General features: G+C 37.9%; 4 protein-coding genes across 7 annotated transcripts; 3 read left to right on the forward strand and 1 right to left on the reverse strand.

Annotated features, from left to right (window-relative positions):
• Positions 1-19,531: 19,531 nt before the first annotated feature.
• htr1fa (5-hydroxytryptamine (serotonin) receptor 1Fa) lies at positions 19,532-20,728 on the forward strand (the record flags this gene model as incomplete). Its single annotated transcript, XM_079253715.1, has 1 exon — positions 19,532-20,728. One exon carries the CDS (start codon positions 19,532-19,534, stop codon positions 20,726-20,728), a length of 1,197 nt encoding a protein of 398 aa, XP_079109841.1.
• Positions 20,729-27,807: 7,079 nt separating this feature from the next.
• On the forward strand, positions 27,808-37,660 carry LOC306766877 (zinc finger protein 654-like; the record flags this gene model as incomplete). Its single annotated transcript, XM_079254729.1, has 11 exons — positions 27,808-27,987; positions 28,864-29,009; positions 30,626-30,707; positions 30,969-31,104; positions 31,748-31,950; positions 32,164-32,300; positions 32,565-32,706; positions 33,129-33,413; positions 33,495-34,661; positions 35,668-36,458; positions 36,634-37,660. The coding sequence occupies 11 exons, from the start codon at positions 27,808-27,810 to the stop codon at positions 37,658-37,660; spliced, it is 4,296 nt and encodes a 1,431-aa protein (XP_079110855.1).
• A 3,698-nt stretch (positions 37,661-41,358) lies between these two features.
• Positions 41,359-51,443, reverse strand: LOC306766237 (uncharacterized protein). Of its 3 annotated transcripts, none has more exons than XM_079253881.1 (11): positions 51,266-51,443; positions 50,208-50,447; positions 49,787-49,904; positions 46,745-46,900; positions 46,430-46,624; positions 44,825-44,898; positions 44,368-44,565; positions 43,935-44,072; positions 43,759-43,848; positions 43,276-43,419; positions 41,359-43,202 (listed from the first exon to the last, which is right to left on the reverse strand). In XM_079253881.1, the coding sequence occupies exons 2-11, from the start codon at positions 50,445-50,447 to the stop codon at positions 43,074-43,076; spliced, it is 1,482 nt and encodes a 493-aa protein (XP_079110007.1). In that variant the 5' UTR covers positions 51,266-51,443; the 3' UTR covers positions 41,359-43,073. The 3 variants fall into 3 exon arrangements, with proteins under 3 accessions (XP_079110007.1, XP_079110008.1, XP_079110006.1); XM_079253882.1 differs by lacking the exon at positions 51,266-51,443 and adding an exon at positions 50,689-50,773 and having other exon boundaries at positions 46,745-46,897; XM_079253880.1 differs by lacking the exon at positions 51,266-51,443 and adding an exon at positions 50,689-50,773.
• Positions 51,444-52,608: 1,165 nt separating this feature from the next.
• Positions 52,609-54,669, forward strand: cUnh3orf38 (chromosome Un C3orf38 homolog). Of its 2 annotated transcripts, none has more exons than XM_079254846.1 (4): positions 52,609-52,749; positions 52,991-53,166; positions 53,538-53,740; positions 53,955-54,669. In XM_079254846.1, the coding sequence occupies exons 1-4, from the start codon at positions 52,623-52,625 to the stop codon at positions 54,319-54,321; spliced, it is 873 nt and encodes a 290-aa protein (XP_079110972.1). In that variant the 5' UTR covers positions 52,609-52,622; the 3' UTR covers positions 54,322-54,669. The 2 variants fall into 2 exon arrangements, with proteins under 2 accessions (XP_079110972.1, XP_079110973.1); XM_079254847.1 differs by having other exon boundaries at positions 52,681-52,724.
• Positions 54,670-72,089: the final 17,420 nt, after the last annotated feature.

Raw genomic sequence — 72,089 nt, forward strand, 5'->3', positions numbered from 1 at the left:
GCAGCAGAGTGTGAAGAGATGAGAATCAGCACCTCCAAGTCTGAGACCATGGTCCTCAGCCAGAATATAGTGGATTGCCCTCTCTAGGTTGGGAGTGAGGTTCTGCCTCAAGTGGTGCCTCAAGAGTTTGAATATCTCAGAGTCTTGTTCACGAGTGAGGGAAGGATGGAGCGTGAGATCGACAGATGGATCGGTGCGGTTTCCGCAATAATGCAGACTTTGCGCCAATCTGTTATGGTGAAGAAGGAGCTGAGCCAGAAGGCGAAGCTCTCGATTAACCAGTCGATCTATGTTCCTACCTTCACCTATGGTCATGAGCTGTGGGTCGTGACCGAAAGAACGAGATCTCGAATACAGGCGGCTGAAATGGGTTTCCTCCACAGGGTGGCTGGGCTCTCCCTTACAGATAGGGTGAGGAGCTCGGTCATCTGGGAGGGGCTCAGAGTAGAGCCACTGCTTCTCTACATCAAGAGGAGCCAGTTGAGGTGGCTCGGGCCTCTGGTCAGGATGCCTCCTGGACTCATCACAGTGGTCTTCCCCTGTGGGCAAAAAGCTCTTTCAAACACAACATAGAAAAATCTCTCTTCATCCTGCAGCAGCAACCACTTTATCCTCAGTTGTTCCATTAACGGGCAGTCAGATCAGGTCCTCTCCAAAGATGGTAACATTGGTGGATGTTTCTATTTTGGATCATTTATCATTGACCTCCACAGTGCAATCTGTGATCTCGGTCTGTTAGTGGACGTAGCAAGCATTTCTATGCATACATCTGAGACCTTTGTTAGCAATGTGAGTTAGCCTCATTACTGTCATATTGTTGTTTGTAGCCATACAAAATGGACCCCTAACCCTATCTTTGGATGGGTAAGGTATTCACTTACCCTTTGTTTTGTGTAGTTACCATGTTTTTAAAACACAAGAGTAAAGTGAAAGTTTTTCAAGGAGCTCCTCATGTTATTGTGGATTATAATGATGTCATTATCAGCCTGTAAAACAATGGTTAAAAGGATTAGAGATAATGTCACAGATGACAGCATACATACATTAGTGTGCAGCAGTTTTGGAATGCACAGACATGGATACAGCCACATGCTCTGTTAGACAACTGTAAAAGTCTTTCCATTCTTTCTGCAATATATGACGAACATTGTCTACTGATGGTCCCACAAATAAGATGTGTGCCTTCTTAAATAGTTTCAAATGACTGCATATGCTGGTTGTCATGAGTGAAATAATGTGTTGTGAATCCAGAGTAACAGCCTTGACTGGGATGTTATTTGTAAGACCACTTCTTAGATCGGAAGAACACTGCATACAGCTTGTAGAGTTATGTAAAACAGCCATTAAAAAGGTTTTGTAGATAAAGCCCTTTTAAAAACCTCTCAGTTAGTTACAAACTGGAAAACTATGAAAGCTAAGTGTTGAAATTCCTATTTTTTTCCTTTGATGAGTAAACACACAACGATCTGCACTTCTGCACTCATCGCCCCCACTCAAATATTGGCCTAGTGTTTTAAAGAGTGTTCCTTTGTGTGACTTTGATTGCATTTGTGTGGATCTTTGAGTAAGCTATTTTGTCCACAGATACAAAAGCATTAATGTTTACTTTCTGAATGTCAGAAGAAAATGTAAGAGCTCATAGTTAACATCATTATTGTTGTTTAAAATGTGGCTCCATATAGGAGGAGGGGATATACCGTGGACATAAATCGCATCTACTGTAAGCATAGCACTCTAAAATATTTTTCTGTGTTCATCAGTCAAGAAGAGAACAGGTTGAATACAAATATCCATTTGACTTTTCCCAGTGGATCTCTTCAGTTTGGGTCGAAACAAGCTCTGGTTAACACGTCTATTGATTCCCTCCACTAGCGGTTCGATTTTAGCTTTGTTGTAGCAGGAAACACAAGTACCTTGTCAGTTTGAGAGTTCTTCATACACCACTGAGGGCAAAACTGTTGAGTAAACAGTGAGTATTTAATAAATGATACTGCACACCTGATTCATCCAATTTATATGCCTCAGAAGATTAATATCAGCGAATATGAATTTGAAAAGAAAAAAAATCTTATTGTACAGCTCTTGTCTATCATTCAGCCCTTGAGAATTTGCCCTGACCTTAATGACCCATTTCCAGCTGCTTTCAAAGCCGTTATCTTTCTGTGTGTGGGAGGGCTGATCACACTGGCATGATAATGTTGCATCAGTATTTATATTTTGTGTGCATGTGAGTTATGCTGCTACTGTATCATTACAACTTGCAGCACACAAGAAATTGTTGTTTCTTTCCTGTTCTATTAATGTGGCTTGGAAGTGTAATACAAAAGAAAAATACGCTTGTATGCAATGTGTTTATAAGTCAAAACAGATACAGCTTGGGTGATGAGGATCTTTTTGAAGTTTTCTTTCTCTGTAGTGAAAGTCGGTCATGATGGCATTATCAGAGAGGACAAGAGAAGTTGCTGTGAAATCAGTATAGCAAATCTCCAGATTTTTCATGATTATTCATAGATCTTTTAGTCATTTTCACTCTTTACATATATACAATAAATTACATTTTGCTTTTTGATCAGTGACTCCAGTATAATAGAAAATCAAATATGGTAAACAAAATTATAAAGTAATATAATATCAATATTGTAATAAATTAATGAATGGAAATAAAAGCTGATACAAAAAAATAAATAAAGAAATAAACAGCCCTTCTCTCCAGTGCTTTGAGGCCATGTTATGTTTGGAAAGGCCACATTTCCACTAGGCAATGTATTTAAAGCTCTCTCCTACTTCAAAATGAACTGCTGAAATGTCAACAGAAAGGCCTTAAAATGACAAAGGATCTGGAAAAGTGATAAGACTCTAATCTGGGTAGAGTTCATTAGATAATAGTATGAGACGAAGGAAAAAATTGTAACCTCTTTTTTCAGCATTGTTCAGAGATGTTTTTATTAGATGCATGCAATTAAATTAAACCCTCTGAAACAGATTTACCACATTTTCACAACGGAGGAAGCTAGTCATTATTTTAGGGTTAAATAACTCATCCATGCAGGAATTAACCAATCTGAGACATATTTGCTTAGTTAAAAACTGTTGCTGACAGTTTTAAAGTTAATCACATCTTTAAATGTATTCTCACAAATCCGGTTGTTTCATGTTGTTGCTGTTACAACTACAGCAACTGTCAAAGCCTTGCATATCCTTTTATTTCTACAAAGACAGAAGAACCTGCTTCCCACTTTCGAAAATAGCCTATCCATTTGGAGATTACTGCAGCCTATAAAAAAGAGTGGAGTGGGGAGCATTTTCCCTTGCTTAGTTTAGACTCATTGCCTTAAAGTGATAATCCAATAAAGAAACTTTATCCCTATTTAAGCCTGAGCACAAAACAAACACATTTCCAAAGTTAACATTTTTGTTAAAGACATTACAGTCAAGAGGCCTTAAAGCCAGAACCATTAATAACATGCAAGAAAAAAGTAGACCTCCCCATTAAGATTCTATTGCATAGCTGCCTTAGAACCTTAATTTTATCTGATCTCAACACAAACAATTCAGTTTGGCAGAGGATTAATTGGTTGAAAACGGTGAACAATGGCAGCTATTAAAAGGTTAGAGTAGAAAATGAATGATATCCATCCATCCATTTCCTTAACCACTTAGTCCACTTAGTTGTAGGGAAGCTGGAGCCTATCCCAGCAACCATAGGTTGAGAGGCAGAGTACACCTGGGACAGGTTGTCAGTCCATCCCAGAGCCAACACAGAGAGAGAAACGACCATTCACATTCACACTCACTTCTAGGACAATTTACAGTAACAAATTAACCTAAAATGCATGTCTTTGGCTGGTGGGAGGAAGCCAGAGTAGCTGGAGGAAACCCATGCATGCACTTGGAGAACATGCAAACTCCACACCCTCCACACAAACAGAAAGGCCACTGTTCAAACCTCCCGCCAGCCGAGGCTCAAACCAGCTACCTTTTTTTGCTGTGAGGCTACAGTGCTAACCACAACACCACCGTGCAGCCTAGTGGGGAATATTTGTTCTTTAAAAGTGCCAGTGTGTGAGAATTAGACCCATCTAGTGATGCGCTAATTGAATGCAAACAACCAAGAACTGCTTTCTAAAATGTCAACATCTTGAACAAGTTTGAGTATCCTGTCAGGTAATAAAGTTAAAAAAGATTCATAATTCTGTTTCATTATTGATCCCGAAAAGTAACAAGCATGCCCTCCATGTATTTGATACCAAGCTACTGCTAATAGCTAATGTCATCATGTGAAATGGTGTGACTAGAGGAAGGACATCAACCCCCAACCCACCTTGACAAATCAGCTAAAATCTATGATTAAAACACGAGGGAAAACGATTGGGGGAAACTGTTGCAACAGAGCTTTTCCAGTGTAGGCTAACTAACCGGACTAACCGGGAGACAGATTTTCTCAGATCACCCCTACTTATATACTATAACCATGAATTCATGCACACACGCACATATGGATAGATAATCACCAAAAGCTTATTATTCTGTAGGAAATTTACATCAAACTTCTATTTAACCGCCATGACCATAAAACTATATTATAGTCCAGTCCTTTCCACCCCCCCCCCCCCCCCCCCCCCCACACACACACACACACACACACACACACTCATCAAAAGGTGCAATACAAAACAGCACAACAGGATTCCTGTAGTAATGAGTTGAACAACATAACGATTTTCAGAAAATCATTTCACTGCCAGATTACTAGAGTGAATTTAATAGTTGACTTTAAAATATAATACACTGTCTAACCTTGTGAAGGGTTCCCAAATGTTTTCAGGCAGCAGCCCACCTGTAGAGTTATGTTTGGTTCAGCAGAACCCACCAAATATTTGTGTTCTGTTCATGTTTAACTGTGTAGGTGTCATAGGCTGCTGTAAATCTCACAGCCATTATTATTTTTTTAAACAATTACTTGTCCTGCTGCCAGTTCCAACAACTGGATTGTCTTTCGTCTGAATCATCTGCGTTATATTCAGATTTTCACACACACACACACACACACACACACGCACACACATGCAAGAACAAATTTTGTGTGGATTTGTGTACATAACTTCTCAGACATCAAACACATTTAACCACTGAGGATAAAGAGTTGTAATTATATTATTTACAGCAGAACCAGATAAATCCACTGACAAACCAAATCACTTTTTCAGTATTTAAAGTGGACAAATAAAAAGTTCTTCAATGTCACAGTTTTGTCACACTTCTGTGTTGGACATGGTCAGATGTGGACAGATGTGGACAGACTGGTATAGCCAAGCAGCCAAAGTATTCAAGTATCAACTTGTCAGTTTAATACAACGCTAATTATTTAACTAATTATTTAACTAATTATTGAATTTTATCCAGGTTACACCATTAAACCCTAAATTTGACATTGTATATATTAATGGTTGGAATACCCATGTGTAGTTTTATGTTTGGGCTGATGTGTGGTGTAACGGGTGGTACCAGAGTCGTAGTTCAGTCTCGTGCAGAATCTCAACCGGTGGCCATCTTCAGATAAAAGTTTGCCTTTTTATCAACATGCTGTTTCCATGGATCTGTCATTTACTAAAGGGTTAACTCACATGATGATGCTCGTGACTGAACACCACTGCTGGTGCAGGTTTGAAAAATATTGGATATTTTTCAGTCTGTCCCTTCTGTCGTCCCCCCCCCCCCCCCCCCCCCCCCCCCTTCACCTTTTTTTTATCCTGAGTCTATAAGAACCTGCGCCACCTCATTCCTCTGGCTCTCTGTCATTCTACCTCCATACGCTCTCATGTTGATTGGTACAGCATGTCGTCAAGTTCTTTACAAGAATCCTAATGACTTTCTGAAAATAAAGCTGACATTTTGATCAATTGCCAGTTAGTGCCAACTGGTGAGTACAAATCATTTTATTTGTGGGCGGGTGCCTATTTCTGCAGGCCAATCAGCTGCACCAATGAACCAGTGTATTTCGTCATGATTCCTTTTCACTTTTTAACTCTTTTTTTTTTTTTAAATTTCAGTCAGACCATTTAAAAGCCCAGGCCACTGGGAACTGTCCTGTTGCTCCGAACGGCCAGTCCAGGCCTGTGCTATGCCAATGTAAACTCTCGTTTTCTTCTGGTTACTTTTTCTTTTTTTTTCTTTTCCTCCCTCTTATCAAAGAGTATGGATGGTCATCGTTTCAATGAAAAATGGTAAGTTGAATGATCCATGGTCATTTTTGTAATTTTTCCTCTGTGTAATAAACATAATGCGTAAGATAATAATGCGTTTGTCATAATAATAAAAATAATTATTATTTGTCATAATAATCAAACATAATGCATTTGTCCCCTTTAAACTGTATTATTCAAAGATTGTGATTCAAAACGCCATCTGTCGGGTGCGTTGTATTTATAACTCATTCTAAGTCACGAGAATGCCTTCATCTTCATCTGGATGCGATTGTGATTAGACTTTGGTAAAATATACATTTATGGAAGCAACACTAATGAAAAGCCAAATTAGTTACACTATGTACATTTAAAATAAAGAACAACGAAAGACTTTAAAGACATTTTTCATCTCGCCAGTGGTTTTGCCAGAGATTTCTTTGAGACACTGGCTGCTCTCAGCTCACTTGACTGGTTCAGTTTTTACAATTGTCATGATTTGTGTTTTGTGAAGGCTCTTTAGTTTTTGGCTTCCTGTTTTATTTTGGAGTGTGTTCCTGTTTTGCCTTGGTCTACGTTCCTTTGTTCACCTGGATTTATTTAGTTCATTTGTTCACCTGTGTCGTGTTATGTTCGGTGTATTTATACCCTCAGTTTTTGTCTTGACTTTGCTGATTCATTTAGTTAGTCTTGCTAGGTTCATGTGGTTTTGTCTTGTCACCTGTTTGTCCTGCCATTTTTCTGCCTTCACTTTTTGGTTTTCTTGGAATTAAACATCCTCACTCTTCATTCCTGGCTCCCGTCTCTGCCTTCGGGTCACCACCTCCACCACCAATCCTGACAACAATACAGATTTTCTAGATCGATTCAATATAACATCTACCTTCTGTAAATGTAAATTTACATTTAGTCTATTTTGGACCTAACCCACCTCTCACGAGAACTATGACAGTAATGCTTTGCCTGACAATTGATCATGAGATTCTAAACTTTTTACTCTTGTTTAGATGAATATATAGATTTTTGAATGATGGACCATAAAAAGTTATTTTCCTCCTATTATTTAGCATTGATTTTTTTTTTTTTTTTTTTTTTATATATATAAAGAAGTTAAAATTTTATACTCTATCACTGTACATTTGACAACAGATAAATTGATTCTCGGTAACCAATTAATTCTTTTTTTCATTACACATACTGGGAATTTTTTTCCTCTGGAAAGCTCATATCCACTTTGTTAAACATATTTTTTATCTTTAATCTGTACACAAGTGTTGTGCATAGTGGTAATGTGCTTTTTCCTTATGAAATCTCTCACCGTCCTCATTAAGTATTTATTCCGTACAAAACAATTGAATAACTAATGAATGAAATAAGTGACTTCTTCAAATGTTAAAAAAAAAGAGCAAGCCAAAAAGAATAAAAATCATTTATTTATCCAGAGGAAATTTGATATTCTACCCAAGCTGAGAAGTTCAGTATGTGCAAGCATGCAACCATTCACCCACATGACAGTAACCTAGAAATTCACCGCACCAAGGAGGGAAACTGTAGGAAAAATAGATGAATAAATAAACAATAGGTTTTGGACTCTTGAGCAGAATCCCAGCTAGTTCAAATGCAAAACTATGAAAAGGTAACTCACTCAACTATTTTTTTTTTTTTATCATTTTAATTTTACATCCCCCTGACATTAATTCTGTCATTTTTTCATGTGCAGCAGTGCTTGTTTTTTATTTTATTTTCACTTTTAAATCTGCATTTTGCTACACTTAAAGTATTTTTTCTCACCTCGGTGGCTTTAATCATTCATCAGAATGCACATGGAGATTCATGAGACTGTTGTTGTGCTAAATCTTCTTTGCATCAGTGCATAAAACTGCTTTCCAGGCACACCTGTTGCAGTTTACCACTTTGCAGAAAGTTAAAAAAAAAATGTCAAACACCCAGAAGTGTTGATTTCTCTTGTCTTGTTTTTTGCTGCTTTTGGTCCTGTGGTTGTCTTGTGCCCATTGATCATATCTGCAAAATGGAAAATGTTAGTTCTCAGAGATGAAGTGACTGTTTAGACACTTCAGAGTTTATCACCCTGATGGAATGAACCTAAGTTAATAACTTTTCCACAAGTCATTATGGTTTCATTGCTTAGAGTTGCAGTAACTTCCATCCAATTTGCTACTGGCCTTTTTAAAAACAATTTTGTAATTATTAAAACTGTAATTAGGTTGGCATATTAATCAGGTATTTCAGGTACCATTCCACAAATCCCTGCTTCTCCCCATACCTTGCAAATGAGTGTTTGCATAGCCTCCATCCCTCGCAAACTGACTTTAAACCCATGAATATTTAACTTGTATATTGCATCAGTTTAGCCTAGTGGTTTTCTGAAAAGCCTACTTTTTTTTTATTATGCTATTCTTCCTGTTAATACATTTTAAGGAGATTGTGGTTGTGTGAGATGGATGCTGATCAGCAGCTGCTTTTTAATTAATAAACATCAAAATCATGACATAAAACTGGCACATAGCAAAATGAATGATTTTCAAACACAGCTCCCATTAGATAAAACATTCGCCCCATTACCTCCGCCCAGTCCATTTAGACTAAGATGCCCTTCTTACAAGGTAACTCTTGCAGAAATAAGTGAATACTGGCAGGATATTGGCTCCTGCTGCTATGAGGAACTACGAATGAGGTGTACACTTGAAATGATTGGGGTGTGTATGCCGGTTTTTGGCTAATTATTCAAACCCTAAGGAGACATAGATTCATGATGTCATTACCCCACATCTTCAAGTCCTCTCTTGTTTTCTTGTTTACACTCAATTAATTGTTTAATCAAATTTGAACTTGTGATTATATTTAAAAGATTAGTCAGCTCAACTAAGTTCTGCTGCAATTTCTGATAGTATCTAATATCTGGCCATTGATTTTTATCAAACTGCAAATTGCAACAACTATTTTCTTAAATATGTGGTTCTTTAAGCCCATTTAGATACCAATTCCTGTTCTTTCCTGGCAGTTCCTATCGACAACAGTAAATGGCAGCTTGTGTTAAGCACAAAACTTACTGATACCCGATACAAAACTTAAAACTCTGAAAACTTACCCATTTATCTTAAAACTGTCCCAAAGGAGTAATAATCAAACTAATGCAGAACTCTATTACCAGAGAAATGTATTACGCTCACTGGCTCTTTAATTTATTACAAGGCCATACAGCAAGCTGGCGCATCTTACCTTGATTAACTGTGAGACACAAGCTGTCAATAGAAATTATCTTCACTTTTCCAAAGCTAAATGAAATATTCTATACTGATTACACCCATTAGTTAGAAGCTTAACTTCATCTGCTGCAGAAGATTGGCTGCTTTCTAAATATCATCACTTTGGAATTCAAATTTCTTTTTTTAATGAATTATTCATGAGAAAAAGTGGGGTTTTAATTTAATATTTTAAGATGTTACATAATTTCATTAGATTTTTAGAATTCAACTTTTAACCCCTGCAAGTATTTTAATAATAGTTAAGTACTTTTTCTGCAAATTCAGTTCGTATCAAAATAGAAACTTGGGACTGGAAAACTTTGGGATAAGTTTATGTTGCCAACTGCTTTACTTTTTCACAAAAGTTGCTTGCCATTTGATACTTTTTTGTTGTTTTCTGTATATTGCCTTTAAACTCTATATGAACTAAAACATAAATAAATAAAAATAGACACACAATCATTACTGCAGAGAAGTCAGTGACCCCGTTTGTCTTTTCCAAATACGGTAAATAATAAACTGAAATCGCCACAGAATGCTTTTTGCTTCATGTCCTGCGCCGTGCTCTCAACCAAGGAAGCATTTCTGTTTATTTTAATATGTAAGATTGAGCCGCACACAGAAAACTGTTTTCATTAGCACAAACATAAGAACCAGCACAACGTTATTGAGCGTGTGCATGAAGACGGTCAGTATATTATTTCCGGACAACTTTACATTTTATTTAATAAAGCTGACAGTGCCTCAGTGTGTTTTAAGTTCATGTAATTCTTTTAACCTTTTTATAAAAGGACAGTTTAGAGATGGATTTCCTGTTATTTGATTCAGACTCTCTTATTTCTAGGGTGAAGAAAATAATTTATTTTAAAAAAAAAAAAAAAAGTCCTCATAGGGTAGTACTTTTTCACAAAACCACACCGGTTTCCTGAATGACCTTAAATTTATATAAAATCCTCTGTAAGAGTTTGTAGCTCCAATGGAATATTATGACCTTCATAATAGCAGGATTTAATCCAAGACTGATGATCCAAAACTAATCCAAAATTATAGTAATTGACAACTTTTTTTTTTTTTTAAACCAATGTGCTGCTAATAAACTACAAATAAATCATATGCTGTAAACCAACACACAGCTGATGATCACAGTGATATGGTGATTTTGATGAGGTCACAAAAAAGGATTTATGACACTTAATACTTACCATTTCATGTTACTGTGTATGCAAGAGCCTCCTGACAATGACATGCTATCTCAGATCCACTGATGAATAAGATTTTTTTTTTTTTTTTTTTTTAAATCTCACATACAGAAGGATGCTGCCCTTTTAAGTCCAAAATGTTAAATAGTTTCGGAGCGTAAGTCAAGGTATACTGTAGATAAGAATATTCAAAGACAATGGTCCTATGCTGGACTGTCATACTTTCACAAAGGTGCAACCTGTCCTTTTCAGGTCAAGCAGATTCCCTGTTGACAGTTAGGGGTTAATTGCTGGACCAATATTAAACCTTTTATTTATGCATGAATTTAAAAAAAAAAAAAAAAAAACAGTATTACATACAGTAGTTTACTTCTACAGACTTGTCCAGTATTGTTTTTTTTTTTTTAATTATTTAATTGTGGTTTATTCTTTGATTAAATTTATTTTAACCATTCCCAAAAGAAAATGATAAAAAATTTATACTATGTGTTTCTATTATATCCTAGAATAATAACACTGTATCATTTTCTTTTTTGTTTATCACTGAACCAAATTTTGAGAATTACTAACATACTATCCTCAACATGAATCCACACAAACAAATCGTTTTTAAATATGGTGTCCTCTGTGGTGAACTATGGTATTAAAGTGCAACAATCTACATCATATGTCTGTGATATTAGGTATTTTCATATTTATTCTTGAGAAGATTGACTTCCTGGCTTTCTACAGAAAAGACTTGCCTTTACCCTGTAATTACAGAGACTTTCTAATAAATGTTTTAATAATTCTCATTGCACACTGCAGTCATTGTGTTTGTAAAATATGTGGATCACTAAATGCATTTTAAGACATTTTCAAATATTACTTTCACTTACTTCAATTTGTGCATACTTATTATGTATTAACTAATTAAAAAGTCAATAACTATTGTAATTATGCGTTCTTCAGAATAATCGTATGCAAATAATTCACCATCATAAATGCCTTTAGACGGAATTTTATTCTCTCCATGATTATCTATTATGTTAACACAATGAGAATGTTAATTAATTGATCTGGCAAAATGCAAATGTTAGTAAAAGCAAAAAGTCTATGGTAAGATGGTATTTACTTTCTTTTGAATACAATATCTGACCTTTAAAGGAAATTTCTATGTGTTGCATCCAGCAGTATATTGGCTAGTGAACCTCTTACAGTGTCCACCACAGTGGACACCAACTTAATGGCTATTTTCTGTATTTTTATCTATAAATATATCTGATTGTCTTCCTGTAATCTATTGGAAACACTTCTTTAACTTGTCTGAGTGCTCTTCAATCCTTACATCATCTTTTTGCTGTTGGTTAGCCATCTACACTTTATTAGTCCAGATCTGGAAGTCCCAGGATTGTGGATTCATTATTCTTCACCACCTTTGATGGTGATACTTTTCCAGCTATCTACTTATGGCGCTCCATGTGTGCCAGACCAGCCTGCATCTTACACCATGTCTTTTATGTGCTGGACTGAATCTAGGGCAGATTTTGTGCCTGTGGTCCTGTCTAGGTAAAGAAAGCACCGATCTGTGGTCGACCACAGTTTCTTTAGCTGTTGTGCTTAGTACCTATTCTAGTGTCTTTCATGTATTTTACACCAATTTTCTCCAGACACATTTAAGACTTCTAGATATCAGTCATTTCTGACAGTCTGTTAGTTGTGATTGGCCACATGGTATGTCTATCAAATGTTCCACCCCTATCTGAAGATTTGGCTCTACCTAACATCTGACAGCTCTTTTCATTCATTTCAAAGAATCGGCACTTGAGTTTGCTTGTTCGAGAACAACACATCACTGGTTACTTAGAATAAAACAAAAAGTTATTAGTGTATGAACTAGAGAGTATTCATTTCTGAACAGCTCTGTAGTTTATTTATCTCGTAATATGATCTGTAGATTTTCTCTCAGCTGATTATATGTCAGATTAGTCCACTATTGCTCTGCATGTCCATAAATGTTATCCTAGCAACTCAGATTTGTGCCAAGTTAAAAGGGACATGTATGAAAAGCAGTTCATGAGTGAACGTGGATCTCTAATAATAACCTCTCTGTCGCAAACACATCACTCTGGAAAATAAACCTTTTGTCTCTCAATAAGATTTGACTATATAAAAAAAGGTGAAAATATATTTGAATGTGATTTTTCATGTTATTAAATGAGGGTGTTACATATGAGTTAAACTACAAAAACTTTTCTGTTTATCAATGAATAACAAAATACAAGGAAATGTTGACATTAAAATCTCTGATTATTTTATAAGTACTCTTGTGGTTATAGCTTACAGCTATTCAGTTAAATCTAAAGGCATACCACACAACTCAACTGGGCTACTCATGCAAGGTTTATTCATCAGGGGAGAAACACATTAACAGGGAGAAACAATGAGGAGGCAGTCTGGTGCATCTGAGAAGTAAAGGTTTTGTTTCCAATTAGTCGTCCTTGAAATGCTTTCAAAGCAGTTGCGTTCAAGAGTTCAATAGAAGAAAAAGCCACATCTCAATAAATGGAGTTAAAGTTCAACTTTTCTTTCATCGGGTCTGTGTCAGTGTTCTGTTGGTCCACCATTAAAGACTCCAGTAAAATTTTACAAACCCCTGTCAAGATAATTAGTTAAAAAAAAACAAAAAACTGCATATTGAGAAGTAGCACTGTGATTGATCCAAATCTCAAACCCTGCATATGACAAATCATCCATATTGCACATATATTTAGCATTACCCGTATTGCACATATTACACTTATTATGAAAACAGTGTTAAAAAGCATAATTGCACCGTTTCTCCATTTCACAACCTCACAGCCAAGCAACACTACAGGAGGAAAATACTGTTTCACACAAGTCCATTTGGTATTGATAACCATCTTGAAATAATAATTTCAAACTTATATTTTACCTTTATTTCATATGGTTTTGTTTTATATTGTATTTTTTGTCTTTATATTATAGATCTCACACAGATAAAAATGACAAAAACATAAACAGATGAAATGGTGGGTTGGATGCTTTTCACAGAACTCTATAAATATTGTAGTGCTTTTTGTGTGCTAAATGCACAATCAATGATTACATACAAATTTACACAACAAAGAGAAACATATTCTGACATTCCAAGCTGTCTAAAAAGGAAGGAAGGTTAATGCAATTTTACATGTGTTAATACAGTAATAAACAAGTAGCGGTGTCTTTTTATGTGTATTTAAATGCACCCAAAGCTAATGTCTAATGCTGAAACAACGAATTACATGTAGTACATAATAAAAGCATCAATAAGAGAAACTGCTGCAGCTGCTCTGTATGCAGCCCTTGGACCAGTTCGATCAAATTCAGTCTTGGGCATCTCGCCAGCTAATGCTTCTATCTGTATGAAGCAGGTAGAGAGAGCTGATGGTGACGTGGTGTGCATCTGCTTGTGCAAATACCACAGCTGTGGCACACATGAAGTGATACAGACATGCTTAAAACAAGAACATAGGTCAGCGAGTGGGAACAGGGAGTTTTGCAAAGTGGAGACAGTTGTAAATTCAGTGTTTGCATTATTTTGTTTAGCTTTGAAATAGAAGTATGCTCTCATCCTCGTGTTTATTCTGCAAGAATGTTCTCATCTCTGTAATAAAAGCCTAAGAATTTTTTCGGAACCAACGCTATTATTATGTGAAGAGTCTATTTGTTCCACTCTATTGCAAAAATAGACCAAAAAGAAACAGGTTTTTAGCTGCTCAGTGTTCATGGTTTGTAGTACCTCCAACCCAAACTGAAAAAGATAACAACAGACGAGACAAATAAGGAGAAACTTACTCTTGAAAATGAATTAGATTTCCTGTGTCCTTATAAGTAATTCATTCTGTCACTCTTGGGCTGTCAGTCACATTTTTTTTTCCCAGCTCCCCTCCTTCACAACAGCAATTGGCAGCTTTACATCTTCCCAGTGCCAAACTGCGTTGTACTCCACATGACAGATGCAGCAGCCCTGTTCTTGTAAGAGGAGACATGAAGAGAGGAGAATGTCAAGAGAGCTGGCTCTTTTTTTTTTCCACATCCTAGAAATGAGAGTAAAGCTGATGTTTGTGTCCGTACAGATTACATATGCTGTGTTTTCATTTTGCTCAGCAGTTTTACATGAAATTGTGCGCATGAGTTACAGTAAACATTGGTTGTGGTCACATTGAACTTGATGGTATCATGTATGTGGAGGAGATATTTTTCTTCTTTTTCAGCTGACAAATAAATCTCTAAATCTGTGCCTTGTTGACTGCAGAGGCTTAATCATACAATGTTGCTGCAGTTCGTGTCCAGCAGAGCTGGTAGTGAGCCTCCATGGCCAATCCACAATAAGCAGATAAATGCTAAACAGTGACAATAATGTTGCAACACAACAAAGAAACTAGAAAGTTCTGTATGATTCTGAAACAATGCAGCTGAGTCAGTGAATGAGGCAGCTTGCCGTGTTTGCTGAATTTATGTAAAGGGAGTGTTTTTGTTTTGTTTTTTTGTTTTTTTTATGTTGTTTTTCTTTTTATTTAAAGGAATAAAGCTGATCAGCACAGACCACATTCATGCTGGCTTAGTGGGGGCTTATCTTCAGATGGCCTTGAACAGAAAAGATTTGTTTCAGAGCATTTCAGGATGGAAGCAGAAGATTTATTTGTTGAGCATAAAGACAGTCTGACACAGTAGTGTATGTCAATGAATCTACATGCATGAACACGTGGCACACAGTCCATCAACATCTCCCATCATGGTCCCTATTTTGTTGCACAGCTGAGAATACATCACTGCAGCGGTAATTATCATTTATCTTCCTGCACAAAGTAATCTGCCTACTGTTAGGTTTCTTCCCAAGCTCATTTAAGGATAAGGATTGTAGAACTGCACTGTGATGCAGAGTAAGGCAATTTCGTTGTCTTTAAAGACCACAATCATGCTGCAGGTGAAAGGAAACAGCACAGTTCTGGGATTCACTTTGCAGTAGTAATTTATTCAGGATTAGATTTTTTTAGTTTTTGTTGCATTGCTTCCTCTTTCACACCTGTGACTTCATTATTACAAGTGTTTGGTAAAAATGTACTCTTCAGAGTAAATCTGATAGATCTATTCTTTTCACTTCTAAGTTTTGTATTTTCAGCAGTGAGTTTGGAAAAGTTATACTGTCTTCCATTTACATCTGTTGCTCTTTGTTTTTCTTTTCACGTCTTTTTTTCTGACATGATTGGGATCAAAATATGACTGCAAAGTACCTTAAAAAGATTTTCTTGTAAATGTGGGAACTGTAATTTTGTCTTCACAGGGATAAAATGAATATTGTTTGTCTTTTTAGATTTGAAAGTTGGTTTCAGGGTCAGTATTAGAAGTGTCAGGGTTTGGGTTTTCACTTGAGGTTAGGGTAAAGGGTTAGAAAATTGTCTCAATGTTGGTTCCCGACCAGCAATTTAACACACACACATTTGGGTGTTTTTCTTCGTGAGTGTGTCAGCATGAATTATTGAAAAATCAGGTAACACCTTGATTTAACTCATGCAGCAAAACCATCACACTAAGCACAGATAGTCCATGTGACTCAGTGTGACTAAGGGATTGCCATTGCCCACAACTTGTTTAAAGTAGCTGAACAAGAGTCATCATGCCTCTGCACTTTCTTTTCACATTCACCCACAAATCAAATAACTGTAACAGTAAACTCACCTAGTTTTACTTTCTACTTCAAGACCCCCCCCCCCCCCCCCCCCCCCCCCCCCCCCCCCCCCAACATGAGTTGAACAATTGCATGTCTTACCCAGTAGGTATGAAACATGTATCATCAGAACCAACAGTATGTTGAGAAAAACCATATCAGCACACTTTCTCCTCGATTAGATTTAAGTCAACCTAAAATCACTTTACTTATTTGGCTGTGATGTGTCCTTGTCACCCCACTCACTCACCCATTTAGACCCCATCCTACCTTTCTGCAATGCATGCTCAACAGAGACCTTGGCTCTGAGTTTGGCTGCCTCTGCTAGATCACCATATTAAATAAAATTACTGTACTTCTTGGGTTTCTATAGCAACAGTTTCCACTCATGTCTTCAGGATACTGAACAATGTAGAGTGAAGGAAAGCTGCAATGACAGTCATATCTTTGGGATTTTATTGAATCAAAGTGATTGATTAAATTAATGTACAACTACTCGCGAGGCTTTGCATACATGGCTGTAATTGGGGACATTTTTAAATTTGCCTAATCAACATAAATGAGGCATATCAGGCTTAAAGTCTGCTCACATCAATAATTCTGCTTTTCAGTATTTGGGTTAACTGAATCTGAAGAAATAAATGACAAGACTAAAACAGATATGATGTACTCATGCTGTTATATATTCAGTTTATCAACCTAAACCACACAGATACATGTTTAAAAACAGCAATTTGTGTGAATTAAACTTAATTTAGTGCAAACGTGCATACACTTACTGTGTCAGTCAAAAGTTTCTGCAAACTTTCCCACTGAATATGATAGGACGTGTGGTCAAACCTTTAACTTGTACTGCATATCAAATACATTTGCAGTGACATTTAGCATACCAGCTCTCAGCTCTTTCTTACTCTGCTTGTTCTTGAAGATTACACAGAGTACCATGAATAACTTTTGAATATTTTCTAAGCAATATCTTATGTATTCTTTATGTATGTGTAAAGTCATCACAGTTACAGAGCTCAACTCCAAATCCACTTGAGTTATCCTCCCCCACAGAAAACACTAGCAGTTCAGATTCTCTGTCTTTAAGTGATATACTGCAGTTATGACTGTCTTTATTGGTCCATGTTGCAACCCTGGAGCCTGTATTGAACAGTTGTTTCCTCATTTTCTGCAATCAGCTGACCAGTCAGTCAGCTTTTTAAAAGTGTGATTGAAAGAAACAGAAGCTGAAAGAAAGTGTTTATGACTAGGTGGTGACAAAATCCCGATTACAGCCTGTAAAAAAAAACAAACAAGAAAACAAAAACATATGTCTCTCTATCTCTGTCTCTCTCTCTCTGTCTCCCTTCCCTCCCTCCCAGGTGCTGAGTGAAATACTATAAGTAATGTCTTAGCAAATCTTGCAGGCTACACAGATATGAGACCACGGTCTGCTGCACACTAAACCAACTGGATGCAACAGTACATTCAAGCATAGACAGGTATGAACAGATTACCACCTTTTTTTCTTACCATTGGTGAAACTTTTGTTGGCAAGGGAGGATTTTCAATGTTCTGTGGCCTTGAGCAGAGCTTTTCAAGCTTTTAATGTTAAAAACATGTTTTAAAGAAACTTCTTTAATCCACTTAGCTATCTTTGATGCCTTTTAGACAGATCTGAAGATCATTTCACACATGTTCAAAATAATGAGTCTTTCAATTTCATGCTAGATAATATGGTATATAAACTTATATTTCATATACACTTTATTTCTTTATCTTTACATTTATCCCTCCTGTTGTCTTCCAGTCAAAAATGACCATAAGGTGTGTTTTATTGCAGAAAAAAAGCACAACTTGATGTATTATGACTTTATATCAAGTGGCCCCAACATTTAAAAAAAAGGAAACAATGACTGGTAAAAAAAATATTGTCTTTTTTACACGGTGATTAAATTCAGTTCCAGAGTCAGCAACAGACTGCAACACACAAACACCTACATGCACACTTTTGTGATTGATGGGTGGAGTTAAAACATTCTCATGCAGGCGTACAAACATCTTTCCACAATCTCATACATACCTTTCAAAATTTAAAGTCATCAAACTTGTTTGTTCATTGTTTAGTCCAACTTCTGCATTCAGTCTCTAAATGTGCTCCAGACTACAGAACGTTTCTGACAGAATATACCAAGCAAGCATAAGACTTGACCAGATATGTGTGGTCCATGATATACAAACCTAGAGATACATGGCACAGTTAACCAGTGGAGGCCCAGAGGAGAACTAAGAGATGCAGGCTGTGCTTAATGTGAGGTGGCACCATGTCACGTGACAATTTCTTCACCTCTCGTAGTGTCAGACAGCAATTATATAGGTGGAAGATCCCCATGTTTGACACATTTAGAAATAAAAGCCGGAGTCTCCACCAGTGCTGCTTGCACAGAAGGGAAGGAGGTAACTCTCATCAATGTTTCCTTTCAGCCCACCTAAAAATTCAGCTTAATTCAAATCTATTTTTTAGCCATTTATACTCTCTTTTGGCTAAAAGAGGGATCATTAATCCTGATCCTGGAAGACTGATGGCCTGCAGGTTTTAGTTGCTTCCTAGATGCAACACATCTGACTCACATGAAGTGGATCTCCAACTCCTTGTTAACAAGCTCTGCCCCACTTATTTAATGATCCATTAATTTAACTCTGATGTATTGCCACAGAGAAACATCTAAAACCTACAAGGCAGCAGGACTCAAGAACAGGCTTGGTGATTCAGGGCTATTCAATCTCATAATGTAAAATAATGTTTTTAAAATTTGGAGTACCTTGTGAAATCATAATTAGAATAATGAATCTATGTAAGAAAATAAAACATATAAAAAAGCTCCGTTTAGAGAAAATGGGTGGGGTACACTAAATAAATGCAGTCTTTCTGCTCTGTAACAAAGAAAAACTGATAGTCATACAGCTGCTGACAAGTTACTATCATTTTTTTCATGTAGATTTTGCATTTCAGATTATATAAATTTGATCTTTTTCAGATTTTTAGTGGCTCATTTTTGACCTAAACAACAAAAGGTGTACACATAATCTGCAGACAATAGGAGGGTGAAGAAAAGATTTTGTTAAAGACAAGTTTCCCAATTTCTTTTGATGTCTAATGTCCAACTCTGTTTTCATTTTGATTGCAGAATGGATTTCCCCAACTGGACTGAAGGAGCGTTCGACACAAACAGCAGCAGTTTTGATTCATTTGGGACTGCTACACTCCCTCCCAGTAAAATCCTACTTACCCTAACCCTTTCTGTGGTTGCCATTCTAACTACATTCTTCAACGGTCTGGTAATCACAGCTATTGCTGTTACACGCAAATTGCACCACCCAGCCAACTACCTCATTTGCTCATTAGCAGCGACTGATCTGCTGGTGGCTGTGTTGGTCATGCCTTTCAGTATCATCTACATCCAGAAGGAGAAATGGGTCATGGGTGAAGTGGTTTGTACCATCTGGTTAAGTGTGGATATCACCTGTTGCACATGCTCCATACTGCACCTTGCTGCGATCGCCATTGACCGTTACAGGGCAATCACTGATGCCGTGGAGTACTCTCGCAAACGTACTGGGGCCAGGGCTGGTGCAATGGTAGCAGTAGTGTGGCTCTTGTCCATTCTCATCTCACTTCCTCCTCTACTTTGGCGGCACTACAGTGATGATGCGGAGCATGAAGACCAGTGCATCATCATCCACCATCACATGGCCTTTACGGTTTATTCCACACTTGGAGCATTTTACATTCCCCTGCTGCTCATTCTCATTCTCTATTATAAGATCTATCAGGCTGCTCAGACTCTGTATATGCGCAGGGAGGCTAGCAGAGCTAGCCGCCACTCATGCATGACCAATGGAAGTATGATCCCCTCATCTTACCCTGCTGGGGATGGTGAGGTTGATGGTGGGCCTCGAAGTCCAGCGCCTACAAGCCCACCAGAAAAGTCTTTTTCTGAAGCCTCCACTGACGAAACTCCACGTGAACGGGCGCGCATCTCAAGAAAGGCTTTGCAGAACAAGTCACGCAGACAAGAGTCATGCAGTGAGTCTCGTCGAAGCCAGTTCTACCAAGGGCCTCGGATCTCAGGCTCACGGGAACGGAAGGCAGCATCAACATTGGGTTTGATAATAGGGGCCTTTGTCATCTGTTGGCTGCCATTTTTTGTCAAGGAGGTGATTGTCAACACCTGTGTTTCTTGCAGTACTTCTGTGGAAATGGCTGACTTTCTTACATGGTTGGGTTACCTTAACTCTCTGATTAACCCCCTCATCTACACCATCTTTAATGAAGACTTCAAAAAAGCCTTCCAAAGACTTGTTAGGTGCAGCCATTATCTCTGATAGTAAGATGTGATCAAACCTGGACACCATTTAAGACATGTAACAGAGGAGGAGCAAAGGAACGGTCAGACAATACTGAACGAAAACTGACCCTATGTGCCTGAGAAATGGGGATCTTAATGTGTGAAAGGACTTGCGGCCATTTTCAGACACTTCATCAGCCACTTAGACAGCCTAAATGGCCTCAGCTCAGCAATGAACGTTGCATTGAAGTTCCACGTTGAAATCCAAGCTGTACTATTAATAGAAAAGCCTACAATCTCCTTTGTGTTAATTGGTGTGTTTGAAGGGACACTTTGTTTGTTTTGAGAAAATGGCCTATAGTAGGCCTTATTTATTTTTAGGTTCTGAACATTAGCATTTAAGGTCTTCAAATAGCTAACCATTACATCTGTTTCATCTGTCAGACCAATACTGTTAGCTAAAATATGTCTATAAATTATATTTATAATACTGCAACATATAAAGTAATTATTTCTTGTTGCCAAGATGTTACAGAAGATGACTACACTGACTGTCATAACCATCATTAATATAAGTATCTGTTGTTAAGGAAAATTTAAAAAAAGTCTCAGCCTTTCTAAACTTTCCAACAAATATTACATAAATCTTTCCCTCAAACACCTTGTTAGTAAATGATACTTAAATTGTTTTTTAAAGTCTTTAAATGCTTAAAGATTGGTGTGACTATCATTCTTTCATAATGTTTGTCCATAATATCCTGTTTAAATGTTTAAAGTGAACAGCCAAGAATGCATTTATAATCCTTATAAGGCAAGTCTCGTCAGCCAAGTTTGACAACCTTCCATGCACTCATGTCAGGTTAACAAAACCTGGCCTTCTAATGAATTAATAAGGAGAAAACTAACGGTTACTGGGGCCTGAAATTAAAAAAAACATATACGCTAAAAAAAATGCCCAAAGTGGTTGATGATTTTGTCCTTCTGTCCTTCTGCAGTACATCTACAAGTTCTGACAGTATCATCTACCATAACATGCTCAAAGTCACTTCTCATGACCAGCTGTATTTGGCCTTTGTGTTTCAAGTTTGTGGTGGTTGTTGACCACATTGCGGGCTGATAAAGCAGATGGCAGAAAGTTGAAGGAATTCAAGGATGAATCAAAAGTAAAGATAACAAAATAAGACTTGAAAAACTTGGTCTTGGTACAGTACATGGAAACTTGACAAAACATGGGATAAAAATGAAGGAGAAACTGGAACCAAGGGGTAGAAGTTCCCTGAGAAACACCAGAAAGAAACAGGTGAAGTGGATTGGCCAAATTAAACCAGAGGCCTGTAGTATGAAGCTGAATTTTCTTTTATCAGGGTTAACCCTGGATTCCTCTCTGTACAAAGATGCTGGTTCACTTCTTGCTAATGTAAATCACCATGGAAACTTATGCTGAACAGCCAACCTGGAGCAGGTTTTGCTCAGGATAAGAGATCTGTGAAATTGCCCTGCCCATTCTAATGATGTAGGTGCACAGATCATGAAGGGGGGTGGGGTGTTATTAAGGATAGGTGTATGCTGTTTGCTGAGGAAATAAAGTCTTGTCAGCGACTGCTTTTGAAGTATGTTTTTCTTCTTATTCCTGACATGTTACCAAGTCAGTTTATCTTCACAAGGGGTGTGTTTGAAGTAATGAGGTTAATAATAATGGTCACACATGGCAGAACTGCAGAACCATGATTTTATGAAGCAACTGAAACAACTAACTACTTGTGCCATCATGGCTAAGAATTAATTTTCCAACAAAAAATGCTCTCAGAAAGGGGGTTGGGGAGCTGAACCTAAATTCATTTGTAAAGATGAAACTGACAAAGTTCTGCCTGACACATCTGGGCCATAAGGAAGTAATCAGAGTATTTCTCATTTATATTGTCTGATAAATTGTTATTATATAATCTGCCAAATTTATGTATAAACAGTCAACTAGATCTTTCTTGGCTGTCGCTGTGGCAACAGTATTGTTTTCGGTCTGGATGATGTGTTTAAATTCTTCATATTTCTGAAGGTCTGCTCCTCTTTGGTGAAGCCAGAGGCTACAAACTCCACCTCTGTTATGTGAGTGTGCACTGATCTTGATGGGAAAACCAAAAAGGTTCAATTACTGGGTTTCTAACCAGCTTTTTAGTACCAGTTATCCAGATCCTAAATGTCTGGGTAAGCCAGTCCAAGTTATGTTAATCTCACTTTGTATTACAGGCCTAAGGTGAACTAATGACTGGAAGCAGACAGCAAAGCACAATACACAACAGAAAACAAAAATACAAAAGGATGCCAAAACCAAACATGACAAGACTACAAAAACCAGAAGTTTGTAAACACGACAAGTTGGGTTTTGGAAAATGATGGATTTGCTTTACTTCAAAGATAAAAATGATGACTAATAGAATTTGACATATTCTATTTAACAATGAGAAGGTCTGCACTGGATGCAGAACACTTTGCTTCGTATGCTTCAAACTTCAAGACAAGGAGCTGTTGACAATAAATATTTCAGTATTAAATGTAAGCGATGAGGCTAGGCTACACCACTAAACTAAGACATGAATCATATCATAAGAACATATTACCACACTGTAGCCTGTGCTTCAAAAAACTAGTATTAAAATGTAAGCAAACAACAATGTTAGTATAACTAGAAAATAGACTAAATAGCTTTCTGATCCATACTTAAATTTATGTTTTAATGACAATCACGTGTAAATTGCACTGGATAGCATGACAGTTAAACTAAAATATGGCCATGCCAATGATTTCGGCACCTTTGTATAAAAGGAGTTCACATATCTGTAAAAAGCATTAAGTCGAAATAACCTATACTTTCAATAGAAAACAAGGGCAAAAGAAAATTAGACCCCTGAGTCAGTTTCTCACTTATTCCTTCCACCTCAGTGTGATGTATTGATCCGGGCAACATGCACTTTCTGACTAATAAGTTCATCTTACAAGGTCTTTCAGGGAAAACCTGTCAATGGAATGATTGATACCTTAGATTTGCAAGTTGCTTCATTTGATATAATTTACAACTAAACTGTGAGTTTTCAGAGCATATGGAATAATTTATAACAGTCTTTGAATTTCTAGTTTACTGAATGTGGCAGCTATATGCATGTTACATTGCATATGATGATTCTAATAGGGCAACACAGGCTTTATCCTCATTTTGCTTAAAATAAGCCACAGAACTAAAAAAAAAAACAAAAAAAAAAAACAAAACAAAAAAGAAAGAAAGAAAGAAAGATAACCTACAGAAATAGTCTGTAGTCCTAAAACTTCATACTAGTTTGACTTATAATCCAAGTGGTACACTGCCAAGTTTGTGCTTAATTGGACAGACTGCCTGGCTCAGTCAGGATAGGCAAAGAAGAGACAGACAAGTTCAACTGGAGCTTTAGTTTCCTTTATTTTCTAATGTGAGAGCTGTTGCACCAAGAGAACATTATGTTGCTGGGTTAATACCTTGCGGCAACAGAGATAGATGTGCAGTTTAGTTGTTATGAAATCAAAGAACATTTTCAGATAAACTGCAAGTATTTCTGAGAACAGAGAATCACCCCTTGCAACAAAATGCACTTAACTGAATATCATCATTGCGGGAATGACTGACTCCCGGTGACAGTGAAGAGTGAAAGCCTTGTCTGGGCCCTGCAAAGTCCTGGTCCTAATGTAACTCCTGGTCTTAAATGTTAATGTACTTCTTAAAGTTTGGGTAATATCCTATTGCATGCTTACCCAAAGTAACCTCTGCATTATCAGTATATTTTGAACTACACAGCAGAAACTGCCATGAACTGTGCACATGCATCAATGCAACAATGTAACTGCATCATCTCCTGATTTAGCCAGAAATAAACAATTTGTGAATGAGGGGGTGACATATTCCTTTGCAAAACACAATAATTCTACAGATTTATATAGAGTCTTTACATACTGTAACAGGTGTCTCAATTATGATGTTTCTATCTGACTATAAAGAAATGATTTCTTACTTTATATGATCAAGGAATACCAATCATATAAGAAACTGCCTTTTAAGCCAGTATCACACCAACCTGTGTGTGTGTGGTTTTTTTTTTTAGTATTTATCTATTTATGTATCTTTCTTGGAACCATTAAACACCTCATCCTGCCTCTCACACATCACAATGTAACATTTGGATAATTGAACATAAGAGTCACTGGTGGAGAAATACTCATAAGTGTACTCCCACTCAAATACTTGGAAGAGAACTTCATTTTCTTTACTGTCTTCAGGAGAACACATGATATGTTGATAAAAGTACTATGAATGACTGAAATGTGATGGTGAGATGTATGTTTCTGACATAATATAGGGTGGGAAATATACTTACATACAATTCAGACATGGTGACCAATGTTTTTATTTTTTATTTCCATTTATTATTTTCATAGTTTTATTTTTTTTATTCATTTTTCTGTGCTCCTAACATTTTCCCCAGAAGAAAAAAATGTCACTTTAAGTCTTTAAGTGGACTTCAAAATTTTTTAGGCGAGTATATAAAGATGTTCCTGTATGTAAGAAAAAGAGTGGTACTAGAAATATTTAAATTATATTTTGTTTCCAAGCTGTCAGCAGGTTGTTTATGTAATGCCACAGCTTTTTATCAAATTCTGATGTGATGATGCCCCCTTGTGGCCAGTAGAAAGACTTTCAGGCTTATCATGATCTGCATCACTTCCTTGCACAGCTAAAGCAAAATGATTCCTGAATCTGGATACATGATACTGTTCATTAAGCATCACTTAAACCAATAAAACAGTTAACAATATGTGTCCTTATTGTCTCAAATATTAAAGCTATGTTTTTTTTCTCGAAGAAATTAGCACAACCCAAGTTGATTTATCTTAATAAAACCCACTTATAAAAAGGTTGGGAGGCTGTGCTCACTTGAATTTTATGATCGACTTTTTCACAAAGAAACATGGGAAACATAGAAAGTTGAGAAGTTTATAATTTCATAAAAATATCTTCTCATCTTGAAATTGATCTTGAGAAAGTTGGGATGGGAAAACAAAAGACTAGAAAAGTAATCAGTGCTATAATGAAAAAAATGGAATGACATGTTACAACCCCTTGGTCTTATTTGCAAGGTTAGTAACATAGGTATAAAGAGCCCCCTAGTGAGGTTGAGTCAGAGGAAAAGATGGGCACAGATTTGGATATCTGCAATAAAAAACAAAGAAATGCATGTGACAATTGTAGAATAGTTTCATCATAATAATTGCATATACTTTAGATGTTCCATAATCTCCAGTAGAAGATATTATTAAAATATTCTTCTTGAATAACAACAATTTCTCTGGGGTTTTAGCAATGCACTGAAAACGGAGAGGATTTTGTCATGGAAACAAATGCTTGGGCCAAGAAATACTTCTAGAGATCACCATCTAGTAAAACTGTTTGCTGTGCAGTCCACAAAAGCAGATTAAAATTGTGAGTGGAAAATTGATGCGTGGTCAAATTATTCAAAAGACTTTTGAAAATCTAGACTAATCAAGACTAAACAAGAAGCCATGCATCTTTGATAGTACGGGATATAAAGCCAATGGAATTGATCTTTTGCATATCTGCAGAAACAACTCAAAGGCTGAAACTTAAAATAACAACTGGACAATGTTTTTTTTCCTTCTTTTTATTTTAAAGATGACTGTAAATCTTTCTGCTAGACTTTGTTAAACCACATACTCTGTCAATTACAATAGCATGGCTCCATACTTGTCTGAGTGCTGAGCTGTCATGCCAGCAATTAAAAACTTTCATTGAATAAAAACATTTGGCAGATCATAAAATGTAACAGAATTCTGGATTGTTGTTCTCCCTAAAGAACACAGTTTCAATTTCATAAGTACTGAGAAATGAAGCCTGAAAGATTTCTGCATTGTTTCAGCTGTGTGGCTGATACTAATTTTTTAATTCATTTTATACTTAACCCAGCTTACCTCAACTCAGATTTGACTCAGCGGATGGCAATCTCTTACACAACCAAGATATGCCTTCTTCCTTATGGTCTTCTAATCTGAGGAGTGACCCAAAGGCATTAGGTCTCAGCTTCTCAGGTAAAGTTTTTTTTTTTAAAAAATAAATACTACCTATGAGGCAATGCATAACCATAATTTCTAATTGCTTTGTGTAAAGCAGCTTGAACCTTTTGCGTCCAGTGTCTAAAGCTATAAAAATTCATTCAAGATATATAAATACCTATACCTTTCTTTCCTCTTTTTGTTATTGTTTCTTCTTCTTTGCCTTGCTATTATTTTTCTACATACCAATCAAAGGATAAAAGTAAGCAATAAGTTTTTTTTTTGTTTTTTTTTGCCAAAATGAGGAATAACTGCAGTCTTTTTCTTAATTCAATAAAATGCTAAAATGAGAATCCTACAAGGTAATTGCATTATTGAAATGAAAATTAAATGGTGTTTAAGAAAAGAAGGGTAATTCCATGCAAATGTCAACCATGAAAAAGTAAAATATTTACAATAAAACCTATATAATTTCATAAAGGTATATATTTTTAACTACAAAATAAATTTTAATAATCCTGCAAATGCATGTGTTTCCTCACTACAACGTGGAGACGTCATAATGTCACAATTTATTTTCAATTGAACAAATTATATACCTTTCCAAAAGGCCAGATTTGCAAAAACAAAATCACCTACGTCTTCTAACCTCATGTTTCATCAGGAAGGGTTTTTTTCTTTTCTTTTTTTTATCAATTTGTATTATCAGTTGTACTTTTTTGTCTTCTCATTAGTAGCTGGAATGTGCTGTTATGATGCTAATTTCTGGACAGCTCATCAGTTACATCCCTAACATTGTTAAGGAAAAGTTGCTTTATTAAAAAAAAAAAAAAAAAAAAAAAGCCTTTTTTTTTTTTAGAAAGAAAGTAAAAAGGAAAGAGAGAGAGAAATAAAAAGAGGACTCATTCAAAGGAAAAGGCAGAAAGAGTTCGACTGTTTGTAAGAGAGAAAAAGTATGAAAATGTCTTCTAAAGTGCTTCTAAGCATTTCATACATAGTTGCCAGGTTGGGTATGTTTCCTTGTGGGGGATGCCAAAGAACAAACCTGGCAACTACGACTATGCGCTGGATACAGCAGACAGTATGGCGGACAACGAAAGTGATTTGGAAACAGACGGGCTTGAATTAGCTCTGGACACTCTGTGTCACAGACATTGCAGCAACGAGTCATCTCTGAATAGCAAGGACTATTGCGCTGAGTTTTGTGAGGTATGTTTAGTAAATTTTGTGTTTTGATGCAGTAAATCAGTGGCTGTTTATCGGTAAGGCTACTAGCTTAGCAGGCTAACAGTAGCCTCCAGACTTGCTCTATTTATCCTGAAATGCTGGTACAACCCACCAGAGGCCCGCCATAAACAGTAAACTACATCTTAAAAGCTTCAAACCAAGCTTCATTTAGTCCCACCTAGCAGCAATGGGTTCTGCTTCTCTTCGGAAATAACACATCTGTGTAGCTACTCGGCTATGCTAAGCTAACTCACCAGCTCGCACAAGGATTCAGGATCCTGATCGGTCTGCTCTGAGTTAAGATATAGTGTCAGGAATTTCCATTTTATTTTATTTTATTTTTTTCTATTTTTTCTATTTCTATGGACCTGGATCCTGTGTCCTTAATAAAGCTTAAATTAAATTAAATTAAATTAAATTAAATTGAATTGAATTGATAGTAAACCGATCAAAGCTTCTTATCAGGAGCTTGATTTTACCACCAACACAATTAATAATATTTTATGTATACCATGACAAGATGTCATAGTTTTTCTTTCTTTTTTTCTTTCTTTTTTTTTTTTAAAAAGAAAAGATAAAATAAATGTGCTTTTTGTTTGGCTTTTGGTCAATTACTTTTGTTTAGCTGCAAAATGTTAAAGCATTGTGGAAAATATTAGTATGGTATGTCCTTTGTCATTTATAAGTTCGCACATTATGTCATGCACTTATTGGAGTGATGCTGGTTGATATGTTTATGTGCAATATGAAATATAGTTTGTGGATTACAATATTGCACAGCATTATCTATTGCTACGTTCTAAAAGATATTACAGTTATATTTTGGAGTGCCCTAATTTTCTTTGTTCCTTTGGACAGTTGGTGGAGGAGTACACAGGGCAGTGGCAAGTTCCTCTCCCTCAGCTCAAGGTGCTGCGGACTGCATTGTGCAGTTTTACAAAAGCCACTGCTGCCTTCCCAGATGACTGTCAACACGTCCAATATGTTCTCAGCAGTCTGGCCTTGTAAGTGCTTTGTTTCTTTTGTTTCCTGGATTTTTTTTAAATTCTTTTTTTTTTGTTTGTTTGTTTGTTTGAAATTACTATATTTTCTTCTTTTTTTTATCGTACCAACCTTCACTAAAAGCTCTGTCAGTAAACATAAACTGATCCCATTATGACTATGTTTGAAACTGAGGTGACATACCGGTATATCCTTTTGTCATTTTGAAATCTCTGCAGATCTGTTCAGTAGTGGTAAAGGTAAAGGTAATCGTACAACGGTGATACTGCACTCATATGTATATGTATATATATATATATATATATATATATATATACATACATACATATTGAGAAAACCTGCTGCTAAAAACACTTCCCAACACATTCCACTGCACAGTTATCAGCACTGCCATCACTAGTGGATATCACTTAACCAAAAATTGTTGTAAGCTCTGGACTGATCTCATTCTTCTTAATCAAAAAAGCATGGTCATGTTTTGTTTGCTTTTTTTTACGAAACAGCAGTTTTCAGCAATGATCAAAGAACTTGCAAAAAGGAATATGTTGGTCACGTAATACCTTTGTCTCCGTCATTCATAAACTATGTAAGTTACATTTATAAAGACGCCAGGTCTAGATGTTGCAGCCTGGATGTTACTGCGATAAAAGAAAGCTGTAAATGAGTGAAGTCCCAGCAGTCCCAGTGTCTGTTTGTGGTAGAAGTTTGTAAAATCACCAGTTGTAAAATGGACATAGTGACGCTGGTGTTCTCCATTACAGTATCTGCAGTTTTCAGCCTTGCTCTTAATCTGAAGTTTTAGATTACAACCCTAGCTGCTCCTGTATCAAGGGAAGATGCATTTCAGTTGCTTTTTGCCATAGATGTAGCTGCATGTTATAGTATGCAGCTGTATCATATACATATTTTTTTTATTTGAGCTACACAAAATGTCGTTTGTGTATTATTATCAAAATGTATGTGTGTGCACTAATCATTTTGCAGGTCTTACAATGTAGAAGGCAAACTAACTCAACATGTTCTTATCAGTTCCAGGCCTACCTTACACACAGGGGTTGTTTATTGCCAGTGGCAAATGTTGAAATACTATTTAGGTTTGCATATGATTGAAATAAACACTTACTGAGAAGCTAGCACAACAAAGCAAGCAATAAGAAATAACAAAAAGAATAACACAAATGCAGACAATATACATGCTTGTAACATTCACAAAAAGAGGGAAGATCACTGTAGGTTTATTGTACATGAGATAGCATGAGTGCAGTAAAAGTGCTATTTGTAAATGCCCGGATTTTATCATATCGCCATATACATAGAAGGGTTAAAAAAATTAGAATATCAGTTTTTTCTAATGCCGTGCAGCATTAATTTATTATAAAATTACACTTAACGCTAAATTTTTTCCTTGCTTTGATATGTACAAACAGCTCATGAACTTAAACAGGATGGAAAACATTTTAACAATCTAAGTCCACTATACAACACAATAGTTAATCTTGTACTAATTTTTAAGCATTTATTTTCTAACATGTATCATGCATTTCCCTCTGAATCAACTTTATTGACACTTTAAGTTGTTTTAATTGGTGGCATTTACATTCATCCTGTTGTCTTCCAGGAGCTTCTTCGAACTGATGCTGTTTTTTAGCAAGGAGGAATTTGTGGAAGAGCCTTTAAAAGACATTCTTGACTCTTTTCAGGTGACAACACACAAGAAACTCATGCATTCTTTATTTTTGTGATTCAAACGTTACACTGTTAAATGTGACAAGTGCCTTTTATGAAGCTCTCCTCAATTTAAAGGTTATTTGAATTGAAAGCCGTTGTTACCCAACCAGTTTGGTCTCACACCAATAAGAAAATGTTTCATACTACTCACATTGTTGTTGGAAAGCTATTAAGGAGCAGCCAGAGCAGATGTGCTTCTTTAGGAAGATTTTAAATGAATAACTTCTTCGCAGGGGTGCCACTCTCGACTTTTGAGACACAGGAACATCTACCTTCTGCATTTGAAGCAGATCATGAAAGGAGGAGGTCCATGGGAGCATCCGGTGCTGCAAGGAATCCTGAAGGAGGCAGATTTGCCTCAAAATGAGGGTAGGCATTTATTTCTTAACATGGCAGTCAAAGAGAACACTACATGATCGAATAAGCAACTCCATTCTGTAATCAGACAGATGGTTGAAGAGACTAGTCATCTATTCTAGTTTTTGCAAGGTTGCACATTAAACCACAAAGCTTTGGCCGTCAGCAGAGCAGCGTGATACTTTTTCCTTCACAAATCTGTTCCTGCTTGGACTGATGGACTGATGCACCTTTGTTGTACTTTAGTGGGACTTGTGAAAGGGCTAAGTTGAATTGGAGGTCAGAGTTGACCCACCTCTGAGGTCATTGTGCGTTACACCGTGCTATTTATTGCTAACTGAGCAGTGGTATAATGGACAAATAAAATGCAGATTTACTGCACTATTAGCACCTTTTGTTACTTAAATGTATTGTTTATGAATCGAAAATCTGTTTGAATCGAGAGTCGATTCTGAATGAACTCATCACCCCAAAAATCGGAATTGAGTCGTGAGTTGTTTTTTGGATTCACATCCCTGCTGTTTGCTAAAGTTTTAAAATTCTTGTCTAATAAGTGGTTCCTTGTTGTCTTTTTTGTCCAGTCATTTAATAAGTCATTAACTTTAGCATTCATGCAAATACTCCCCAAATCATAAACCACTTTTCTCCTTCACAGTTGAAGATTTTTTGAGTTCTGAATTGCCAATATTCTTGGAGCTGCGGGTTCGATATCTGCAAGCCTGTGAACGAATGCAGGAGGCCATGGCTCTGGCAAAAAGCTGCCTTGAAAACCAAGAGGCTGGCAAGCATCTTTACTTTCATCAGGCCTACCTGACCTGCCTCTATAAGGCCTCACTGTATGAAAACCTGCAAAAAGAGGTAAGAGATGAAGAACAGAACAAGTGGACTGGAAAAGATTGGCAGCATGCAGCAATGTGCTGCTTTATACCTGCATTAATGGACATAGATGAAAAGAAAGCAAAAGGTGTATATACTAGTTGTATATAAACCAGTCCAAAAATGTAAATAAGAACATTAACTGCAACCCAATGTAATAAACTGCTTCTGTCATTTTAATCCTATCTTCTTCAGATGGCAGAAATAGATGGCCGTGATGCAGTGGAGATTATCTGCAACACAGAGAGTGTGGAAAAAGATGAGCTTTTGTTGTCGCTTTGTAAAACTTTCCTCACTCAGCAGCTCCAAAACGGAGACATGTATTACATCTGGTGAGTAAAATCTCTTAAAAGTGCAGTTCATTAAGAGAATACTCAGGCTTTAACAAAAAGAGTATTACAATGCCGTCATTGGTTTACTGTCTCATAATTCATCCATCTGCTGTCTTGTTCTGATAAACCATGCACACAGAACCACCTGTCCTCAGGATTTAAAAAGACAAAGAATCGGTCTGGGCCACATTTCCTTTACTGTGTTTTAGTCTGATATGGATGGATGTAAAATATCTCATATTCCACTTGTTTGCCTTCTTGCAGGGACCTGGTTTTTATCTGGAGCAGGTTGCATCTTAGGGCCCATCCTTCCCGACAAGGCTTCCTGACTGAGTGCTTGCAGCTGGCCTCCACTGCTACCAATGTCAGGGCCATCTTTCCCTTCATCAAGCTGGTCACCACTGAGGTTAGACTCCCAGCACAGCATCGTCTGAGATTCCATGTCGGGCTCCTCATAAAAGCCGTTGTGCTTATAGTATAAAACTTTTATAGGGTTCATAAGTAGACGATCAAGTCACATCTGTTGCCAGTAGATACAGGATGAAAACTTTCACTGTTGAAAAGCACACTGTTTTTAGCTGTCATCTCTTCAGAAAAGATCATTTTTAATCTTTTGATTGATTTAAGTACTTATTTTGAATATGGAAAAAAAAACAAATGCATGCTTCAGCTTAACATGTTTACACAGACAAGACACAGTTGATATATTACTATTTCTCATTTTACACTTAAATTTACCTGTTTTTTTTCTTCTTATTTTAAGTAATTTAATTCTTGTATCCACCCCATGTCTCTTTTATTCACTATTGTTTCTTTGCTTTTGATTAGCTGGGTGCTGAAGGTGTCCAGGTCTGTGTGGAGCTCTGTGCCAGAGCCTTGCAGCTGTGTGATATGTTGGCCGATGCTGTAACCCAGTCACTCGTCTGCAAGACCATTGCCTTCCTGCTGCCTCACGATCTAGAGGTCTGTCGAGCGTGTGCCCTGCTCGTCTTCTGCCAGGAACGCAGCCTGGAGGCGTACCGAACTGTCAGTCTCCTTTACATGCACCCTGATCAGGAGCCACATCCCCACAACAACCCTGTCCGGACAAATGTTCGCTTCCATATTCTGCAGGTCTGAGGAGATAAGAGCATTTTATGAATGAATGCTGTTGGGATATGATTACAATTTGATTATTAACCTCTGTGTTTCCAGATGCTGAAAGAACGCCTGTGCTTCGACCCTGAATTTTGGAACCTTCTTACCCTCAGGACTTACTGCTTGGAATTAATGAGTGACAATGTTATGAAAAACGCTGCACTCAGTGAAATGAAGGAGGAAGAGGAGAAGGAATACATTGAAGAGGCTTTACCAAATAACTGCATAAATCGTTCATGTATTCTTGGTCTTAATAGCTGCCACTGCAACCGAGCTGCATTAGTGAAAGAAGAAGAGCTTCTGGGAAAGCAAAGTGTAAACGGAGCAGGAGAAAAGTGTGTTGCACCAAAAAATGGTCCTTTAAGCAGGAGGAAATGGAGGAAAAGCCTCAGGAGAAGAACGCAGGCTTTGTCTGATGACGAGCTTGAGCTTGGAGACGATCCAGAGATCAAATACAATCTTAAATCTACCTCTTTGGGTAATAAGCCTGTGTACTCACTAAGACACAACCACAGTACCTTGGAAAGCTCCACCTCTGTTAGGGTCCCTGTAAACCGCAAAAGGGAATACCTGTCTAGATGTGTTAAGAGCCAAATATTTAAAAGGAAAGGTCGGAAGAAGAGATGGTTGCAGGGCCTTCCACGGCTGGAACAGATACAGACAGTTAAAGAGAAAAAGATCAAAATAAGAGGTAAAAAACGTGGAAGGAAGCCTTTGTCAAAACTGGAGTTCTCTTACCCAGATAATGAAATATACCTGACAGAGGAGACTGGGAATGATGAGAAAATGGACATGGATGACAAAGAGCAGGAAATGCCTCATATGAAAGCTGAACATGACAACAAGAGTGAAGAAAATGAGCTTGAGTGTCTAAATATTCCTGTGAGGGAAAATGGAGAAAACACAAACTCTGTCTCTGGTAGCAGTTTGAGTAACCAAAGCCAGGAAGAATCCCAAACACTGCTCCACATTAAGCTTTCTGAAGACCCACATTGTGACCCTCAGACAGCTGCTCCCGCCACTGACGCCAGTCCAGAGCTTGATGGTCCTCTGTTGGAGTTACTGTGTTGTCCTGTGGAACTGTGGCACAATTATTCCATAATTTCCAAAAATCTGGACACTGAGAAACCACAAACTCCAGAGTCTCAGGCATCTGATGAAGTTAATGGCAATGAAGAGGAGGAGCCTCAGCCAGAAGTGGAAACCAAACTTCCAAAAACAGAGGTCAGTTATTTGTCTTTAGTCATGTTGAAGTTCATCACATCGCAAGGCAGTAATCAGAAGAGATGCAGCAGACAGTCGTCCAGTTTCCACAGTTGCCTGGATCGTCCAGATCATTGTTAAGAGATCAGATACTCAGAAAATTATGAGGAACAGACGAGAAGAAGAATCAAAGCTCGTGCAGAGTTTTATGCATGTTAACAGTCTTCCCAACACGGCAGCCTTGTCCCTCTGAAGTATCAGTCTTAACAATTCATTAGACTCACAGTTTTGGGGACCTTGTGTGATGAAGACCCATGTCAGGCATCAGGGTTTTATAGTTTATGTATTTTGTGATACATACACACAGATGTGACCACTCACATGCCTTCATTAAGCATTTACAGGAAAGTGGCCACGTCTCGTGGTTTCTCTATTTAAAGACAAATAATGATGTAAAATTGCTTCACAGTAAGAATACTTCCCGCCATATTGTGTCTATGTGCATTATTACTTTTACAGTAAGGACGCAACAACCTAATGGTATCAAATGGGCTGAGTTGTAAATAACATTGAATCTGAGAGCATTGTGGGTGGAGTGAAATACATATTTCTTTAGCTATTTATTTAATTTGAATTACATTTCAGTGTTAGTTATTTTTTATTTCGTTGTCCAAATGTTTGGTGAAGTGCTGCATCTTTGCTTCCTATAGGTCCTGTAACTTAATGCAGTACTGGAAGGAAATAATTTAACAGTACTTTTTAATCTCTAATAAAGTAAAAAAAAAAAAAGATTTGAAAATCATCCCTGCTTTTTTCTTTAGTGAGAAAAAAATTTTGCTGCTCAGTCAGAAATAATAAATAAAAGAAATCCACTAGATTCACCTCAAGTAGTTACTATTTCCATACAATCCCATGGCTTGTCTTTACTGAATTGTAAGCTGTTAAGTGTGAAACTTCAAATGCCTTACTATTACTACTTTCTGCTAAACTTCTTATATTACTTTTGTTTTCTTTTCTTTTCATCCAGGTGAAAACCAAAAGAACATGGAGGGACAGAGTAATCCGCAGCCAACAATATTCCCATTTGACATTCTACTGCAAGTTCTGCCTCAAAACCTACAAGGGTTTGAATGTGATGCGTCATGCGCTCTCGCACATCAAGAGCAGAAACAGAAGGTGCATACTCTGTGGAAAGCACTTTAAAAAGTTTCCTCTGGCCAAAAAGCATGTTTTGGAACACATTGATGAAATGTGCAAGCAGAAACCTCCCAATAAGGAACCATGCGCAGAGGAACCTCCAGCTGCTAACGGTGTAACAAATAATGTGGAAAGTCAGTGCCAGCCTCAAGGTGCACATCAAGCTTCTGTTTTAGAAGATGAAGCTCCTACACAGAAATCCAAAGGCAAGCTTAAAGTATCAAGCCTGAACAGGGAAGAGCGCATCATCAGGAATGTGCGCACCCTCCTGAGAAAGACAGCGGCAATTTACAAAAAATCCCAAAACCCCGACACAAATGTAGTGAAGCATATGGATTTCAAAGACGATCAAGTGGTCATTACAGATGGCCTGGTGGTCATCAAAGATTTACCTTTGATAAAGATGGAGGAAGAAGGAGAAGCGAAGGAGACGGCAGCAGAGGAAAATGGCTGCAGTGTGGAGGTAAAATACCACTTGTGCCCATCAGACTCCTGTGATAGAGTGTTCCTGAGGATCAGCTCCACGCTTACAAAGCATGCTATCAAATGCCACTGTAATGAAGATAAGGTGTTGGAGAAGACTTTTGTTTGGACCAAACGCAAGTGCAGCTTCTGCTTCAGGTAAGAAAGTACATGAAGTATTGCATACTTTGAAATGTTTTTTGACATGTTCCTTTTTTTTTTTTTTTTAAGTAAATATCAAGTTTAACCCTTATTTCAAACCTTTAAAATACGTTGCCTCCATTTTCATTTTGATGTGAGGAGCTTTCCTTAATAATACTCTTCCTTCCAACAGGCAAATACAGTTTCTTCAGCATTATAAGGACCACATGAAGCTCCACAACAATCCACTCCCACACTTCTGCCACCATCTAGACTGTAAAAAGCGCTTCACAACACAGCAGGAGTTAAAGGACCACATCAGTATCCACCAGCCTTTCAGACCTCAGTGTTCATTTACAGATTGCGAGAAGCTTTTCGCAAGTTATCAAGGTCTCTTTGACCATGAATGGAGGCACTATGTCCCTGTGCCCCAAAAAGACGACCAGGAGTCGGCACCCTGCAAAAAGCAACAGCCAAGCGCTGAAGCTCCTTGGAAGCAGAGGGTGAAAGTGGAGGACCTTTGGCTGCAGAGTAAAAAGGTGCAGAAGGAAGGCGAAGATGAAGCGTGTGGAACAAGGGCACCAAACGTTAGTCAGACTCTGCCTGCATCCGATGACTGTTTAGTGAAAACTGTCTGTAACGAGGACATGGAAGATAGTAAACCCACCGTCAATGGATATGAAGACGGGACCAAAAAGGTGATAGAGGAGTTGATGTCCATTTCCCACGCCGCTCCAGCTTCAACCACTTCCAGTAAGAAAGGTCGGAAAAAAAATGATGATGACATCAATGTCCGAGATCTTGAAGATGTGTCCACTCTGGCTGAGGGTTTCCATAAGAATATGGGAGAGCCACACATCACAGAGCACAAAACCTTCAAACCTGAAGATCCTTCCTATGCACCTTTTGTTAAAACCCCCTTCGTCCGGCCACCGCCTTCTACTTATCTGGATGAGTCGGTGCTGTCGATGCGCAAAAGGCGATCGATGGATCCTTCTGAGGCCCCTCCCAAGAAGTTTGCTTGTTACACTAATAAGAAAAGGAAAGAGCCAGCTGGAGTGAAAGAACAGAAAGGGGCAGCTGTGGCACCAGAGCAGAAGATCAGACATCGATGTGACAAATGTCTTTCGTCCTTCAACAGCTTGCAGGACTTACAGAAGCATCAAGCTCTTAATACCTGCTCTTCCCTCTTTGGCTTCGATTCAGACGATGAAAATTAGTGTTTTCCTTCAGTTGAGCGATCAGCAAGTAAAACTTGTAATAGTTAAAATCAAGGCATCAAGCTTTGTATGGAAAAAAAAAAAAAGATGTGGCTACTCAACACTAGTCTTTGCTTCACTTCAAAGTTGGTAAAAATCTGGTTAAAATGCTAAATTAGTACAAAGAGCTAAAATATCAAATTAGTTTTTAATTGTTATGACGCAATACCCAATATTAAAGTATTGTTCATCTTTAAAACACCTATATTCAGTCAGGAATTTTTTGTCACATTTTTTACTTCTTCTATTAATGTGATATATATATATATATATATATATATATATATATATATATATATATATATATATATATATACACTACTCACAAAAAGTTAGGGATATTTGGCTTTCAGGTGAAATTTATGGAAAATGCAATATGTTCATGCTACAGTGATATAATATCATAAAAGTAAGACATTTAAGTAGAAGGATGCACTACTGATTTCCTCATCTCAAAAAATTCATTCAACACAAAAGGTAACAACAATGGTAGTTACACCACAACAAAAAATTTGAACGTCTCAATATCTGGTCATGTGCCCTTGAGCATCAATTACAGCTTGACAACGACGTCTCATGCTGTTCACAAGGCAACTTATTGCCTGCTGAGGCATGGCATCCCACTCTTCTTGAAGGGCAGCCCTCAGGTCATTGAGGTTCTGGGGTGCAGGGTCTCGAGCCTCTACACGACGGCTCAGCTGATCCCACAGGTTTTCAATGGGATTCAGGTCTGGAGAGAGTGCAGGCCATTCCATTTGAGGTACACCAGTCTCCAACAGCCGTTCCCTGATGATGCCGCCTCGATGAGCAGGAGCATTGTCGTCCATGAAGATGAAATTAGACCTGTGCTGTTCATGTAGGGGCACAATCACTGGATTAATGATGTTATTCAGGTAGTATGGGCTTGTCACTGTACCATTCACAAAGTGTAGGGCAGTTCTGTACCAAGTGGACACCCCTGCCCACACTGTAACACCGCCACCACCAAAAGCTCGCCTGGTGACAACAGTGGCTGATGCATAGCGCTCTCCCTGACGTCTCCAACATCGTTGCCGGCCATCATTTCTGCTCAGTGTGAATCGACTTTCATCAGAGAACAGCACTGAGGCCCACTGGTTCCTCGTCCAGCGTAAATGCTCCCTGGCCCATGCAAGACGATGATGCCTGTGCCTGGTGGTGTGGTCAGGTACCCGTGCAGGTCGTCTAGCACGCAGACCACGCTGATGGAAACGGTTTCGAATGGTCTGACGTGACACTTGGGTGCCTCTCACCTCTCTTAAACGTGCCTGGAGTTGAGTGGCATTCATCATCCAGTTTCTCAGGGCAGTGTTCACAATGTAGCGGTCATCAGCACGTGATGTGGCCAAAGGACGTCCACTTCTAGGCCTTTCTGTGACTCTTCCAGTCTCTCCATATCTCTGTTGCAACCTGCTGATGACACTCTGTGACACTCCAAGCTCAGTGGCCACTTCTGTCTGAGAACGTCCTGTTTGAAGCATCGCAATGGCAAGGGACTGTTGTTCCATTGTTAGGTGTCGTCTTGGTCTCATGATGTCAAAATGTGAACAGCATGATGAGGACAACTGTTTAAACACCAGCTGTAATTGAACCAGGACATTTATTGGTCAATTCAAGGATCACACACCTGCCGTGATTTTTGCCGTTAAGCTCCTTGTTAGAGAACAGCAACTTGTGCAAAATTTATTGAAACATTTAACAGTTGGACATGTGCATTTAAAAGCTTAGAGAAGATCACATTAAGTTCACCTGTACAGGTTTGAATGCATTTTAGGCTTGTTGTGAAATTTCACCTGAAAGCCAAATATCCCTAACTTTTTGTGAGTAGTGTATTTTTTTTTTTCTTCATTTCAAGTTTACATCACAGTATTTAGGAATAATTAGTTGACTTTAAGGATACAGCACTGAATACAGTGGTTTGCTGAAAGCATTCACCTTGTCTCTGAGAGGCATGTTGCAGCCTGTAGTGAAAATACATTTTTCTGTCGTTACTTTATATTTTAAGGAATTTTTTTAGTGCAGTTATATTTATATGATTTCTTTTCATCCACAACTTCATGGTGGCACTTTCTTCTAGGAAATTGACATTAAGAAGTGTGGGGCCTCATCCACCTCAGAACAGTTGTATGATTTAGATACATTATCATGACACTTGTACTGCAAACAAGTGGGCGATATTTAATTTATGATGTATCTGAAGGTACTTGGGTAGCACTGGAGCTTCTAGCACTGGTTTCATGACTTGCATTTACATGAATGTATATGCATATAACTTTATCCCATTTCACTCACCAATTTGGACATTTTTATAAACTTGTTTTACTTAAATATTTAAACTACTCTTGCTAATAAACAGGAAAAAGACCCTTTCCAAGGTTTTTGGTAGCAGAGGCTGTTCCTCTGCTGTCACTGGGACTTCCACATTGGACCACTTCAGCTGAATTTGAAATATTCCTGTTAAACTTTTCATGCTGTTACAGATTTTACATACATCTTCAGCAGTGTGCAAACAGCATTTATTCTTTTTTGCTCAATAAAGTCTTCCAAGCGATTGATGTACCACTTCTAAAGATCAGTATTGCATAGGAACATTTTAGAATTGCTTGATAAATGTGACCGTTACGATGGATGTTTGGTGTCCTTAAATTGCTGTACCACTAAAATTTACTTTAGTTGTAAGAAAATCTTCAGATCTTTGCAACTCGCAGCAAGCAAGAAAAAAAGGTGGAGTGTTTCAGCTAAACGTTATGTGCTGCAGATTCTGTAGTTTGGCAGGTCTGTCAGGATGGGATCTGCTCTTTAATTGGTCTTCTGATTAAAGAATGACAACACTCCGTCTGTCGTTCAGTCTGAGACCAAACGATGTGAAAGATGCTTATCTGTTCTCATAGTGTCAAACTAATTCTCTGTACAGCATATGAATTATTCACTTTTATTTGTGCCAATACTCAAAACAGTGTTAGACTGTAGAGATAAACATGAAATTGGTCATGCAGGATCAGCTTGCAATGAATTTTGATCCAAGTTTTTCTTTGTGTCTGTAATTATTTAAACTAATTTGCATTGGTTTGGCTGTAAATACTTTTGAGATGCTCAATCAGTTTCCAATATTTTTACTGTAATGTTTTTATGGGACTGTGCTTTGACTTGCTTATTTAAATGTACAAATGTTAATAGATTGGTTTTGTAAAGGGTAACGATATGTACCCATTTATTTTTCTTAAAGAAAAAGTTATTAAACTTGTTTGAATAAATGACCATGAAGTCTCTTTATTAAGGCTGCATCTGCTGTGACTGATCAGCTTAGTTTTTCTTTTCTGCTTGTTAAATGAGCCATAAAGATGCACATTATGCATGAGTTCCATGGTGACCACAGACAAGTGAAAATAATGTTTCTACCATGAAGTTTAGATTTTATAGCTTCATATTTACAAGCAAGAAAAGCTGTAACAGGGATAAATCATGAAACCCAAAATTGTATCTTTTCAGAAAGTGCTTGGGAAAGACATGAATAAAAGAAGCAGGCGTCATATTTAGTTCAGCATTGCATATTTACTGTTCAACATATTGCTTCATTATCCTCAGAAAAAATGAATAGAACAATTTTATTTAAACTTTGTTCAAAAGAATTTTTTGCATCACGTTTTTAAGTACAGGGAACATAAAACCCTTTCTGTTCACTTAACATATTACTTCTGACATAAAAACATACCTTCAATATTATTATGTCATCCATCTAGTTGTAGTTGACTCCACCAATAGTGCATTTATAACATTTTTATACTGTGACAAAAGGTTTAAATTTCACTTTAGTGGTCCAACTGGCCCTTACGGTTAGACTTACAGGCTTTGAACAGAGCAGTGAGACAGGCAGTCCTGCTACAGGCCAGCATTCAGGAGTGGAGGTTTCCACTATCCCATGCAGCAATGTCATTCCAGATCTCACATGCTGATGCAACTGTTTGCTTTGGTGCTTCTTGCAGACTAAAATGCTAAGATTCAAACGCATGATAATATGTTTTGTGAAGACATGGATGATCTGAAAGTTTCAAGACAAGAAAACATGCAGCATTCAGTACATTGACATTAAATAACATTATGAAATGTGAAATACACATTTTTAATCAACCCGAGAATATATCAAATCATGAGAACAGATTCATGCTGGGCATCACTTGGGGAAAAAAAAATCAACCATGGCATACTAGGTTTAACCAATTTAAGGCCAGGTAAACTCAGTTTGCAGATTTATTCAGGTAGGAACAAAAGAAAAACAAAAAATTGTATTATTTAAATAGTATATATATATATTTTTTTTAGAATCAGCTTGAGAAAGTGTTTATTTCAGCAGACATGCTGGAATAAGTTGCTTGACAAACAGCTCAATTTTCACAAACAGAAAATTAACATTTGTTTTTCTGAGGGGAAAAAACCTAAACATACAAATATTTCTCAGTAGTATTCAAAGTTGGCAATAATCATGCAAAGTGTCAGAGTGCATTCCAAATGAGTGTAAATGTGACTGTGTTAAACACAGTGACACCACTTCATTCCCATTTTAATGGAAGACTTGGATCAAAAAGGTGTGTGGGGGGGTAAATATAAGAAGAGGAAAAATAGAATCACTTTTGGGCTCAGTTTTAGAAGGGAAATGCAGCACATCATGTGCCATTCAACCACAGAGGAAGATAAGTTGTAGCATCTCTCACTAGTTCAACTGAGAAGAAAAACTCTGGTAGCTCTCTGCACACAAAAGCTCATCAATGCACAGAAAGGGAATTATTTTTACAAAAGCAGTGGCCATAGGCTGAACTTTCGACTAAATCCATTGAAAGTCTGATACTACATCAATAAAAATGTTTAAAACTAGAAAAAGCCATTTCTCTTCCTCTTCCACTATTATGACATTTGAAGGCTTCAAACATGCAGAAATGAAACCATTTTCCTGCAGAATCTTCCCTCAGTTACACATGAAAAAGTGGGTTTCTTAAGTTCAAACGGTATCGATATGGCTTGTCAAGGCAGCATCTGCTTTGATTAAATGTGCCACGTGATAAACTAGACCAGTGTTGAACTGGGCAAAGAGCATAGCAGTTGTCTTACTCCTGAGCTGTAGGCAGAGGAAGCACAGAGCCCATAAGGACTAAAGTTTCAAAATAAAAAGTGTATTTTGAGCTATCAGTTAAGCTGCTTGAGTACAAAATGTTAAGTGTGCAAATTGCTCTCTGTTGTTATGACCGTCGCCCCTCAAAACACAGTAAATCCAACAGTTTCTTCACAACTTCCAGGATGGGATGAGGGAGCTTTTAAAGCAGCGAGTAAAATGATGTAAAGAAGCTGCAGACTGTTTGCATGCTCAGTGGGAGCCGTTAGAGCTCCAGTCGTAAGGAAGAAAGCTGACTTTGGTCTTCCCAGCAGAAAGGATGTCCTGCAGGCTTGTCTTCTTCGGGGACTCACCCATGTGCTCCAGCACCCAGTTCAGCAGCTACGACAATGGGAGAAAAAAGGTTTTAATAACTATAATTAACCAAAGAGATGTTGATTCTGTGCCAAACTACCTTCTCATCTGTGCCTCCAAAGTCAGCCTTGTACCACTTAAAGATCTGGCTGAGTCTTACTTCCCCTTTCCCAGAGTCAACCATACAGCCATCATCGTTCTCCAGGAAGGCTTCAGCTGCTGTACGGAGCTGGCTGTCAATATCCTGAAGGGGTTAAAGAAATCGGTGATGTTTACTTTTTAACACTATCAATACAACTATTACCTTAGATGTACAATACACGCTAATCTAGATCACTGCTTGCTAGATTCTCTTTGACTGATGACATTAGAGATGTCCAAAGCTGGTTCTAAAGAGCCACTGTCCTGTGGGTTTTCAATGTGCCCCTGCTTCAACACATCTGAGTCAAATTAAATGTCTCTAATGAAGGTGTGTTGGTGCTGGGACACACTGAAAACCTCCAGGATCTTGACCCTCAAGTTGTCAAGGCTTAATAACCATTAATTACACAATATAACAAAACAGGATGACAAGTTCACATACCTGTGGGGTGTATGTTTTAATAGGTGGGCAGCCCTTTGCGCCACAGTTCAAGGCAAAGTGAATGAGGGGCTCCGCATCTGGAAGTGCCACCTTGGGGACAGTAAAAGAAGGACATTTAGTTACTCTGCAGAGCGACGTCTCTGAGTGAGTGAAATGTTAACTTTACGTTTCTCCACCTGAAGTCGTGGGTCTGTTTTAGAGAAGGGTCTCCGCAGCTGTGCGACACCTTTTCTGTTCCCTCTGAGGATGCCGTTCTCAATGTCCTGTAATGTGAAAACTTCTCCTCCAATTAGGTAGCTCACATAATTGAAGAACTAAAAGAAAAAAAATGAAACCAAAACAAATATTAGTTTCACGTAATTCCTTCTTGTTTATTAGTGTTAATGAAACATGGAAATAACTTTTTATCCCAGAGTGAAATTACAAAAAAGTTCAATGTAAAAACAGAATTAATCAAAGAAAATATCAACATTTACTTCAGTTACTGTGTGTAAATGTAAAATAATAGGAAGTGAAAATGAAAACAAATTTGCATACTAACTACATAATCTACATTTGACAAGGATGGCAGAGGGTGTGTCGTATTTTAAGATAGCTGTATGATCCTACTCTGTATCTCTGCCACATGTTGGTGGGGGCTCCCAAGCGTAGGTAGCCATGGATTACTAAAGCATTGTAGATGTTAATGAAGAAGGCCAGTTTCTCCTCACGGCTCAGAGACAGCAGCTCCACCCTCTGCAGCTGAATGGCGAGCTCACAGTAGCGCTCAAACGCAGGGTTCACAGACATGCCCTTGTAGTCCACAGACTGTGGGAAGAAGGGCAAAACACTCATCTTTTATACATACATGCAACCACAGAATCATATAAACCTCTGAATTAATAACAAGTAATAGAAGATATCAAAACAAGACAACACAAGCTAAATGAATGTTCAATCTGCTCTGCGAAACTTATGAAGACACAGACACGGTGTGATCCTTAAACAACCACAGAATTAGAAAACATCTACAGGCACAGATGAAAACACATGCGAATCATTGGCGTTGTATCACTGAGGACATTACCTTGCCATCGGCAGAGAGATGCTCCGAGAACAATTTCAGAATCATTTCTCGTAAAAGCAAAGAGAGCTCGGCAGCTGGGAGAGAGAAGAGAAGAAGTAGAGGCATGCTTAATGTCTTTCCACACAAACCAACGCTACATCCGAAAGCTCAGAACATGAGCTTCCAAAAAATAACTAAATGTTTCTCTAACAACACTATGAACTAAAATCAGCTTCCTTCTTTTTCCTTGCAACTTTTCACTCATGTTTAAATTAGCTTCATGTGTAGAGTCAATGTCACACAGATATATTGTGGCATTTTTTTCTGACCTTTTATTTTGTATAAGTAACCTCAAAGAGCTCAAAGTAGCTCTTGTTGCTAAGTAAAAAATCAGTACTGTCATTATGAACTACTGCATATCTGTTTTAAACACATGATCTACTGTAAGTGTCCAACATCAGCATCAGAGGCTGATAAATTTATCATCTTACACCACGAGTTGGGAAAAATTTGGAGCTACTTTCTGGGTAGTATAACATCATGGGTGAAGTACATTGTTGAAGCTGAGCTGCTGTGAAAAATCAATGCTATGAATAACAGCATAAAAACTAGAACTGGGATCAGACCAGTTCTGGTGTGGCACAAATTGGATCAATATTACAAAACATAACTTCTAAACAAAAGAAGAATTTTTTAAAGAAAGAAGGAAGAAAATGGTAATTAACAGGACAAACAAACCATGTGATTTTAAACATTTCGCTGTTTGCAAAGCTTGGATTAGTGTTTGTCAGCATAAAGCTATGTCCAACATAAAACAAAATATAACAATGAATATCAAAATGTTCCACCATCACCGATTAAAAAAAAGAAAAGATTGATTATAAAAGCAAAATGTATTAATTTGTCAAGAAACACCAAACCTGCAGCATAGCAGAACAGGGTTTTTGAAACAGGGTTCAATGATAGACTGTTTGTCTCAGAATCTACAGATAGTCGTTCATTTCCAATCAATTTTATGAAAGTCCTTTAATTAAGTTGCTACATAAAACCTCACTCATGAAGTATCCTTTATTATTGTTTAAATTTCACCATACTTAATTGAATTTGGCCTCTTCTGATTCTTTCAGCTGGATCTGATAATGGAGTTTGTTGAGTGCACTCTTATCAACAAAAGGAGATGAATTTCAGTTCAAAGCTCTGTAAAAAATATATTGTATTATTATGAATAATAATAATAATAATAATAATAATAATAATAATCATCATCATCATCATCATATAAAACAAGAAGCAACTATTGAATTAAACATGTTATTTTGAAGTTTTTCAAAATACTACAGGACTTTGGAAGATCAATTTTTAACATGGACCTACTTTGTAAAAGCCATCATCCAGAACATGGAAGTCCTAAAGGTTTTTTTTAAACCTACAGATTATATATATTATGTATACCATCAACCACTATACTGATTTTAACATCCCAGACTTTTCAAATGAACCCAAAAGGACACAGCACCAAGCCAGCAGCCAATAAAACACAGGGGTTAAAGAGCATTGAAGGACATTGTTCAGCTGAACTGGGAAGGGAAATGCATTTGCCCCAAGCCTGGTCTCCTCTTGACCTACCCTGTATGGGACTGCAGGCTGCGGTCTGTCCTGCGTTGAGGGCTGAATGAGGATCGTCCTCCAGCAGCCTGAACAGTGTGTCCATTGTGTCTTTTCCTTCGCCAAAACTGCCATCCTTCTGTCCACATCTGTGCACACTGACCATATACTTCTTCTGCAACAACGCCTGGCATGTATTACAGGCCACATCCCTGGCTGGCACACACACGGCCACAGTCATGAGCTGACAGAGCTAGATTTCATTTCGGGTTTTCTGGACTTGCATAGTCCAGTGTGTTCAAAATTCACATGAGAAAGTATCACAGCCTTACTTACCCATGCCCTTCTGTTTTTGCAGCCAGTCAACCAGCTGACTGCCTGAGAAGCTCTTTTTGTATAAAGTCAGTCTCCTCCTATGACTGCCAATCACACCGCCATGCTTGAGGTCCTCTACCAGGTCTGCCAGCTCATCTCTCTCACACATAAACTCTGCTTTGGTGGGAATCATACCAAGGCATGTACAAACACAGAAATACAAACGTTCAAACCAAAATATGAGACAGAATATGACCAACTATGTAGTCTACCAGAACAAACACAGCTTGCGAGTAGAAAAGGCTCTGAATTTTGGTCAAGTCATGTCTTTCTTCAATCAGTAACAACTTAGGTAAACACCTGCCTTGTTGTTTTCTTTTTTTTTTTTCTTTTTTTTTTTTTTTTTTTTAAAGGAATTAAAAAGTACAACCCAAGTCCCTAAAAAACTGGGACAACAAAAGAAAAATAAAAAAAATACATCAATGCAATTATTTGTAAATCAAAGAATCACATATTCTCTTTACATTCGAAAATAGTAAACATATCACATATTAATGTGCTTGTTTTTCATCAGCTTTGCATTCAGGATTTTAAGCAGGACTTGAAAAAAATCTCTAATTTGTGATGTGAGGTGGTTTGTGCAGAAAAAGGTGAGCTGTCCCCAGCTCTAAACGTAATTCTTTTAATTGGGTCCACTATGCTGCATTCGTCTCAAACCAACAAGCAAGCAAACCAGCACACAACACCTCTGGAGAACTGGAAACACACCAGCAGCGCAGTGAGCAAGTTGGAGACCTTGCTGAGATATTCATGTTCAAGATCATCACCATCATCTACGCTTTCACTACTGCAACAACCAGTCTCAGCTGAGTCCTCTGTAACTGGGACATTCCCACCATTAGAGTTTCACAGTTTAATCCTGTTTGTTGACAGATTAATTCTCAGGTGAAAGGAGCTGGATAAAACATTTCATATCTGAAATGCGCATTTCAGATTCCAGATCAAAGTTACCTCTATCAAAATTACCTCGACTCCACCTGCCCCGCGTTTGTCATTTGATCTGACCCGAGATCTGTTAATCAATGTGTTGTTCAAATACGCCCCAGTGTTTGTGAGCAGAGAGCACTGCTCACTTTCCAGTTATTCTGAGTCCCAATATCATTTACCTGATGACTGCTTTCTTTGTTCATGTTTGGGTAAAACAAACTAAAAATATAGTTTTATTTCTGCTACATCAGACTAATCGTTAATGGGACGTCATAAAATCATCATCATAGAATAATCTCTATCTGAATGTATGATCAGGGTAGAGTTATGTACCGACTCACAAAACAGATTACATCTGATTTTTCATCTTCTGATATAACAGAAAATGATTCGCTGGCAGCACAGAACTAAAGAAGAACTGTTTGTAGAAGTCCAGAGACTGCCTGATCAATATCAGTCCTTTTTATAATACAATTAATATGAATTAGAGAATAAAGTTTATTTTTTTACTCAGCCATGGTTTAAGGATATTTATAAGACAAGACTGTTAAAAAGGCAGCATTTTAAATATTTCTGTATATCTTAGTCCAAAAGTAAAACAAAGCAAGTTGCTAATATTAATACTTAGAGCTGGGCAATGTGACGATATATATCGTTTGGATGATAGAAAATGTCGATCGTTTCATATGAGGCTGTATCGTCAAGCTGTCAAGATGCACTTTACAGCATGTACGCTGCAATATATAAACATCGTCTCATGGATGCGGTTTGGATATAAAAAGACCGACATAGAACCGACAACAGACTAGCTCACAGTCCCAACAACAGACTCTGACACAACTACCGGTAACTCATTTTATCACCTGCGCAACAATCACGATACAGAATAAAGAATAGAGCCAACGAGCAAAATCCGCAAAAGCAGCATCAAGTGGTGGCGAAAGCAATCATAATAAACTCCAGATGCAAACAATGCAACAGGTATTTACCCCTGAAACGTCATACAGTCATAGTTCCCGCAGATGGAAGGAGATCGCTGCTGCTGTTGCCAAGCACATCTGACACATAACTGATGACTGACGGAAAATTACACAAACAATTTAATATCAATATGGATATTGTTATTGGGATATAAAATGAGCTATATTGGGATGAGATTTTGGTCATATCGCCCAGCACAACTAATACTAATACAAATAGCAATACTAATACCAATACTAATACTAACCATATATACAAGGCCACTGTGAGACATCACTATAAAAATGTTGACAGTGATAACTGTGATAATGACGCAATTTTCACAGGAAATTTAACACTAAATTAAAATATTTTTGTTCTAAGCTTTGATTATGTCTGTCTACAAACATACCTTTTACACTGCAGAGTGCTTAACAGTCACATAATGAGACACTGTGGGGCCACCTGGTATTGCTCAGCAGAGGATCACGTTTCCATATCAACTGTCTTTGTTGAACTTTGCAACTGGAGATGAGCGTGCACTCAAACACACACAGACACACCTGCTATTACCTAAATATATGAATTTGTCCACATCCGCCAACACTATTTCATAACCCCTCGTCTTTGACTCATTTTCAATGAAAGGTGACTTTGCAAAACCAGCCCTGCTGAAGTTGTCGGGTCTTTGTTTGGAACTTTGGTTACTACTCTGACTATGACTTAGTCTGAGAAAAAAGCTTATTTTATACATTTCCCCTTCATTCTGGCTTTTCTCACCATTTAGAAAAACAGAATACAATGACTTGTAAAACTTGACCATTAAATATATTGTCTTTGTACTGATTTCAATTAAATACAAGTTAAAAAAGAATCTCAAATCATTGTATTCTGTTTTTATATAGTAATTTTTTCAAAACATCCCAACTTTATTGGAGCTGGGGATGTAAAAACATGTGCCAGAGCGGATTACACAGATCTTGTTTTCTGAAACAGTTCTTTACCTTTAAAGTCACATAAACACAATTTACAGAAGGAAATTATTTCTGTTTGACTCAGTTCGACACAACAAGTTGATTAAAAGAAAGTGAAACCTGTAAACACTGAATTGCTCACCTCCATCGTTCTCCACAGCTCTCTCTTCTGATGGATCCTTCTCTGGCAGTGGTGGAGTATCTGCTGGAAGAAGTTCCTCTTTAACCATCTTCACCAATCTTTGAAGCTCCTCAGGAGCCTGAGAATAATAAACACATCAGCAAATCATGCAACTTGGACTTTTATTTTCTTAAACATAATTCTGAATAACACACAGAATCCTAATTTATCTGTTCTGTCAGTTTTAAAGGGAACTGGTAGAAGACAATGGTGAACTTCTAGTCAGTAAGCTTTAGGGAAGTAAGGAGACTAGTTGCTGGTCTGTTGGTAGAGAAATGCTGTCCTATTCTTATCTTATGAAAATGTTAGCTGTTCATTAGTCCTGTGTGTTTGCTGGTCTCAAATAGATCTGAAATCATTAGGAGTTTGTTCTCCTTCTCACCAGTTTCTGCAGGTCATCATTGCCCCCAACATGAACGTTGTTAAAGAATATCTGAGGTACTGTACTGCGTCCCGTCAGCTCCTTCAACTTCACCCTCAGCTCTGAATGTCTGGCAATATCTACGTCTATAATTGGTACTCCCAAATGCCTGAGGGTGGCCTTAGCCTGGACACAGTGTGGACAGCCCTGGATGGAATACACCGTCACCCGGCCAAGGGGGCTGCTCTCAAACTCCCCCATCTGAAGCACAAAAAAAAAACCAAATACACATGCAGTGTTCAAGTTAAACAAGTACAGTTCATTACCATTATGCCTTCGTTTTTCTCCTGCTCAGAAACTACGCATACAGTAGCGACACAGTAAGTTCCTTATTCAAAACAGAGCAAGGTTTCTTTTAAACCTAAAGCAAATTGAATATGCACCTAGAAATTACCACTTATTAAAGACTTGATTTAGGCCAAAGTTGGAAAAAGTGAATTACCATATATCCCCTTGTGTTCTCAGTAATTTACTGCTAATGTCCAGCTTTACTGAGTTTAAGGAACTATTTTCAACAAGGGAAGTCTTCAGTGATGTTTCCTCTGTTCTTTATTTCTGAGCATTTCCTTGTGTTGAAAGCAGGTTCAGTTTAACGTGAAGTTATGTGTAAAGGGCAGATTTCCAATGGAGTGAAGAAACTACAAAGTTCCTCATTCATTCTGGCATAACATAGGCTGGTTTGTCTTCATTGGCCAATAATGAAGATGCCAGCTAAAACTTCTCAAAGTATAGACCCGCGTTTGTAAACACGGGTCAATGTCCAAGGTTTCAGCTCTGAGATTGCCTTCCTGAGGGAAAAATAAATGGACAACAAATTTATCAAACATTTTGGTGCAAACGAACACTTTCAGTTTATCAAAAAACATTACAATAATTGTTCACTGAATGTTACTGAAAATGTAAAAAAAAAAAAAAAAGACAGAAAGAAAAGAAAAGAAAGAAAAAGTCTTCAAAAAGGTCATAACAACATGAACGACGTTTATTATAAGCCGAGGATTTATCAGCGATGAGTACGTTACCTGAAAGGATTTAGCTCCTCTCCTTGACACAGGACTATAATATCAATTATCAAGAACGATATATTTAACCTAATTTATAACATACTATAGCGCAAGTTTGTGTGAAGCCAGCGAAGAAAAGATATTACAGATAAATAAAGTAGCTGCGCTGTCGGTGCATTGCCACTGCGCAGGCTAGCTCTCATTAGCTTCAGTTGTGCTGCTGCTAGCTGGGTGGGCTACTGATGCCTTCAGGGACGTATCGTAAACTTAACAATCACAAGATTGTCACAAATAAATTCTAAAAATAAATCATCGTGTATTAAATAAATATCTCAGTTATCATCACAAAATTCGAAAATGGACCGTGCAAATGTTTCCCAAAAGAAATGCGTCCTGTCCAAGACCTGCTTGTGTTTTTGCCAAGTGAAAACTATCTGTCAAAACGAGAACCTGCATTTAGCTTCTATGCTCACGTCTGGGGGGGAAAAAACTCACAGAAAGCCTCAGATCAGCCGTAAAACTCGGTTTTATTTTATTACAGGTGAAAAGACCCACCTTTTCTCAGCTGAATTTCTGTAGTTTTTATTCAAAGCTATTTTAAGTTTATTTTAAGTACAAATCTGCCTGTTCCTTTAAAAATTGAATTGATCATGATTTCAAGAGTTTTTCTTTTATTTATTGTGATTTCATTTTCCTTGCTTTCTTGTTTTAATTCTAAATGCTATATCTTCTTATTTTCCTATGTTTTATTGTCTCTGTAATGCAATTTGAATTACGCTGTTGTTGAATTGCGATATATAAATAAACTTGCCCTGTCTTGCCTTACCTTGTCAGATCATACAGCGTCGCATGGCAAAGTAACCTATAAATAAAATATATCAATAAGCGTTGTGTAAAAAAAAAAAAAAAAATCCTTTTAAAATCTAAATGTCACTAACAGCGGTCCTGTTTGTAAGTGAAAGAAAATATTTTTGTCTCACTGGATGATAGAAAAATAATGAGAAATGTTAAACTGTGAAACAACCAAAAATCCAAGAGCACTTTGATGCTGCTTTCACTTGAACTCGGAATTCGGACCCATTCACGCCCAGTTCGACGTCTTTTTTTTTATTTTTTTATTCTTTTTTATTAAGAACAATAAACTTGGTTGACCACCGAAAACTCTTCTTATTGCATCATACAAGCACAGAAACGAACTTATCTCGGATCATGGTGAACAAATATTATAGTAGCCTAATAACAACTTTAAAACATAAGTGCCATAGCAGTCGTAGATTAGAACGGGCATTTAAGCACATACACTTGTTTCCGTACGGACGGAATTTTGGTCGGACACAAATGTATCATTTGGATATCAAATGCATGTTTTTCAAAGATGTCGGGATTATCGGAAACGGAGCGTCTTGGTTTAAAAAAGATACTGAGTTTAATGACAACAGGCGACTTGATGTCATTGAGTGACACGGTTACGAATAAGGTGATTGTTGTCGAAAACGTTTCAGGTAAATGTTCAGTTTGTACCAGACAACAAGTAAAAGTAGGCTAATAGTACACAGCTATCTTACATCACAGTGATTGCTGCCAGCTACATTAGTTATATACATGTTTATGTATCTAAAAAAGAAACGAGTAGTTTTCAGATTTTTTCTGAACACCAGGGATGCTGAAGACAGTTTGATGGATTATATGGTATTAATTATGTAGTAATTACTTTGTCTTACACTTTTTATTCTGTCAATGCAGAGGCAATGGAAACGATTCTCTCGTTTTCCAGAAATGCCGAAGAACTCCTTAAAAGAAGAAAGGTTCAGCGTGATATGATATTTAAGTACTTGGCTAAAGAAGGGGTGATGATGCCCCCTAACAGTGACAAACACCAGCTGGTGAAGAGGACGCTGGAGCTCTGGTCGTCAGCGCAGGTAGGGTAGGACTGGAAGTCTCATTGTCTCAACATGTTTTCATTACGTAATAATAACGACGAGTAAGGAAACGCCTTAGTTTTCATTTACTACATCGAACTTTTTAATGAGAAACTCGAATACTATTTGTTACTATATTTAAAAAAAATATTCATAATTTAGGGAAATACACAAAGTACAATACATTACCAGTTTTAGGAAGGAGTGTAACTGTTAACAGTATAAGGAAGCTTTGGGCATGCTGTCATGTTATAAGCTAAAGAAAAGTTTATTAGCAGCCTCTGAGAAGCATATATAACTTGTATTTGGCAAGTACTTAATACTAAAGTACAACATAGACGTTTTTGATAATAATATGTCACTCTTTTAAGGTGGATGACACTGTAACACGACGGCCTAGAGCATCCGATTCAAGAGATATCAAGGAGGGATTTGACCCACTAGTCTTGGCTCACCAGTTCTGCCAGTGGTTCTTTCAGCTGTTAAACAGTCAGAACCCTTCACTGGGCCAACAGCCTCAAGAATGGGGACCACAGCACTTCTGGCCAGATGTGAGACTACAACTTGCCTCCAGGTAAAAATACTAAAACATAAAGATAAAAAAATATAAATGAGTTTTCCCATTCAGCACAGTGGGAGTGGTACTTATATTTATGATGTGGTTTGCTAGCTTTTCTGCATTCATAACAGTTTTTGTTTTGAGCAAGAGTTCTCAGTTTTCATTTCCTTCTGAAGAGTTTAAGAAGGAAATTGCTCCTCTAAAATCAAATGAAATATTTCTTTCTCAGAGCTGCCATTGAACAGAGAGATGAGCTTCAGGGTGCTGAAGTGGTCAGCCTTCGCCTCTTAGCTCTGACTCGTGGAGAGCGCCTTCTGTTCTGTCCCAACCTGGAGCCTCACGGCCTCAAGGCCCTGGCCTCGCCTCATGGCTTGGTGCTGGTGGGTGTGGCTGGGACCATCCACAGAGATTCAGCCTGTCTTGGCATCTTTGAGCAAATATTCGGCCTTATCCGTTTGCCACTGGACAAGAACAGCTGGAAGATAAAGTTTATCAAGCTGAAGATCAGAGGACAAGATGCTCTGCCGGGGATGGAGGTGACAGCACCTGCTCTGAGCTACACCTCCAGTGAACTGCAGCATCTTTGCAACTCATGACAAGCAAAGCACAGACTTTTTCTTTAACTTTATTTATTCCTAAGGGGTTGTTTTACTGGTTGAATGTGCTTTTTTTTTTACATTTCACTTGTCTAAATGGTCTAAACACATTACAGTGGCAGATTAGGTCAAATATTGGATCTGGCAACTTCATAGGTCAGATGCCATACTGTCTTTTAGACAGTCGTATGGGAAGCAAGATACTACTTAAATCCAGTTCACATGAATACATTGTGTAACTTACATGCATTGCAAAATTCTAAATTTGGTTCTACTGGATTTATTTTAGCTTTTTAGAAAACAAAATTTATGTTGCTCTTTGTCCTGGAAACTTTAGAAATGCCTTAAATACACTGCATGTTTCTGCAAAGTATATTGTACTTCAGCAGCTTGTGCCTTATGCAAGATGGAATATGGATGTAGTGGTGGGTGTACTTTTGTAAATATGTAATATGTGCAAAGATTACAGTAAGATGCATACAAATACTGTTCTTATCTGGAAATAAAGTCAATTAAAATGGATTTTTAATAATTAAAGTGTCTTGTGCTTTTGCAAAGTGATTAAAAGTTATCTAAATATGTTTACATTTCTAGTACACTTACAAACCAGAGCGAATGTGCTGGTGCTAAGGTCTGTGGTGTGTGTATATATATATATAGGCACATGTTAATCAAAATATCTAAAATGAAAGTTTATCTGGTAGTGTAGCTCAAAACTGTTTCTTGTGTGAAAAAGTCTCAGACGTTAGACTTCGTAGATAGTTGTTTCTTAAATAAATATTCTTAAAATGAGGCACTTCAGTTTTCTCATAAATTCCAGCCACTAATGATTGTTTCACAACCATAATTATTTTCCTGCTGTTTAAATCATGAAACCTGTAATGTATGATGGGTGCTTTGGAGTCTTTGAATAACATTTTTTTTTTTCTAATGACAGTTCCTAAATGAATACAATAACTTAAAAGTAGAGAAGTTGTGCTTTTATTAATGAGTTTATTGAAGGGATGATGGCTTATTTAGTAGAACTGGCATTTGTGTGAGTAAATATGAGGACTGCAGGTGAATCTTTGCAGACTGTGACATCATATTTAGACAATGTTTTTTCTTGCCCTTTTCAAAACACCAACTTTGGTAATGAAGTTATTTTATGTCTTGATCTATGAATCTGAAACGTATACCATTTTCACATGGTGATTTATCTCTTAAAGACATTCTATCTGGTAGTGTAGGTGCTATTTACTTTTAATTTTCTCTTTTGCTACATTCATTTTCCTCATTTATTTCACATTATTTCTTCTTCTTGTGCTTTTGGTTAACAAAAAAAGTCACCTGGCTTCATCATGATAAAGCTGTGATGATGATAACATATAGGCACAAATGGATCAATGTCATTCAACACTATTATGTAGTGTACTAAATAAACAGTGGGTAATTTAATGTTACAGGACTGAACATCCTTTAGTTCTCAGCTATAATCTATCTATATTATCTAAAATCTCTATAAACTACAACTGTGGCCTCAGAATAACATTTTGATAGAACAGTGAAGCTGTGGGAAAATGTTATGTTAGACTTTTGTGAGAATGCCTTTTGCGGAGCACAACATTCCCATGATGGATGTAAGACTAATTTAGTCCAAAGTGAAACAAAAAGGATATAGATATAGAGGCAATGAAAGACTAAGTCTTGATCAGGGAGCCATCCAAAAGTTGTTCAGATGATTTATTCATAGTCTGAAATCTGAATCATTGGGTCTAAGCCTTTGAGGCCACAATAGGTATTAACGGGGTCTATGCATGATATATTTTCCACTTATTTTACCAGATATGTGCCCTATAGGTAGTTTTAACCACACATGCCATGGGCTGGCAATCTGCCACACTGGTCAGACATCTGAGATCAAAATTCACCAGCTGCGGTTGGAAAGCAGAGCTCCGATGTGTCAGACATGATGTTTTTTTTTATTGGCCAATACCATATGACAGTAATATTTATGAAGTTTTGCAAGAGGGAATGAATACAGCCTGAGAACATCATGAGACACTCAGACCTCTCTGCTCTGCAGGAAAGGTAAGAGGGGGATCAGGATGAGGATGATGTTCCATTTACACCTAATATTGAAATGTACTCTTCCTCTTTCAATGGTGCATGCAAAGTGTTCTGATCGCAACATGCAAATTAGTTGGACAAGCTTGGTGACTTGTTAACATGCATGGTACAATCCAATTACTTAAATATGTGGTGTAAATGGGACATTCTAGCCCCGTCATCATCAATAAAAACTCAGTGTACAGGAGCTCAACAGCCAAATATGATTCTTAATAGACTTTGTTAGTTTTAGAGAAATAATATTTGTTTTTCTCTCTCTGGTATTTTTAATCCACATCTCAGCGGCTAAATGCAACATATATATATATATATATATATATATATATATATATATATATATATATATATGTTGTATCATACACCCACCCTTATAAAGACTAAACTAAATATTCATCTGGTGTCACCCCCTCTGAGATGCCTCTGTTGACACAGGGGACCTGATTTTTCCTTTAGTCATCGCAGTGAAGGCATGCAGGGTCTGATGGGGCACGCAGTAGTCCAGTACGGCTCTGTGGCTTTGTGGGAAATGTTACATGTGGGAAATTATTCTTGGCAGGCTTTTTCAAAGCTCCCTGGAATAGTTAATATCTGTGACTATATGGTTCGGAGCCGCACGGCCCTTTGTGCTTTACAGTACCATTTGTGGTGAGAAGAAACCACTGCAGCCATTGATCTCAGCCTGGTTACCTCTAAGAAAGAATAACAAGCTGCTTGCCTTCTGTCTTTATGGCACTTGGCTTCTCTGGGTTTTAATAAGCGGTTTGGGGAACGGGCAAAGCTCTGACGCATGGGTTCAAAAATACCGCTGCAGTGGCGTCTGGTGATGGTTGTGTCTCCAGAGGGCTTTTTCTTTTTCGTCATCTTTTTTTCCCCTTCGCTTCCTCTAATAGGGAAGTGTGTTTCTCATAAAGAAACATGCTAAAAACTTTGACTCATGGTTCTTTGAAATAGCAAGTGGGTGGTGAACCATGGAAAGTGAAGCTTTAATTTCAAATCCGTATTTTCCGCTTTTAGCTTGGATTTGAAATGATTGGATGATGGTTGGACCCCAAGAAAACGCCTCATTAGTGATCAAAACTGACTTTATTAAACACTTTGTGCTGACAGCCTGATGATTTTATACATCTATTGTTTCTAAAGAGGGTTCTTTTGAGATCAGTAATTTTAAATACAAACTCATATTAATGGTATTTTATGTCAGTTCAAAAGATTACATCTGTTACAAGTAATGGCTTTTCCATGACCCTCTTCTGTTAACAACAGATATTTACTTAATAATGTCATAATCTGCTACATACATTATTTTTTCAGTAGGTAACAGTGATGTTCATTCTTATCCAATGTGATTTGGAATAATCTAAACAGAAAGATATTTACCTTTATTTTATTTAAATTCTGTTACAAGTCAATATGACTTGACCCTTTAACAACATGAAGCCAGAAGAGGGCAGACACGCTACACCAGAGAGAGGAAAGCTTTGATCCCTGTCTGTGAAAAGAAGAAGAATTGGGGGAAAAAAAACAAATCCTCTTAACATTATTTAAGAAACTCCTCAGTTAATAAGAACAAGGTGAATGAGATGATGTTGGCAAGCAGTTTCTATGTGACTACATTCAGGAGGCAAACTAAAATGTTCATGCCTGAATTGTCCTCCATTAAAGTAATGGGCTTCTAAAAGAGAAACACATTAAACTGTTGGCTTTTGTAAGCAAAGCAGCACATATTTCACAACTTCCTAGAGTGTTGGTAATTTATCTGAGCTGGAGAAGGTGTCAGAGGCAGCTTTAGCACAATATTACCTAAAGTCTGTCTTACATGGTCACCAAAGAACTGGATTTATGAGTGGGAAGCAAATCAATCAATAGGCTATGATATCTCCCCTGCCGACACAACATGTTAGAGGGTAATTCAATCAAACTTTGACATGGTTGTTTTGCCATTTTGTTCGACTCGCCCTCCAACCCAGTAGTGTTTCATAAACCTGAATGCCCTGAAACTCGGAAACAGGGTCAAAACATCCGCAATTTTCCAACCCAGCACTGTGTCTGTGTCTGAGGAAATTCTATATTGTTTGGGAAATGGAGCTTAGAGACTGCTGAGCGTTATTGCAAGGATTTTATTTGAACTGTGGCAGTGCACTCCCTCTACTCAAGCCAGAGAGTCATGCAATTTAAGGACACTTTAGTAAATAAAAACTACACTTAACTGAGCCATACTGTACATGAATATTCCAGAAAACTTTATAAAGGCTCAAGATGCAAAACAACTGCATTTAGTAGACATTACACAAAGATTAAAGAAGCTCTGCAACATTGTAGTTTCTGTGGAGTTGTTTGTTTCAACCCGGTCACTTGGGTGCGTGCATGAGCATTTATTATCTGTGCAGCACATATCTTTTTTTTTTTTTTTTTTTTTTTTTTACTCTGTAGCATCTATTTTCACTCCAGTCCCAATGTCAGAACTGACATCATTCTTCCATTTTAACACAAATTGTTTTGGACTGATGAGGCAGTCGTCACCTTTCATCTCAGCTTTTTTTTCTCCTCAGCCTGGTGGTGTATCCTTACACACGCATCATCATCTCACGTAAACATTGGAAATGCAAGACCGCCGGGGGAATGAACACCACTCAGGGCAACAAAGCTCGGCCTGACTGAAAAAATCCTGGGTGATGACACTCTCGTTTAGTGTCAATGAAAGAAAAAAAAAAAACACGCGGTCGTTCTTTTGGTTCTGATGTGTTTATTCATTACTGAGCAGATATTGTGAGGATGCTTGATAAAATGCAAGCGCTCATGGATGTTTCAATCAGAAAACTCAGAGGCAACAATAGGGTTATAAAAAATGTCCCTCACATTGAGATGTACTTGAGTTGAGCTTGCACACAGTTCCCTCCCCCTTCCCTTCATTATCTCTTTATTTTCCTCTATCTCTCTCTTTCACACATAGTAGCTCCACTGTGAAGCTTTGCAATGAGTCCCCTTTGTGTGCAGCGCAGGGGCCCCCTTGAGTTCCGTCCCTTGGCTCTCAAACTAAACAGCAAAGATGGTGTTATCTGAGTGTTGCCAGGAGGTTGTCAGCTTGCATTGGGCCGGGCTGACCAAGTGGTCGGTTGGTGGATGCACGTCTGTGCCAGGCTCCCATCGCCTTCCCTCCGTGGACATCTGCTGTGTGTGGAAAAGCTGTGGGGTTTGTCTGCGGTTGCATCTTAATCCTCCATCTCTTCAGCTCCAGCCATGCCTGGCCGAGCAAACCACCAGCTCTGCTCACTTTGCTTGTATTAATTGCCCTTGCATGGCTTCCTGTTTGCTTCTGATTACACTCATTAATTTAAATTCCCCTGGAAGCCACCAGCACAGTAGCTGCCTTTATGTGTACACGTGCAGATATATCGGTCTCATACCCACTTACATGTGTTTTTGTGAAAAGTGGCTAGGGAAGGGTTAATTTTGACCTGCAAATGAAGGAATGAGGGGGAGCCTAGGATTGGGAGGTTGATCGCCAGCTCATAAAAGGGGTTTGGAATTGCACGTGTAGCTTCTTTTGCCTGAGCAGCTGCTGTGATGTTGAGCAAAATTATTGATAGTAGCTTGGGTGGATGGGGAAGCAGATTCCATGATTTTTCATCTCTTATTAATTTCCTTTCCCAAATATGTGAGTTTTCGTGATTCTTTGTTCTCATTACACCTGCCTGATTCAGACTTGGATTTGTGCTGCTTCATGACAAGCTCTGCACAAGTTTGCTAATTACCCACAGACAAGTATGTTGCAATGAGGACATTTCTAAAACCTGCAGGACATCTATCTTCTTCAACCAGGATCAATGATCCCTGAATCATGCTGTATTGAATATTTAGTTGAGGTTGCATATTTTGAATTGCAGTGCTGCTTAAAGTTCTTGTGCTGTATGGTTTGTTAAGATATCCAATAATCGTGTTCAAGCTTTCAATAAAAGTTCTGAACAGAAAACTGTGGAAGCTGCTTGGAGGAGCAGTGAGACATCTTCAGCAACACTCTACAAATCCAGTTACTTTGATGCATTTAATGAACAATGACCAGGATGACTGAGAATCTACATCAACATCAGATTCTTTTATGTGAGGTACGGGGACATCAGTAATACTTGTGAAGATACTTGTCGTGTTCAATTAAATCGTAGTTAAACAGGATGACTAGTAAATTGAAAACAGCAAAATGTCAGGATGCGAGGTTTTCCAGCAGAAAACTACAATGTAAAAAGATAAGCAGTGTTACTCATTTTCCCTGGCAGTGGTTTTAATCTTGTGGCTATTTAAAAACTAGCAGATATTTTTGGATTATTGTTTTTTACTATAAACCCCTGGACCCTGTGACTGTTTTGCAGGGAATTTACAAAGTGTAATATCCCATTTGAAATACTTTGGATGTCCTTTTTAGTGAAAGTAAAAGGTTAATGTATGATTTTGTAGATCAAAAGCAACATAAAACAGCTTTTTCCTTGACTCCCTTCTACTTGGCACTTGCATGAAAACACTGTAATATCGATTGATTTTTAATCCTTTTTTTTCTCTCCTTGTCATCTCAAAGTATTTTATGAAAGTAATTTCTAGTATCAATTTCTTAGAGAAAATTAATTAAATCCTATAGAAATGAAGGCTTTCATCTATTAAACTTCAATCACTAAAAGTGATTAAAAGGCTTTTCTTCTCAGATTATGTATTTAGTGAGGTTTATTCTATGGTTTCATGTAGAAAATATACAGAGATCACAGTAAAGGATGCACCTGGCTAACCACATCACTCTCTGTTATCAGTGGCTCTTTGTCACTTGTGTCTGGTTTGTATTTTATTGCTTTTCTTATCTTACTAAAATTCTCATTTTTAGGCAGGGGACAAAAGAGCAAAGTCGCTCTCACCTCGCCCTCACCTGCTGATCATTAGTCAGTGTCCTCATCCCAGCAGGTGTTCCACATCTGCTTATTTCCCAACATCTGGACTGGTAGGGTGGGCTCGTAGGTGCCACATATTTGGTTTAAAATTGTTTGGGGGGAAAAAAAAATCACCTCATTAAATTTTTTAAGCTCATGTGCAAACTTTTTCCTTCAGTGCCTTAATGCAGTGTAATCAGAAAAAAAACACTGTAGCTCTTATCCATAAATTGACTGATATATAAACATAAAACTTTGTGTTTATATGAAATATGTACATTTGGCAGTTCAAATGTTGTAAATACTTCAGGATAACACTTACATGTTCCAATATGGCCCAAAAAAAGGTGATACTTTGTTTATTTTTTAAGAAAATAAGTGTTTTAATGAACTAAAAACACTCTAAAGAATGTAACCAAGAGCACGAAGCACAGCACCATTAAGAGTAATGAAATCTCTTTTAGACCTCACTTTACTGCCACAACTCCCAAGTACAGCTGATCAAGCTAATTTGGATACCGAAGCACATGCACCACCCAAATACTCCTGCCAGGTTACAATTGTGTGATGTTCTTCCAGGATAACTGTTTCAAAATGTGTGTCGGCATGCGGCTTGTCCAGAGTGTATTTAATACACAGGACTATTATCAGCTTGTTATTTGTCTTGTAAAAAGAGAGTGATGTACCAATTGTGACTACCCTTCAACAGCCCCTCAGTGTATCTATAAGGAGCAGTAAAACGTTCCCATAATTCCGAGTTGTGTGGCCTCATGCTTTCTGTCACCTTTTCACCTCACAACCTGGGGCTTTTTCTGGGAAAGTGGGGCTTCTGGATTGACTCATCAGACAGCTGTACCTTAAAGAGCCTCATGGGGGCATCAGCATGAGGGTTGCTGCCCTGGGCTGTGATTTGACAGCCAGGCACAAATAAAACCCTCTGAAGCTTGACAACTTCCTTGCTGAGCCCACGTAACCCAATTAGTGAAGCGGTCCTCAGTTGGAGAAAATGAAAACATTCCGGTCACGATTTCCCAAGACGGTAGTATTGGTTTATTAAACCCATTTCTTGTTTCACCCCCTTTCTGAGATTTTGTGGGACTGATTTTAATGGTTCACCAAGGAGTGACTTAACCACTCAATGTCATGCCAGTGGGATGCATATATACCGTACTCCTGGCTGCGTGGAATCCTGCAGACAAGCGAGAGTGCTTTATGTCCATACCTACTGCGATCTCTCGAAAGGACACCCAGATAATGAGTACAGATTGCATCAACTCTGTGGGTGCTTAAAGTCGTCATTACCCAATGCGCAGTATGGGCCACGGGGCTGCAGATGCTGGAGGGTGAAGGCAAAAGTGAAGAGAATCAGTGCTTTAGAAGGTCGTATTGATTGATAAAGCACCCTGTGGATTGTGCTGTGGCTTGCTCAGTCCCCAAAGCGTGTTTGTTATGGGATACTAGACAGCTGCCTGAAGGCCCTGAACAACACAGACAGGCAGAGAAAGACAGTGAAATCAATGGCTGTCTCACAAAGAGCTCTTGTAAGTTCTTCCCAATCATCTAAAGTGGCTCTCTTGGCACCTCTATTTGCAACTACCTTCACTGGAAAAAAGCTTGATTCATTACAGACCCTTTGGCGTCTGAGTGTTCTTTCATTTGCACTTCTATTCTGAAGTAACATTCACTGACTGAAAAAAAAAACCTTAAGTTCCTTCAAAGGTGTAAGCATTTCTCGCATTATAAACCAACTCGCAGACGTGCAAGAATTACCACAAATTCCATCCTGTGAAAGATGAGGATGATGAGAAATGCATGAGAGGAAGACTACGTTTGTCTGTTGAGACCGGGCCCTGGTGTTTTCTCATTCCCTCGTGGGCTTCTGACAGAGCCAGATAGGCCTCTTCACTACTGACAGCCAAATGTCCTCATCCATCCTCATCCAAGAGGCCCGCAGGCGTCATCAACCCCCTTCTAAATTTCCCCCGATAAAACCCCAAAGCAGAAATCTCTTGCCCCAAGCCCCACAAAGTGATAGAGCTGAGTATCCCTGCTGAGCCTCTGTCAATATGTCATCATCGTCATAGCTGCCAGTTGGCAGTACAGTAACCCACTGCAGATGTGTCAGCAAAACATTCTCAATTTTACTATTTCTTTCCACTGAATACCCCATTGTAATATACTCTTTTCTACATTCACACCATGGGTCATAACTCAAACAACCATGATGTGCTCCCCATTCTTGTGGTGGAGAGACATTTGTGATGATGAACAGACTCATAGGGGAGTGTTTGTTTAGTTTAAGAAGGGAAACTCATTGCCAGCTAGAGCTATATGAGCAGACGTAAGCACTTCTTGTCCAACCTGGCTGTGCTGACAAAACAATTTTAGCCAGTTTGGACAGTAAACTGACCATTTCAGAGGATTATATGCCTTCAATACAAGTGTAGCATATGAATTATTTAGTTTCATCTATGTGTGTGGAGCTACAAAGGGGAAAATGTTAGGCTTTGACTATAAAGAAATGTTTTATAAGTTTCCTTTTTGCCAAAGAAAATACAGTGTTATAAAAAGCTTTCGGAAAAGCCCATATAAAGGAGCAGTTCCAGAAGCATACTGCCCATATGCTTCCAAAGAGAAAGTACTGTTCCTTTTAACAATGGTATGACTTTACTCTCTGTGCAATAACTTGTTCACTTAAAGGATGCTGTCCAAGCTACCGCAATTTCTTGTACCGGTGCAAAACAGGAACAATAATGCCGAATTGAGCAATATTTTTTATATTTTATTTAATAGTGATCTTTGCTAAAAGCCAGTAAGTGTCTAAGATATTGCGAGTATTTTCAAATTGGAAATATGGTCTTGCCATAAAAAGGACACCAATAAAAAGAAGAACAGCAGACAGAGCTTAGGTGAGTACTGACTTCTGAGAAGGATGCAGCCTTCTGCCATATTAAAATGGAATTGTAAATTTGTACTTATTGTCAGGAATCACCTCTGCAAAATAAGAAATAGAGATGAACAAGTCAACATTTGTTGTCTTAACCTACCCCGTACTGTAATGCACAGCCAGGAGGAGAAAAACTCTGACTTCAGTAGTAGCGGTAAAGGCTATCAAGGTCAAAGGAGATGATCATGACGGATTTACATGCAAGTGGATTTATAAAATTTAAAGATATACCATTTACTTTGCATGTAATGCAGACAAAGAGAGCTGCCCTCAGGGTTGCAGGCCAACGTGAAGCTTCAGAATCACACTAAACCCATGCAGTCATGTATGACACTGACTTTTGGTCCTGTCTCGTGCTACTTGTTGAAAACTCCTCACACTTAACATGGCAGCGTAACACTAGGTTGACAGAGTTGGAGGGCGCTTGTGCGGTGACGTGTGACCTCTGACAGAGGAATGTTTTTCAAAGCTGGCTCATCCATCTTCATTTGCTTCTGGTAGTTATTGTGCTTTACAACATTAATTCAAACAGCTTGAGGTGTTTGGATAGCTTGCTCCAGTCAAACTAAACACACCCAAGCTGTCTGAAATGGCATCCATCAGTCAAACTTTGTTTCAACAAGGGATCGTGTTAACCACTGTCACTTGCTTGGATTAAACTTTCAGGGGCACAGTCTTCATAGAATGTGGGAAGACAGGGTTTGTCCTCATGAAAAACACAAACACACTGGTACTTCATAGTTTCCATTCAAAAATCAAATCAAGCAATTATAGTGAGGTGAAAACAGAATTTAATTCTCGCCTAATTTTTTTTTTTTCTTTGTCTCCCTTCCATTATATCCGATAATTTCTTCTTTTACCTTTACAGACAAATGTGCTAAGTTTTAGTCACTGTTTCATTGTAATGTAGCTACAGCAAGTCAAACATGTTAACTGGTCTGCATTTCCAAGGACAGCCGCAAACAATAATGTGGATCCAAATCAGCCTGTTACACAAGCAGCCAATGACGAGCTTCTCAAGGACACTGATTGACATTTTATACACCGCTTGTGTCTAAGTGGTATGGAGTGGCATGACACTCAATTTAACAGTAGTCTTTAAAACACATACTGCTAATACCTGGTGCTTTCAAGGAGCTCTTATGAAACACTGAAAGGCAGAAAAAAGGAAAGGGGAGATATAAAAGGTCAGAATTAAGAGACATGCTGAGGCAATTAAAGACACTGGCTTGTGCAGGGCAGAAACAGGATTTTGACAGTGAGATATTTATCATTTGACTTTGAACGTCACAGTTTTAAAGACACTCAGTCATTGAAACACTTTATTTTTTTTTTAGTTTTTTTTAACCAAAATGTTCAAAGTATAACAAAGGAGTTTGTCCTCCTCTAGCTCTTCAACAGGTCTAGGATATGGCATCTATTCCCAGCTATGTTTCATTAATCCATCTGCATTTCCCAAATCTAGGCCAGTTACACAGAGCCCAGACTATCCCCTGTTCTGTACAGATCCTGTTATTGTATATTTAGAGTTTGTAAATGCACCCAATTGAGCTTAATCATTGTAATGAGAACTGCCTTTGGGTGACAACTGCAGACAGGACAGGACATGACAGGACATAGAAAAGAAGGACCTCAGGTAAAGCACAACATCATTGAATATCTTTGTTGTATGAATTCACATTAATAGAACCAATAATGTTCTGTAAAAGTAAAACACAAATTAATTTACGGGGAATTTGATGGGCTCTTCTGTCCAAAAGTCTGCTTAATCCATAAGACCTTTTGTTGTCCTCCCCCGAGCCATCTTCTTTATAAATGCCACTTACAGTAGTCTAGACGTTTGACCACACAAGGCGCTGTTTGCCTCCAGTCTTAGACACTTCCATATGTGTGCTGCCTAGTGTGTGTATGCAGGCTACTTACATGGAAAAAAAAAGAGATTCATGTGGCACACATGTGCGTCACGTGACACTGTGACAGAAAGAGAGTAAGTGTGAGACACTATTAGCCCCCCCCCCCCACTCATGGGTACAAGAAATCTGTGGCAGGCATGTCACCCGGCCAGGCTACTGCTTTAATTAAAGCCCTAATGATAGGCTTTCAACTGGGAAGCAACTTATCATCACACATAATCGCTCGACGCTAGTTAGCGCTGGCAGAATTGCAACCATCTGCTCCGCTAGGAACACATTCTGAACATTCTTTATATAGCAGACGCAGTGAACTTACAATATTTATATTAGGAAAACCTCCCTGCCATCATCTTATGTTATGCAGCTAAAAATTATGTAGATGAATCAGTAGAAATCCTTGATTGTGAGTTAGCTCCCATTACCACTGGGGCAGAAGGTTGTTAAAGTGGTGCCCGCTATTAGTTGTTCGTTTCTGAACGCACATCGGCTATCCGAGATTAACACAATATCCTGCTTTAAGAATGAGATAAAACTAACATCAGGCAGCAGTTGCATGATGTTTAACAGACTGATTTGATGCAAAAATGGAAACTAAACTATAAGGAAAGAAAACTCTATGAAATACACAGTGAGATTTAAGTTAGCATCAAAAGAAGTGAAACCCAATAGTTTTGCTTGTGAGTAATGTCTGCAAAACTGCATATTTGATTAATTTTTCAAAGCAAAAAAGATCATAAATTCCTGAGGACATTAAAGAGGCTTTACTTTAAACTCACATAACATGCTGTAGACGGAGAATAACAGTTTGATCTACAGCATGAGAGAAACACTAATGTTATTTGAGAATCCTCTCTCTTCGCGGGGGAATTGCATAAATTTCTTTAAAACAACATTTACAAAGCACGTTGAAGTAATTTATTGTTTTAATGTTTGATTTATACGTCCGTTTTATGTTTTGCATGTTTGATTTGTTAGCCTAAACTAACTAGCAGCAACCGGCTGTTTTCACACTTACATTATTGTGTTCCACTTTGTGCGCATGCAGCAATGAGATTTATTTCGAACTAATCAATCTGAGGTCAAATAAGGAGCACTTAAGGATTATTTACTAGCTCTGAGACACAGTCATAATCTAGCTGACAGAAAAGCTGCAGCCTTAGAGCTGATGTAATTCTTCTCAACGTCGGGTGCCTCAAATGCTTTGCTGATAGAAAAGGCTTTGGCACAGGAAAGTGATGAGAGCAGCTCGCTGCCACTCATGTAAATCCTGCCCCTGTTTATTAAGGTTCCCTGATCAAAGGGAGGAAGGAAGGCGAGTAGGAGGGTTGTGTTGGAAGACATGAAAAAAAGAGAAAAGTTGCCAAGCTGCGTCAATGTAGGAGTGATAGATGCTGCTGGGTTAATAGCTTAAGCTTATGATTGACAGTTTTAACGTGGGGGTCTAATGGTCCTTACCGAGTTGAAAAGATTATGTTTTGGTTTGTTAATGCTAGGTCAGTTGCAGTGGCCTTTTAGATATAAATAAGTAGGTGTTATATGTGCTTACCTGGGAGGTTGGAGCTTTCTTTTTATGCTGCTCATAATTTTATTGTATTTTGTCACCTTGTGTTTATCCTGTGGGACAGCTTCCTCCTTCACTTCTGTTTTTCTCCTTCCGCCTGTCTGAAAGTGAAGAGGTTGACTCAAAAAGCAAAAGAGGTGTACTCTCTGCTGTGCTTGACAACCTCTCCCCTGTGGGGCTCTTTAATCATCCATGCTTCATTAACTGACTATGTTTTATCATTTTGAATCTCTCTTTTGAAGAGGATGAGAGAGGAGGGAAGCTGTGGCAATAATCAATTTCCCTGCAAAACAGTGGCTTTTTTTTTTTTTTTCTTTAATCAAACATAAATATCCAAAACAGCAAACCTCCATATCACAAAGCAGGTCAGTGGGTCCCAGTAAAAAGCTTGTCACCCTTACACTCCATTAAATTTCATATTGTAAATATCGCATTTACAGGTTTGCTTTAATTCATTCTTAAATAGTTACACAAAAGTTCAGTATTATAGTGTCATAAGGATTGAACTGAAATGTGGATGAACAAATCACACAAATCTAGTGACAGACAGTTTGGAAGGTGTAAGAATAATTAATGTAACTGTAAAGCTCTTTTTTATTTTTGATCTCTCCCAACCTCATAAGTAGCAGTTTGAATTGCACGAGTTCAGGGTTGATACAGGAACCATCACGCTACCTGTCACCATTCTGTTTAGTGAAAAGTGACGATTCAGCCACACTAATAGTAAGTGGCAACAGGGAAATGTCTTTTAATAATAGTGCCTCATCAACAAGTAACACAGACACATTACAAAGGGAGCTCAATGAAAGCTATGCTAGTTTTCTCCATTATACCATGGCGACTCGTATCTTGACTCAACCAGAACAGGGTTGGCCACCTCCGGTTCTGGAGGGCTGCATTACTGCAAGTGTTGGGAGTTTCCCTGTTGAAACACACCTGCCTCAAATCAGTGGCTATTTGGCAGACTTGTGCAGAGTTTGATGTAAAATTCTGCACAGGTCTGCTAATAAAGCCTGATGTTTGTCAGGTGTGTTGCAGCATGGAAGTAGCTGGAATGTGGAAGTGTAGTTTAAACTGAGCCCTAAAATGTTGGTCCATACCTGAAGCTAAGCTGTCACACACCTGTTCAACTGTCCTTACAGAGACAGACATTTACAGGTTGTAACCCAAATAAATTGTATATGAATACACACAATAACAGTATTTTTGTTGCTTCAGCATATGTTAAAGCTGAGAGATGGTTTCATGTCCAAATGTTGGCGTTGTTAAGTTAAAGTTCACACTACTTCTACAATTTCTTGTGGGATTTTTGTTAGTCGTTTAAACCCATGTGGGATCATTACTTTTCACAGTTTTTACCAAAAGAATGCTATGTAGTTGGATTAAGTAAAAAGCCATTGCTGTGGTCAGAACAGGCCCTGAAATAGATGTTAATGTTAATGGTGATTGTTTTAAACCTCTCAAAACAACCTCTTGTCTTCTGCTAACTAAGACATTAGTAATATTTGAGGCAAAATGGGACACTGACATGATTTTTTTTTTTTTTGGACCAGGATATGTGATTTAGGTTTTTGATATTAATAACAGTGTACGTCAGTTTTTCAATCTGATAGTGTTCTGCTTTTTGACTTCTGCTCTGTTTGGAGTCTCAGAACCGGGGTGCTTTCTGGTGAACCTGCAGTTTCTTCTTCAGTTGTGGCTTCTGTCCAGCACCTGGAAAAGGTGGATTTACATAACACCATGTTTACTGCCACTTGGCTTAAGTGTGTGCTTAAATTATACATTTATTGTAACATAGCTTGTAATGCTGCACTCAGCCAAACATTCACAGCTATTGACAGTGTGTGTGTGTGTTTTTTTTTTTTTTTAGCAATGTTGTGTACCCCCACTTTTTTGTTTTAGCCCACTAATGACACCAGTTTATGAAGAAGTGCTGTTATTTTGTCCCCATTGAGAACTGTTTTTTCAGGCTTTGAACCAACTTTTTCTGGTCTGAATGTGGCAACAGTCTCAATATTGGGTTTTTCTTTCAACTCTTTTTCAATTTTTTTTATAGTTATCCAGACTTGGACTGATAAGAGCTGTTTTAGTCTTACAAATTTAGAGGTTTTCATGATAATCACTTAATGTTTGTTTTGACATATGCATATTTTATTTTAGTCTACCGGACAGTAAACCACAGTGTCGGATTATATGATTGGCAGATTGTTTTTTCTTTCTGGCTTTTGTATCTTTTTCACTCAATTTGTTTTTTGTTTTTTTTTATCACTTCTTGATGCCTCCTTTGGCAAAGTCCTGACTAGCAAGTCCCTATGCCACTTCTTCAAAACATTTGACTGTAGTGCTTCTCAGTGAGGCTTGTTATGTGTGGTCATCTATATGTTTAACACACAAAACTACGCATAATTTATTTTTATTTATGACTTAAACGCATGTCTGTGCCTTTCACGCTCACTACTTTGATCTTCTCTGACCATTTACCACTGAGTACCTCAGATGATTCAAACGCGAGTTGTTTATGAGCCATGACAGACATTACAACCGCTGGTCTTCATGGCTAGTCATGTATCATGACAGGCAATTGACTCTGTGTGATCTCTCATGTTTCTCTTGCACTGAACTGTGCAGATACGATCAGAGCTGGGGTGCAGATGTGACGCTGGGAAATGATGGCAGTTTACTGGAGTTGAATTGTGCCCGAGAGAGACGGAAGTGTAGTTTGTTTTATCAGATGAAAAGATCAGAGGAGATGGATAATTCAGTTATCACATCTTTGGTGATTAGTGGGACAGGATGCGGTTTGCTGATAAGGATCTGCCTCCTTCTTGAAGGCTTTCTTCCCTCATTAAGCAACTGAAGAACAAAAAAAAAAAAAAACTTGCTTTTTTTTTTTAACTGTCCCTACCTTTTTATTCAATGAATCATATTTTACTTTTTATTTTTATTTTCCCTTCCCTTACTTATGAAGGGATAAGTGATTTTGTAAGATACATTATGTGGTCCTTTTCTGCTTTTTCTGGCCTCATTTAATCTAGCCTGTCTTTGCTTGAGTTGGCTTCGCTTCATCTCATTTTGTCTTAATTGCCTTTTTTTTTTTTCTAACCTTTTTCCCATGTGTGGGATTTTTTACAGAAGTCTAGAAAATAAAAAAATAGTAACTCCAATTTCACGTCAAATTTGATCACATCTTCACACATCTTTTGATTCACATAGTATTGATTTATAGTAAGACACAGAATATGCCAAAAGAAAATGCCAGAAATCTTTTTAGATCTTTCCTTTAAACTTTTCTCTTTTGTTAAAAATGAGTTGGTTTTTCAGGCTGCACGGTGGCGCAGTGGTTAGCACTGTGGCCTCACAGCAAGAAGGTTGCTGGTTCAATCCTTGGCTGGTTTGGTCAGTGGCCTTTCTGTGTGGAGTTTGCATGTTCTCCCTGTGTATGCGTGGGTTCTCTCCGGGTACTCCAGCTTCCTCCCACCATCCAAAGACATGCATGATAGGTTAATTGGTCACTCTACATTGCCCCTAGGAGTGAGCGTGAGTGTGGTTGTTCGTCTCTCTGTGTGTGGCCCTGCGATGGACTGGCGAGCTGTCCAGGGTGTACCCTGCCTGTCGCCCAAAGCCGGCTGGGATAGGCTCCAGCTTCCCCGCGACCCTGAATTGGAATAAGCGGTTTGGAAAATGGATGAATGAGTTGGTTTTTCCTTTTTTGTGACTTATTTTTCTCATTTCATTCATTGTTTGCTAAATGTTGTGCTGCTTTATATCAGCTCATTCGGATGGCATCACATGCTGGTGTTTTGATAGCTATAAGAGACAAAAAGAAGTATCTAACTATTATCAATAGACATTTGTATTAAGTAGTCACAGAAATGATAACATATTAAAATGTGAGCTAAAATGTTGTTTCCAAAAGGGCCTTTTTGGACAGCAGCTGAAAGTAAAATTTCACAGGAATCAATAGAACAAGGAGAAGCCGAAATGCTTTTCAATGAAGAGCCTCAGGCAGTAGGCTGCAGTTATGATGGCTTTACACCTGTTGCATGGTATGTGTCTGCTGCATGTCTATTCACACCACTGACCTGTGTCATGGTGCAGCACAGACTTTTGACATTGGTAATGCCTACAGCTAAAAAAAAATATTGATGAACAGAACAGAGAAGGTTAGACAGTTAATAAATTTTGATCATTTGGGAAATACATGGATTTTTAAACCTTGCTTATGGAGAATACTACGCACCAAATGAATGACGTTTAATTCTGTAAACATACTGATTTAATGATCAAAGTACCCTGCATATTATTATACCCACATATTTACCAAATAATGG

This window comes from Telmatherina bonti (genome assembly GCF_933228915.1).
Source record: "Telmatherina bonti genome assembly, chromosome: 15".
Classification (NCBI taxonomy): Eukaryota; Metazoa; Chordata; class Actinopteri; order Atheriniformes; family Telmatherinidae; genus Telmatherina; species Telmatherina bonti.

What these genes read in the sequence shown, in the direction of transcription:
- LOC306766237 (XM_079253880.1), bottom strand. An exon ending in AGCCTGCAGTCCCATACAGG is followed by an intron (nt 44,899 to 46,429) that starts GTAGGTCAAGAG and finishes TCTCTCTCCCAG; the next exon opens with CTGCCGAGCTCTCTTTGCTT. An exon ending in ATCTCTCTGCCGATGGCAAG is followed by an intron (nt 44,566 to 44,824) that starts GTAATGTCCTCA and finishes TTCTTCCCACAG; the next exon opens with TCTGTGGACTACAAGGGCAT.
- cUnh3orf38 (XM_079254846.1), top strand. Translation starts at nt 52,623, where the DNA reads ATGTCGGGATTATCGGAAACGGAGCGTCTTGGTTTAAAAAAGATACTG. An exon ending in AGCTCTGGTCGTCAGCGCAG is followed by an intron (nt 53,167 to 53,537) that starts GTAGGGTAGGAC and finishes CACTCTTTTAAG; the next exon opens with GTGGATGACACTGTAACACG. An exon ending in AGACTACAACTTGCCTCCAG is followed by an intron (nt 53,741 to 53,954) that starts GTAAAAATACTA and finishes TTTCTTTCTCAG; the next exon opens with AGCTGCCATTGAACAGAGAG.